Here is a 71,727-nt window from a genome sequence, read left to right on the forward strand (position 1 = left end):
AATAAACAAAAAAATGAGAAGAGGCAAATCCTTCCTACAAAAAAGTGCAAATAACATGTGTAGATACTTGTCCAGTATTTCTCTTCCCTCTTTTTTGAGTGCAAGCTGGACTTAGCAACTCACTCACTTCCAAAGAATAAAGTGTGGAAAGGTAAACACAGTGACTTTACAGTGGAGAAACCTAGAAGACACCTTTTTAACTAAGTGATCAAGATGAATATAATATCACCAGTGATAATTCATAGGGATAACATGTATCACCTGATATGATATGTTGAGAAGTGGAATAAACCCCTGTGCTATTTTTCTTAAAAACCCATACCCAAATCTAATTAAGAGAAAACACCAGACAAACCAACAATGAAAGAAATTTTACAAAATACCTGACCTGTACTCCTCAAAACTGGCAAGTTTATAAAAAACTGGGAAAGACTGGAAACTGTCACATGTCATAGAAAACTAATGGCACGTGAAGACTCAAATGTAATTTGTTATCCAGAATTAGACCAGGGAAGTGAAAAAAGATATGGGTGGCAAGACAGATTAAACACAAATGAAGTTATAGTTTAGCCCACAGTATTGTACCAATATTACATAGTTTTGACAAATGTACTGTGGTTATTATAAAATGTTAACTTTTGGAAAATCGAATGAAAGGTATACAAGAATTCTTCATACTAAATTTCCAACTTTTCTGTAAATTCAAAATTATTCCAAAATTGAAAGTTTATTTAATAAATTAAAATGTAAAAACAAAATTGTAAAAAGGCCATAAAAAGAATAAACAAAATAAAGCAAAGGAGTCCAAGGGCAGGGGGTTTGTGACTCCTGTAAAGGAAACTACAAAGAATTATTCCTTTTGATCTGGCCTTATCTTTCTCATAGATACACACAAGAGATGAAAATAAAATGCAGTTAACTGTCCTCCAAGGAGCTTGAGAGCCCTGTGGGAACTTTTTAGAGTTGCTCAGCCAAGACAGCCAAAGGGAAAGACTTTAGGACAGTGGCCTAGACTAGTTGCATCTTGCCCACAAGAACTAGGTGCAGGTATCTTTCTGTTTAAGCTATTTTGAGTTTGTTCAACTTCTTAAATGCAAATATTAAATATTTTCCTCAAATTTGAGGCACTTTCAGCCATTAAATTTTTCTGACTCTTGTGCTCTCTTCTATTTCTGGAACTAATATTGCATTTTTTTAAATTGAAGAATAATTGACATGCAATATTATATTTGTTTCAGGTGCACAATGTAATGACTCGATATTTGTATACACTGCAAAATGATCAGCACAAGAAGTCCAGTTACCCTCCATCACCATACGAAGTTATAGAGTTTTTCCTTGTGATGACAACTTTTAAGGTCTACTGTCTTAGCAACTTTTATATATACAATACAATACAATATCATTGACTATAATCACCATGCTGGACATTATATCCCATGACTTATTTATTTTATAAATGGAAGTTTGTACCTCTTGACCCTGTTCACCCATTTTGCCCACACTCGACCTCTTTCCCCACATTGCATGTTTGATGAAATATATTTAACAGTTTCCCAAGGATCTTAGTATTCATTCATTTTTCTACATTCTCTTCTTTCTGTTCATCAGTGGACAACCTCCATTGATCTACCTTCAGTTTTGCAGTTTCTTCCTTCTGCTAGCTCAGATCTGCTTTTGAACCTCTAGTAAATTACCCATATCAATGATTATACTACTAAAACTCCAGATATTCCTATTTGTTCATATTTATAATATCAATCTATTTACTCATATTGCCTATTTTATGAGTGACACAATTGTATTTTTAATTCTTTAGATATGGTTTCTATTAGGTTTTAAAATATACTTATAGTAGCTGTTTTGAAGTCCTTTTCTGCTAAGCCCAGCATCATTAGCACCCCCAGAGAGCATTTCCACTGACAAATTTTGTTCCTGTGTATAAGGCACATTTTCCTAGTTCTCTGCATGCATTATTGAAAAACTGGCATTGTAGATTTGTGAGGTTCCCTGTCCTGCAGCTCCCTCGGCATGGGTGAAAGAACTGACTCAGAAACGAGTTGTTTAAGGAAAGAGAAGGGTGAGTGTCTTTCATAGGAGATCACTGATCACTCTTTTCTCAGTCAGTGTTTTTATTGAGTTTGCTATGTGGAGAAATACATGGGGTAAGCATGCAGACCTTCATCAAATGGTTGGGAGTAACAACAAAGGGAAATGTAAATCAGCCTAGGGAGATAGGTAGCAAGACTGTGAGGCGCCGAGGCATATCATAGAACTCCAGAAGCTTCTTATTACTTAAACATTTTGTTTTCACATTCTACTGATAAGAATTTGGGGCTACACAGAGCAAGCAGGCTTCATTAGCTTCAAAGAGTACATGGCATTCCTATTCTACTTCTAAAACCTCCCAGAGTGTGGGACCAGCAGTACGGTATGTGGGGCCCGTTTGCCAGCCAGTTAAGGCTTATAGGTCCATATTCCGGTTCTGGCTCTACACGGCGACCACAGCCCTTTGTACCATACATACCAGTCTCCCACATAGATTATACTTGTCTACTATACGAACTCTGGATTCTGTTCCCACCTCGTGGATGGTTGTGGTTGCTAGATTTCTGTTTGTCAGTTTGTGTAGGGACTGACATGGACTCATCCTGTAAAGTACGCTTCCTCCTCGGTGTGTGTGTGACCGTGGTCATTTGGTTGCCTAGAACTTGGAATCCCATCCCTACACCCTTCTTACTGCCCTGCAGTAAGAAGATGGCATTCATCACTAGTCTAACTAGAGAATATGGGGAGCTTTAAGGAAATGATGAAGCAAGAGAAAGGGATTCACTACATTTGTATATAATGTCCTGGCAAACCTCAGCGAGGTGCCTGAATGAAAATGGCCAGAACCAACACAAGGACAAGATTTGAGAAGTGAACCACAATATAGAATACTGAACTGGTTTCAGAATTGGCCTGTGCATAGCACACAAGTGACGGAGACCAGAATCACACTACAGAGGCTTTGAAAGCTAAATGCATAGCTGAGCTCCAGTCCCGCCAGCAGTAGGCCAGAGTGTATGCTATTGTACAATCCAGCACAGGTTGATCCCTCACTGAAATGGAAGACTTTGAAGGAATTGTGTCATATAATACCCAAAATGTCTGAGGTACAGTATAAAAGAGCATAATTGCATTCTGTCTTGTAGACCCAGTTTTGCCTTGTTGCTGTTCCCCGCAAGGAGTCTTCTCTGCAGTATTTTCTGCTGCCTATATTCAGTTTTAACCACTTATGATTCAGAAAGGTTAACAGGAACAGAAGTCATAGCCTGGAGGTCACTTCAGCGTGTGCAGATAGCCACAAAAAAGAACACATTGTGGTTTACAACTAGTCCATTGCAGAGACTCAGGGTGACCTGAGGCAGGTGTAGAATTGTGCATGGTTGGCCAGTTCTGGGAGTGCAGTGTCCTGGGTGACTCATGAAGAATAATGTGCACACAGGGGGACCTTTTATCCTGAAAAGATGGGTGGGGTCCACTTTTTAGAAACACATGCCAAGGATTAGGGTAGGAATTTGGAGAGTGATCAATTTACCCTAGGTGAGGAATTTCTTCTGAGATGTCCACTTTGGGATGTAAACACAATTATCCTCCTTAGAACTCATATAAATGAACCCAGCCCTTCAGTTGCCTTAATCCTCTGTAATGAAAGGTAGGCGTGTGACATGGAATTAAGGAGTAGGATGGTGTTTTCATCAGCTCAAGCTACTATAATAAAATAGCATAAACTGGGTGACTTAAACAACAGGCATTTACTTCTCACAGCTCTGCAGGCTAGAAAGCCCAAAGTCAAGGTGGCAGCAGAATTGTTATCTGGTGAGGACCCACTTCGTGGTTTGAAGACCACTGCCTACTTGCTGTATCCTCATGTGGAGAAGAGAAAGCAAGCTCTCTGATCTCTTATTATAAGACCAATAACCCATCATGTGACCCACCCCTATGACCCTCTAAACCTATTTACCTTCCCAAGTGTCCATCAACAAATACCATCACATGGGGGTTAGGCTTTCAACATATGAATTTGGGGGAGACATATTTCAGTCCATACCAGGTAGGCAGGATAATGTCCTCCCCAAACCCCTAAAATATCCATGTCCTAGTCCCAAAAACCTGTGAATATTACCTTACCTAGAAAAGGGGGCTTTGCCAGTGTGAGTAAATTTAAGGACACTGAATTGGGGAAATTATTCTGGATGATCTGCGTGGGCCAAATTTAATCATATGAGTCTTGAAAAGTAGAGAAGCTTTCTTGGTTCTCAAAAAAGTGAATGAGACTATAAAAGAATGGTCCGAGAGATGCAACATTGCCAGCTTTGGAGTTGGAGGAAGGAGACTGTGACCCAAGGAATGCAGGAAGATGAGAGAAGCTAGAAAAGGCAAAAAAACAGATTCTCCCCTAGAACTTCCAGAAAAAAAAATACATCAACAACTTGATTTTTAGCCCGACGAGACCCATGTTGAACTTCTAACCTACAGAATGTTAAAATAAATTTGCACTGTTCTAAGCCACTAAATTTGTGGTAAATTATTACAACGGCAATAGGTAATTAATATAAGGGCATTGATGGATGGATATCTCATGAGAATTTGTTGGACTTCAGAAATTCACCCCACCCCTTCAGTCAAAGCTATTTTTAAAGATCTTGTATTTTGGTGGAGATATGGAGGTGGGAAGAGCTAGTTTGTTTACCTTGTGATGTCGATTTCATGAAAAGGCATATTCCTGCTGACATAGGGTGCAGGGACTTGCCACACCCACCAGATTAATTCTGGATTAAATTTCAATTACCAGTCTGGTTTATGATATTCAGCATTTCTCATGTGCTTATTAGTCATACATATACTTTAGTTTAAGAAGTACCTTTATTGCCTTGACTTCTGTGGCTCAGTGGGATGGGTGTTGTACTGCAAACCCAAAGGTCTCTGGTTCAATTCGCAGTCAGGGCACATGCCTGGGTTGTGGGCCAGGTCCCTGGTTGGAGGCATGCAAGAGGCAGCCAAAAGATGTCTCTCTGGCACACTGATCTTTCTCTCCCTCTCTCTCTCCCTCCTTTCCCCTCTCTCTAAAAATAATAAATTCTTTTTTTAAAGTATCTTTATTAAAATATTTTGCCCATTTTTATTGGGTTGTCATATTGAGTTTATAAGTTCTTTTAATATATTCTTTGAGAATTTTAGACATTTTAAACTGCATTTCCCCATTGATTCATGATGTTAATCATCTTGAATGTTCTTATTTACCACATGTATACTTCCTTTGGTAAGATTTCTTTGTCCAACTGTCTATCTGTTTATTTATCTATCTCTACCAGTCTTTTATTTTTATTCTCTTGATATATTTATATATTTTTAAGTCATCCTCTTTTTGATGATCGATGCTTTTTGGTGACTTAAGTGAAAAATCTTTCTTAACCCAAGATCATGAAAATTTTCCTCTTACATTTTCTTCTAGGAATTTTATAACTTTGGTTTTTATGCTATGCTTAGTGATTGATCTAGTTTGAATTAATTTATTTACAGTGTTAATCTAGGGTTGAAAATTTTTTCTATATAAAAATCCTTGAGCTATCTTGGTATGTTGTTGTGCCATAGAGGTAAGTGTGGGGAGAATGAGCTCTTTAGTCTGTTCTACTGATACATATGTGTAAACTTTCTAAATACCACATGCTCTTTACTGCAATCTCATTATGTGATCAAAACTGCTAGCGTAGGTCTATCATTTTTTAAAATGGTGTCAGCTAAAGTATTTGCATTTTCATGTAAATATGAAGATAATATCATGTTTCCTAAAAAATTCGTGGTAGTTTTGGAATTTTCCAATCAGTGATGATAGTATAATCCTGATTGACTTAGATAGTCGTGGTTTCTTACAGCAACATTTTATCGTAGCCTGGATATAGATCTCCCACCTATGTTGCTAACATTCCCACGGTTGTGTGTTGTTGCTGTAGTTGCATGTTGAATTTTTAAAATGTCATTACTATTTAACTGTAGACATTTGGATAGGGGTGCAGTGGTATCTCTCATGGTTTCCATTTGCATTTCTCCATCGCCTGATTAGTTGAGCATCTAGTAATTCTTATTTATCATATGTATAACTTCTTTGGTAAAGTAGTTGTCCAATTTTGCCAATTTTGTACTTGATTATTTATTTTCTTGTTTGTGTATTTAGGATATAGTCCTTTATTAACATGTGATTTCCCCCCAACCTGTGGTTTGTCTTTCATTCTTTGAGCAGTGCTTTTCAAAGAGCAGCCTTTTTTTTTTTTTTTTTTTTATGAAGTCCAATGTATCAACATTTTCCTTCTTAGCCTTGGTGACTGTGGCTCAGGGTGTTTGTGAAGCTGCACCAAGGTGACAGTCAGGACTACAATTATCTCAAGACTCAACTGCAAACTTACTTGGCTCTTGGTGGACTTAGTTTCTGTCTTGGGAGCCACGTCATCCATCTCATGACATAGCATCTGGCTTCCCCTAGAGCAAGAGAGATAAGGAGTTTGCTCAAAAAGGAAGACACAGTCTTTATATCTAATCAGAAAAAGATAGCCCATCATTCTACCATACTTTATGCCTCAGAACTGAATCACTAAGTCCTGTATACACTTAAATGGAAGGGTTTACACAGAAATATGAATACCAGGAGGCAGAAGTAATTGGAGGATATATTAGAGGCTGCTTACTACAGTTCACTCTCTGACACCCCAAATTCATAACACTTCCAAGTCCCCCCCAAAAAAAATTTTCATCTTATTAAAAGTATAAACTCAAAAATCCAGAATCTCATCATCTAGATAAGGCTCAAGTATGAATGAAGCTTTTCTGGTATAGTTCCTGTTGACATAAGAACACCCAAACCTGTAAAGATTTTTATAAAAATGTATTTGAACCAAACAGAGGATACACCTGGAAGCAAGATCTCAATGGATTTATATAAATGCTTCTCAGAAATAAAGGTTTGCAGTTTCTTTTATGTATTTGAGATTAAAGAGGGAGACTAAGGAAGATTACAAGGAGGTGGGAGAAAGCAAGACAATGATTGTATTACTGGATAGTTAAGGTATGCACTCTCTTGAATGCTTTAAAAGGAAGGTTCTGAAAGGAGGTATTTCAAAGGTGTGTGAGCCTAGATGCACAGAAACAATGGACAGGGCTTGCTTAAGGCAAAGATAAGCATTTTAGTAAAGAAGTTACATGTCTGGGGCCTGACTACCCACCATGACCTGCCCACTTAGGAATTTATGATCACATCTCCCTGGAAGGTTACTTTCCATAGAACCCCCTTTTCTCCTCATCCACAGCTATATAAGCCACAGAAACAAATGTGTAAATGTGATAGGTGTACATCTGTGATTTTTTAAAAATTTACAAACTCCTCTTACTAGCACCCAGAGGAAGAGACAGCCCATGGAGAGCACCTCAAACTAACGGTACTGAATGGTCTGGGGAAGGTGGGAGGGTTTGAAAAGGCTGGTTGAATTGCGGGAACTGGTACAGGGGCAGTTTTGTGTGGTAAGGAGGGTCGCTTGCTTGGAGAAGCCAGTGGCTCTGAGAAATTGAAGGGTTCGTATGTTTGGGGAAACTGTGTATGTTGATTTGAAAAAGCTAGAGGACTAAGAATGATTATGGATTTGGAGATGATGATGGGCTTAGATATTTTGACTTGTGGAGGATGTGAGATTAGGGGACTGGGTGTATTTAGAGAATTTTGAATAAACTGGGCATCTGGGGGTTGAGGAATTTGGTAGATTGTTTTAGGGCTTGATACAGTTGAAGTGAATGAGTTTGGTAACTTTGGGGAGGTAAGTGGACATGGGGAATTTGAGCCTCACAGAGAATTTTGGATTTGAGGAGCTTTGAAAGTGTGGAAATATTGCTATGTCAGGGGAAGTTAGAGGTTTGGAGAGTTTGATGTGTTTGAGCAAGCAGGTGGATTTGAGCCATGTGTTATGCTCAGGATGTTTGCAGGTTTGGAGAAGTTGAACAGCATAGAGAAGCTGGTGGATATGGGGCAGCTGACAGGCCTGGGACATTGTTGGGCTTGAAGAGGTTGACGGGCAGGGGACATTGGTGAGTTTGGGAAGGTTGAGATTTTGGTGTGTTTCGTTTTGGAGAATAGTATTTTTGGAAGGTTGCAGATTTGTGGAAGTTGGTAGCTTCAGGGATGTAGGGAGGCTCATGAATGTTAGGGTGTTTGGGATGATTGTTTTGAATATTTTCTTGGGCTTTAAGGGTTTCAGAGTTTTTGAAACACTGTTGAATACAGTCAGGATGAGCTTTGGAAAAGGTTATCATATTTGGGGAGACAGTGTTAGGGGAGAATTTGGAATTGGACACATTGAGTGTTTTACAGAGGTCAATAACTTAGGATGTGTTTAAGAGCGGTTAAATTGGTAGATTTGGGGATTTTAAAATTAAAGAAGTTGATTGGCTTAGAGAGGATGGTAGGTTTGGGAATGGGGCTACCACCCTATTGAGTAAAATAGAGTGGCATGCAGAAAGCTCTGAATTTGTGGTTTCACTTAAATTGATTAGTCCCACAGAGTGGGCAGATGCTAGTCTTGTTGCACCTGAATTCAGGGCAGGCGGTATTCCATTCAAAATTATGTATCTAGGAAAGTATCCAACACTTTTACTGTGGAAGTCTGTTTGAGCCATGAGATGAATGTAGCTAAGATCATTACTCCTCTTCTCCCAATTCCTGTTCACAGCATAATCTGGAGAAAATAATAAAAGCAAAGGATCAAAGACAAGAAGAATGACAAGTAGAGACAGAAAGGGCAAAGCACAGTGAGGAACAAGGATTGAGGAGACAGCAGAAAACAGCATGACGGGGCAGGGAACAAAAAGTACGAGCAGGGAGAAGTGATCAAATCAGAGAAGAGAGTATGGAACGAGGTGAGGGGCATAGAAAAGAGAGACCGGACAAGGAACAGCTAGATAGGGAAGGTAACAGGGAAATAAGGGCACCAAATGCTCCTGCACTGTAGGTACAACTGAGGGAACTAGACACAACCACACTACACAAATACACTATAACATTTCTATTTCTGCTCATGGCCATGTTCTTCTTCCCATCCCATTTCATACCATATATGTTCAAGTTCAATTTCCTAGCATTCGGGAAGTCTAGAAGAAAAAGAACCCATAGCATGAGAGTCAGCAGCATAATGTATTCAGATAAGCACAGACAAGTTCCTAATGTGGTTTTTGACCTGTCAGTTTCAGAGGCTCAAGACATCCCAGACCAGCATAGAAGTACACATGGTTGTTCAGACCTGGGAACATAATATTGTAATGACCTCATGAAAGAAAATATGCAAGGGAAGGACTCTTTCCTGGGCCTGTGGATGGGGCCCAATATGGAAGTGTTTAACAGAGAGGACAAGTGTCTGGAGACTGATCAAATCACCCCAAATGAGGAAAATCTCATTGGGGATGCCCATTTTGGGTTGTAAGCACAATTGTACTCCTTAGCAGTCATACGAATATACTCAAATACTCTTCTGTTGCCCTTGGTACTCTGTACTGAGGATTGAAGAGTATTTATGTGAATCCAGGGTCTTACAATTTCACCAGGATTTACTGGAATCCAGAAACTCCATTCTTTTTGGCCAGGACTGTTTTTTAATGTTGTATTTTGGTGGGAACATGGATGTGGGAAGACTTGGTTTGTTTACCTGGTGATATTGATTCATGAAAAAGCATATTGTCGCTGACAGGACAAGGGCCATGGAATTTAGCACAGCACACTGAGGGAAAGGGAATCGCAACTCAGGAAACCCCTGCTGCGAACGGATGAGTTTACACCTCAATCTCCTGAGGAGTGATCAGAGTCTATTTCTCCTAAGATTCCCCAAAATAAAGAGGAATCCTGCTGGCGATAGAGCTGGGTGCTCCACAGAGCTGGTCCACAGAGATTTTGCCCTGCAGCCCTCTGAACAGGTGCCCTGTACTGGCCAGGGGGGGAGACAGTGAGGAGCCAGAGACCACGAGAAAGTGATTTGAGAGCGACAGAGAGTAAGAGAGAGAAAGCGACATCCTGGATAAGAGGAAACTAAGGAACGTCTGAGAGACACAAAGACCTAGAGAAAGAGACAGAGACAGAAAGAACTGAAGGGATTGGGAGGGCGGGCACACGAGACACAAACACCGGAAGAGAGACACAGACAGACGCAGAGACACCCGGACACTGAGACAGAAATAGACAGGGAGCCGCAGGCAGAGACATACAGAGCTAAGGGGGAGGGAGAGTCCAGAGCAGGCGCGTCCACCCCCGCGCTCGCCCTCACTCTAAAATAGTGCGCTAGGACCGCTCTAATGCCCCCCAGGTTAAGAAGATCAGATGTAGCCACTGCACTGTTATTTCTATACTGACACCCTCCAGGGGGCGGGTCCCAGAGGCGAGAGTCGCGACCTGCCCTCTCCCAACCAATAGTACACGCAGCAGCCGATGGACATTTTCCTCAACCAGTGCGACTCAGAAGGCTGGCAGAGCCATGCCCATACACAACCCTGTTAAACCTGAACTTCGAATCTCTACAGCTCCTATTACAAAGTCGTGTATTTGAAAGTGAGGGCAGCTCCGCCTTTTGCCCGACTGGGCAAGCCTTGATCAGCCTGCACAGTACCTTCTCAAGCTCACTATCCCGCGCCGTGAGGATGTTCAGGGCTCGCGCTTCCTTTTTTTCCCAGAGGCCGCGAGCCCTTTGCCTGGCTGAATACCGAGAGACTCATTCTGTATTTCCTACTTCTGTGAGGTCCGCCTCCCGCTTTAGCAGCCAAGTACTATAGGCTAGCAGGGTTGCGCATGGCATTCCAATTGGAAGCGGTGACTGCCCGTCAAGCATTCTATTTCTGCCCAGACTCCACTCCACCCTCGTCCCCACGCCTTTGCTGGTGGATAAGGGAGAGTGAAGTTGCCTCACTTCTAGGGAAGCACGTCTACTGTTGGTGCACCAGTATCAGTTCTCACTTAGGCTGTAACTTCCTCAAATAAAGGGTGGAATTGGCTGAAACCTTCGATTGGGTCCGGGAAAATGTCAGTCAAGGAATGGGCGGGTGTAAGCACAATTCCACACACAGTGTTGGTAGAGATAAGAAGTGAAGCCGGCTTCTCTTGATTGGGCCATACGGGAGGCAGTGCCGCCCTCGTACTCTGGATTGGCTGAACTTGAGCCGCGCCTCCCTCACGCCAAAAGCCCTCAGTACCAGCAATGGGCCCGGCTCGCCTAGGATAGCCGGGCGAGACTGTGCGGTGGAAAGGCGTGCACAGGGGCCTCGCTTGGTTCCCAACCAAATCCGACGTAGATCCGGGAGTGGTGCGCTCCATCTCAACGGTGAGCGAAGGCCAGTGGGCCGCGGGAGAGAGGGATCGGGTCCCGCGGGGAGCAAATGCAGCTCCGCAACGGGAAGTTCTTTCAGAGCGTCGTCGCACCCGGAAGTATGGCAAGACATCAGTCTCACCCGGAAGTGTGATGCTACGGCGGCTACGGGAAGTAATGGTACCTGACCAATTGAAATACCGGGTTAAAACAAGTGTTTTTGTATCTTTATTTCCTGGGGCTCGGTAGAGCCTTCCTTTTCAGCAAGTGTTGGAGAATGCAAATATTTGGTCATATTTTTAAATGTCTCATCCTGTTGAAAATCGAGGGGAAACCCGCACTAGGAGCGTGTACCAGAGGGCTAAGCTCAGTAAAGGCTTTTAAGAAGTTTCTTTTGCTGCCCGTCACCCTCAATTCCCCTCCCGCACAGGGATGTGCAGATGGAGGCCGGAGAAGACACTGCTGCCCCAGCCCCCGGGGACGCAGAGGACTTGGAGGACACGCGGTTTCCCAGTGAGGAGGCTGAAGACGGTGGAGGGGTTCACGAGGACCCGACAGATCTCGGAGACGGGAGCCTGGAGGAAACAGGTATGCCTTGTCTTCGCTGGGGTCTAGGAAAGCATTTATAGAGGGTGTCATTGTTGAAGGAAGTCAATGAGGGACCATCGAGGAGTCCTTTGGGTATAACAGGGTTTCATGTGGTCAGTAGGAGGTCATTATTGATCACGTTGTAGCTTAAGTCATCGAGGAATGAAAAGGAAGTCAGTGGGCATCAGTGAATGTTCACAGGGGACTTAGAGTGAGTTTAGGTCTTTTGGATCAAAGAGGAGCATTCGGGGTTTAGGATATATAGGTCAATGACTGACCAAAAGGAAGTTAATAGAGTCAAATGTGGACTATTTAGAAATCAATTTCTTAGGGGCTAAGGTGTTATTTATTTAAGTCACTGAGATGGGGAAGAGGATCAATGGGAGCCAATAGGCACTCAGAGTCTATCACTGAGGAGACAATGGTGAGTTGTTGGAGGGAGCCTTTTAAGGAACCAAATGCAAATGTTGGTGGATGTTATTGATGATCATTAGTGGGGAGACAGTGGACATCAGTGCATTAGAGGACCAGTAGGGGGTTCTTTGAAGACCCAAGTGGATGTGTAAAGGTATTCTGTGGAGAATCAATGGGAGTCATTGTGGCATTGCTCACTGACCACTTTGGAATTAGTGGCTGTTAATGGAATCACTGAGAAGGATCAGTGGACATCTGTAAGACTAAGTGGTGGTGGTGGGATCTTTGAGAACTTGGGAATTATTGGCAAGTAATGGCAGATATTGGGAGGAAGTAATTGGTAATTAAGGGCATGTGGAGTCAGAGAATGAGGGAATGTGAGGTCATTGGAATTTTATGGAAAAATTGTTGAGATGTAGTTGCCAATGGATAATAATGATTGTCTTTGGGAGATCAATGGACATCGAGTGGAATAGATGGGAAGGGTGCCAGGGGAGTCAGTAGGAGGCATTGAAGTCATGGGTTTCCTTTGTGATTGTTAATGATGATCATGGGGAACGGCAGTGGAGATCATTATTAAAGTTCTGCGTGTTGGTGTATATTATGATGGTTATTGTAACAAGGGGAGTGGATGCCACTGAGAATAAAGGAGGGTCGGGGCAGTCAGCTGAAGTCACTGAAAGTCTTGGATGTTAGTATAGGTAAATAGTGTTCATGGTGGGGATGGAATGGACATGGAGTAGAATAGATTGTGGATAAAGGCAATCATTGAAGGTCAATGAAGACCCAGTTATTAGTGATGTTAATGTGAGGTCATTAGAATGTTGGAAAACAACAGTGGGAATAAATGTGGTAGGGGTGAAGAGAGTCCTAAAGATCTGGGTATTAGTGGATATTTGTGGCAGTCATTGAGAAAATTAGTGGTCATGATCAGTAATGTAAATGGTGCTCAAGAGGGTCAGTGGGGTCATTATGGATCAGTGGACACCAATGATAATAACTAAGGGGTTTGGATAGTGGGGACAGGGAGCAGCCAAAGACCTAAATATTAATAGATTTAATCATAGCTGTTATATATATTGAGGGGGGAGTAGATATCAGGAGAATAATGAGGGGTCAAAGGTTAGTAATGGGGGATCATTGAAGATAAAGGTCATTCAGAGGCAATGGGGTACTTTGAAGACTTGAAAATGGCAGTTATTGAAAGGGGAATAATTGGTCTTTAGGGACATAGAGGGTTCAATTATGACAATGAAAGTTTAGATTATCAGGGTTTTAAGGGGATCATGGGATGTGATTGAGGGACAGAGGAGATACCTGGAGGTCTATGTCAGCATCAGGGGTCACTGGGGATCCGGTAGGGGTTTGATTTGGTGGATCCTTGGGCACATGGGGTTAGTGGGAGTCCATAAGCAGGTGACCCACCAGGAGCTCTCTTTCAGGATCCGAGACCAAGGACAAGTCACCCAGCCTGCTGTCACCACTACCCCAATCAGAGTCCCCTTCATGTACTTGTGGTCTCTGGGATCCTTCAGCCTCTGAAAATAGTCCCACGGGTGACCCTGAGAGTGGCTCTGGGGGCCAGGGCGGAGACCCCAGTGACGAGGACTGGCGTAGCAAGCGGAAGCACGTGTTTGTGCTGAGCGAGGCAGGCAAGCCCATCTACTCGAGGTATGGCAGTGTGGAGGCACTGTCAACTACCATGGGTGTGATGACAGCCCTCGTGTCCTTCGTGCAGAGTGCAGGAGATGCCATCCGTGCCATCTATGCTGGTGAGCAAAGGTGCAGGAGGCAGAACAGGGGGCAGGGACTGGGAATATGCCTTTGGCCGCCTGGCTAGCTGTAGGTCTGTCTGACTTCCTGGAGCACACTCCAGCCAGCCAGGTGTGGGTCAGTGTATGTGGATGGTTGTGCAGGGTGGTGGGGGTTGTCCATCTGTCAGTTTGGCCTTCTGGGTTCTGAGTGATGAACTCACTGGGATTTAAGTGAGTGGCTGGATATTTCCTTGTTTATCTGACAGGACAATTTTGTGGGCTGTGTGGATGCGCTGGGTGTCTTTTTGGCTTTGTCAACCCTTGTTTCATCTTCCTCCACTTCATGCTGTATGTCTAACCTGTTTCTTTGACCATCCTATCATGCCTCTAAAATGTTCATACTCCCCCAGCTTGTCCTTACCCTAGTCCGAGTGGCCAGTGACCGCACAAGCTTTGGTCAGAGGTGTGTGTGTTCAGGGAAAGGGCGGAAGAACCTCACCTGATCCCCTCCAGTCACCGCTGACTCATCTCTACCCCCTGCCCACCCCGTTCCCTCTCCTAGAGGACCACAAGCTGGTGTTCCTACAGCAGGGCCCACTGCTGCTGGTGGCTGTGTCAAGGACGCCTCAGTCAGCAGCCCAGCTTCGGCAGGAGCTGCTCGCTGTGCACGCACAGATCGTGAGCACATTGACACGTGCGAGTGTGGCCCGCATCTTCGCCCGGAAGCAGAACTACGACCTCCGCCGCCTGCTGGCTGGCTCGGAGCGCACACTAGACCGGCTTCTGGACGGTGTGGAGCGAGACCCAGGCGCCCTGCTGCTGGGAGCCGTGCGTTGTGTGCCCCTTGCTCGCCCGCTGCGGGAAGCGCTGGGAGCACTGCTCCGACGTTGCACGGCACCTGGCCTGGCACTGTCCGTGCTGGCGGTGGGTGGTCAACTGGTGACAGCAGCCCAGGAGCGGAGTGTGCTGGCTGAGTGCCGGCTGGACCCAGCTGACCTGCAGTTGCTGCTCAACTGGGTCAGTGCCCCGGCCTTTGCAGCGGGGGAGGCATGGGCACCTGTGTGCCTGCCCCGCTTCAACCCTGACGGCTTCTTCTACGCCTATGTGGCCCGCCTGGACGCCATGCCTGTCTGCCTGCTGCTGCTTGGCACCGACCCTGAGGCCTTCCATGACATGGCCACCTGCCGGCGCCTGGTGGAAGATGGCATGCACAACCTTGGTGCCATGCGTACGCTTGGGGAGGCTGCCAGCTTCTCTGATGCCCCATCGGCCAATGCCCCGTCCTACAGTGTGCAGGCGGTGGGGGCACCTGGCCTCCGACACTTCCTCTATAAGCCGCTGGACATCCCCGACCATCACCGCCAGTTGCCCCAGTTTACCAGGTGGGTCCTGACCCTGTGGGCAGTTGGCAGGGCAGGAAGGCTTATCTAACTGGAAGGTTCAGCATCTCATAGGTAAGACTCTGGAAAGAGAACCAGCCATGCTCTAGAAAGATGGAGTAGAATGGGTCTCTGACTGATGAGGGAGGCTCAACCACCAATCTCAAGGAATCTCTTATTCTAATGGAGAACAGGGCCCCAGTACTCAAGGAATCCCGTAGGTTGATGGAGAAGCTGGGCCTCCAGCCATGGAGATTCCTCAAGACTAATAGGGAAGGCTTAGCTCCCTAAGTTAATTGAATTCCCTTGACTTAAGGGAGATGGGCCAGCCAAGAAAGCCCTCGACTGACCTTGTCCCCTGCCTCCATCCCTCACTGCAGCCCCGAGCTAGAGGCCCCATACAGCAGAGAGGAGGAAGGGCAGCGCCTGTCGGACCTGTACCACCGTCTGCATGCGCGCCTGCATAGTACCTCCCGGCCCCTGCGCCTCATTTACCACGTGGCTGAGAAGGAGACGCTGCTGGCCTGGGTGAGTTGGGTAGGGCTCTAAAGGGTTAATTCTCTGCTTCAGTGTTTTTCCCCTCCATTGTATCCCCCCAGGCATAACAGACTATCCATCAAGCACACCATGCCTTTGCCTGGGCTCTGTATACTTTTGCCTTTAACAGTGCCCCTGCCACTACACACCTGCCTTTGAAACCCATAAGGGTCAATCACAGTGTCTATAAACCCCATTAGCCCCATCATTCTGTTTGCTGTGCCCCCATTAGTAATTGGTACAGTGTCTTCGACCTTGAGGAGGCCCCATTAACAACCATCACTGTCTGCTGATTTCCCATTTTCCCATTAGGTCTGTCCTTGTGTCTGCAGGCACCAGTTCAGTTTTGGCTCCATGAGTCCCTCCGCAGCACTCCTTGAACACTGTAGGGTTGGTTCCATGCTATGCCTTCCACCTGGGATATCGTTCCCTGGGGTCTTTTCAGGGCGCCTGTCCTCGCTTCCTGTGGGTCTATTAAAAGCCAGACATTCTGGGAGTTTGGTCAAGGTGACCCCATTGGAAATGACACCTTCCCCCCCTCTGCCATTTAGTGGTCATTTATTAAATAATGTTTTTGGTGTCTCTTGTGTATCAGGCACTGTTCTAGGCAAAGGACTTTATTTTCTTTTTAATTTTTTAAACTTTAATTTTTAAGCAATTTTAGACTTAACAAAGAAGTCACGAAATAGTACAAAGAATTACTATAAATAATTCCATCACCTAGTTTCTCCAGATATTAACAACCACAGTAACTTATCAAAATCAGGGAATTAACATCAGTATAATAATATCTAATCCACAGACTTCTTTCAGATTTCACCAGTTGTCCCACTAATGTTTTTTTACTGGTCTAGAATCCCGTCCAGGATCACATGTTGGATTTCTTTATTGTGTCTTCCTAGTCTTTTATTCTGGAACAGTTTCTCAGTCTTTTTTGTCCGTTATGACCTTACCAGCCAGTTAGTTTTTAGACTATTCCTCAACTTGTGTTTTTCTGATATTTTATGACCAAACTGCAGTTATGCATTTTTGGAAAGACTATCACAGAAGTGATGTTGTGCGCCTCTTGCATCATCTCAGGAGGCCCACAGTGTCATTTTGTCCCACTGTTAATGATGTTGACTTTGATCACTTAGTTAAGGTGGTGTCTGCAAGATTTATCCACTATAAAGTTAGTATTTTTACCCTTTGTACAATAATGAGTACATAGCATGAGGTGATTATGTCAGTATTCTGTTTTTCGTTATACTTTCATCCACTAATTTTAATATCCATTAATGATTCTTGCCTGCAACAGTTTATACTCTGGTGTTTACTAGATGATTTTTCTAACCCTATCATTTCTTTTACAGTTATTGAGATTCTGTTGTCTCAGAGAACTTCTCCTCTTCCTACATTTGTTTGTTGAATTTTTAATTTTATGCATATATCAGTATGGTCTTGTGGATTTTTCTTTAATTAAGTGGGCTAAAAGCCTGTTCTATCATTTATTTTGTTGCTCAGATTGTCTCTGATTTAGCCAATGGGAGCTTTGATTGAGGCAGGCTGGCCTCTGTGTCATTTTGATATGTCCCCATCACTGCTGGAGCACTTCTTACTTTGCAGAACAAGATGTTCCAAGCTCATCTTGTACTTTCTCTTTGTCAGTTCATTTGTCCAAGTAGCCTGTTAATTCTTTAGTGAAGAATGGTATTTCAAAACCAAGATATGGTAGGCTGAGGATTTTAAATTAGGGGGTGCCTCACCAAAGAGATGGCATCTAAGTGGGGCGGGAAGATAGCGGGCCATGGGTTTCTGAAGGAAGAGTACAGCTGGCGGAGGGAAAGGACTGTGCAAGTGCTGTGAGGTGAGACTGGGCCTGGTTTATGTTTGAGGAATAGCAAGGACAGGCTGGAGTGGCTGGAACAGAGGGAGGGAGTGGGGAGTAATAAGAGGTGGTGTGGAAAGGTAATGGTTATCTAGTCACATTAATTCTCTAAGGCTGGTGTGAGGAGAAATTGAATTAATCTTCTTATTATACTTAGGGTACAGATGATGAAGACATAGGTATATGGAGCTTAGAACAGGCCCTTGTATTGCTGTTATACCTGTTCTACAGATGAGCAAACAGTTTCACACATATAGCCAGAATCACCCAATGGAAGCCACTAGATCTAAACTGAGAACCCCTGGCCCACCCATGACATAATAATACCAACTTACCTGCTTTAGCTGAGTGACCAGGCAGTACCACGTGGGAGCTGCTGCCTGGTGCATCTCCCAGACAGGAGACAGGCACGTGCCTAGGGTCGGATGCATGGCCAGCTGAAGCCCAACTGACTCTTGTCTCCTCTCAAACCCACAGGTGACCTCCAAATTTGAGCTCTATACCTGCCTCAGCCCCCTGGTGACCAAGGCAGGTGCCATCTTGGTAGTGACCAAACTCCTGCGCTGGGTGAAGAAGGAGGAGGATCGGCTCTTCATTCGTTACCCACCCAAGTACTCCACACCCCCAGCAGCCTCATCTGCCTCTGCAGACCAAGCTTCCCATAATGGCTTGTTCACTGGACCTTGAGAGGCAGAACTCCCAGACTGGGCAGTGCTGGGAACAACCACCTTTGGCTGTTACCTTGTCTCCCCCCTGGAAATGGGCCAGGTGGGAGGGATGGAGTAGTTCGTGGTGGTGTCTGTGGCTGGTCTCCTCCTGGGCAATGGGGCAAGAGCTGAGGGCCCTCCCAGGAATGTGAGATGGGTGGCAGCATGACTGCCCACAGGTGAGCAGGCTGCTTCCCCAGCCCCCTCATGCACGTCCACCTATGGAGAAATCCTTAGGCCTTTTCCCTTCCCGCCTCGTCACTTCCTCCGCTTGGGTGATATTCCAGCCTCTGTCAGGGGCTTTCTCCTCCAGTCCTGGGCACCACACCCTCTGTCCTGCATCTGGAGTCAGCTTTGTCAATGGCTCTTCGCCCTGAGTGTCCAGGGCTGGCCAAGGGCTTTTCGGGTGGCCCACAGGGGATTCGGAGATTGTGAACGCAGGGCCAGCCTGTGCCTGGAAGTAGCCTAAGGCTACTTTAAAGAAAAAAAACTGAAGAAAAGGCCTAAACCACTCCCCACAAGGACATCCCTTTGCCCTTCATGTACTTCACCTTTACCCTGTCAAAAATGCCCCCCATCAATACTGGCTGCTGCTAATGTTAATGAGAAAGGTGGCCTCCACAGTCTACCTGTCCATGCACCCCAGGACAAAGCCTCTGACTTCACAGGGTAGACGAGATCCAGAAATTTTACCTGGGAGGTGCACTTAGCTTCTGAAGCCCGTTCTGCTTCGTGAAACAGAGATAACTAACCTTTCACAGGCTGTTAAGTGGGGATTTGTGTTCAAAAAAAGCGACTCGAACTTTTTCATACCACCGCATAGCACATGCACATTTCTCCCGGACTCTCACAACCTGCACTACACGAGCAGCCCGGAGAGGAAGACCTGGTGAGTCTGTGTGCTCTCACAATACTCACTCCCTAGCCCACGAAGACCCTAGTTCTGCGCTTGCTTTCTCTAAGATGGCGTGAAAGGCGCATGCCACTAACTGGATGCGAGGCTCGCTGAAACCCCGTTGCTCTCTTCCTGGTCAACTGATGAGCAGATGCGCACTGTACGCATGCGCGCTGCAGAGCCGTTCTGCCCTCTAGTTCCCCACCCCCCCAACCAGTTTTCCAAGGCGCATGCGCCAAATACTGCGTTGGAAAATGGCGGGGAAGTTGGAGCCTTTGGGAGTGGAGCCGCTGGAGGCCTTGGAGGAGGCCGAGGAGGGTGAAGGCAATGAGGGTAAGCTGGCCTTTCTTGGCCAAGGCAGAAGGGAGTAGCGGCTGTCCCACTTCAATAATGAAATATTGATAGCAGTACCACACACACACACACACACAGAAGTAAAATTTTAAGCCTTTTATGAAATACTGTTCAATAACGTGGAGATAACATGCATAATTTCACCTGGATTAACTCTTGTCAGCTTTATTTGACACACTGCTTAGTATCTTAAAGTAAATAATACTTTGGTATGCATCTCTTCAAGCAACGAACAGAGATGGACATTCTCACAAAAATCACTCTGCTGCTGCCACATCTAAGAAAATTAACAGTGATTCCCCAATACCGTTTGACCCCCCAGCACATACCATACTTTGTGTGGACTCTTAAATCTTAATGAAGAATGGCCACTCCCACAGACAGCTTTTCTCCAGGGCATTTTGTGATACCTGGACCCTATTGAGTGGGGAGAAAATTGCCTACAAACATGGGAATTGCAGTTTAGACAAAAGAAGAAAACCTCCCGAGACAATGATCTGCTACTATGCCGTTAGCATTTTTTTAATTATAGGAATTTTTTAAACTACCAAAATACAGATACAAAATACATGGGCATGATAAATGCCCATGTACCCATCTGTTTCAACAGCTGTCAATTTTTTTGCCTTCCTTTCATCTATAACACCCCTTCCTGCACAGCCTTTAAACACTATATTAATAAACATACTTGATTGCCCTTTTCCAGGCCTATCTATGCAGACATCAACGAAATGATTATTTACTTGTTTATTGTCTTAGGGTGTGATCTCCAGGAAAACAATTTATTGTTCTTTCCCTAACACAGACAATAGCTGCTTGGCATATAGTAGGTGCTCAATAATTTTCTTTGTTTATTGTATGAATAATGAAATAACTTAAAGGAGAGCTCTCTTAGGTTAGGACCACACATTGAATGCCAGCTTTCAACAAAGGACAGACAGAAATGAGAGATGCACATAGATCTCATTTATTAAGCACTTACTATAGCTGCCTCTACTAAAAATCCGTTAGTATCAATTCTTCAGATTTGTCAAAATTTAAATTATTAATTTCATCAACAAGGGAGAAAATTTAAAAGCATATCAAGTTACCATTTCTAACCATTAAACTTGGCTTTTATAAAGAGGGGGATAAAATCTAGTATTGATTACTCTGGGGGAAAAGGCCATCCTGTCTCATTAGGAGAGCTGAGCAGTAAAGGCTTTGCTAGAGGCAGTTCAGCAGAACATTTTTTAGCATCTAAAATTCCATGTCTTCAGTCACCATTCTTAGTAATCAGAATACATAGATGTGTGGACCAGGAAGTCATTAGTGTTGTTGATGGAAGCAAAACACAAAGAATGGTCATGGAAATGGCTGAATTTAGTATATTCATGCATATTGTGGAATACTTGTGTGGCAAGTTTTTAAATTTTTTCAGCAGGAAAAAATAAACTACAACTTAATTTAAAATAATTTTAAAAGGGTAAGATTAGTATTTATTGACATAGAATGAACCCTAAAAAGAGATATTTTTATGAAAAGATAAAGCAAGTTTGGGTTTTAAAAATAAAGTAGGGCTACTGTCAACTATAACCCAGTGAGGGTTGCACAGAAAAATTTCTAAAGGTGGAAGGCCTAACTGATGACTTTTAACAAGGAAATTTGATCTTGGGGGCTGTGCAAAAGTAGAGGCATTTTTGTGATTTTTTTGTTCATTTTAGGAAAATATGTAATACTATATAATTTTAAAATATGAGAAAGGGGAAAGTTTGTTATCTGAGGATCATATGTTAATATTGATTGATACTGATATTAACATCTCAGTTTTGATGGTTATTCTGTGGTTACCTGGTAGATGCCCCTTGTATAGAGGAAATATACACTGGATCATTAAAGAATAAAGGGCCAGGATTCCTGCAACTTATGGGACAGAAATGCTTACAAATGGGAAACCTGCTACAAGGGCAAATAGGAGAATTGTGGTCTATTTCTACAACTTTTATGTACATCTGAAATTATTTCAAAATAAAATGTTTAAAAGGGGCTCATGTGCTATAGGTTGTTTTTTAACATGGATTTAAAAAAAAAATTTTATCAAGATGTTAGTTGGATTATTTAAAAGGTTTACTGGTCAGCCATGATCTTACCCCATGACTGGGACTAGAAATGGAGGAGAGAGTAAAAACACAGATGGAGCTTTCACAGAAACAGTTGTAAAAACCAGCTGTGAAAGACTTGGGGACAGGGGAGATCACATGTGTTCTGGGTACTGGATAAGAGTAATAATCCTTTGATTAGTGATTATTGTAACAGTGTGATTATAGGATTGGAATCTTCTAAGAAAATACCTTCAAGTAGTGAGACTTAGTATCTGGGGATGAAATGGCATGAAGCCTGAATCTTGCTTGAAAGTACTTGTTTCTCTAGCTCTCTCTCTCCATTCCTCTGTCTCTCTAAAAGCAATAAATAAATAAAAAAAATTTCACAGGAAAAACAGCTGAAGCAAATATGCATGCATATTAATGACTTTCAGATCTTGGCAATGAGCAAATCAGAAGTCATCACAGTATTCTCCCTACTTTCAGGTGCATTTGGAAATTTTCATAATGAAATATTGAAAAAGAAAACAATAACAAATATCTCTCATTATTAAAGTAGCTTTAATTTTTGTTTAATTTCCAAGTATTAAGAGTATTTTTAAATGTTTACAGTCTCAAGAGGATACATACCAGTCTATTATCAGAAAAAGGCGCTCAGATAAGGAACCAAAGAGAAGGGGAGGTTTCATTTTTAACTTCATATGTTTGTGTAGTGTTGAAATGTTTTTAGAATGTTACTTGGATAAGAAAATAAAAATTAAAGCAATACATGAATATATTTTACTAAAAGATCTGAGCGTCTTCACCAAACTTTTGGCATGCTTACCTCTTGGAAGAGGAGTGACTTGGGGCAGGGGCTTTTGGTGTGGAGAGACTGACTTTTTATTCCAAGTTCTACATTTGCTTAATAAGTAATTTTTTAAATTTAATGCAAAATTAAATAAATGCATTCTTATTTGTATAAGATTTCAAGTAAGACAAAAAATATGTGAAGAAAATGAATATACCACTAAATATTTCAACAAAATTTAATAAGCTCAGGTTAAGAACCCCTGGTTTACAACATGATTTTTAATGGCTGTTAGGAATTTTATCCTACAAATGTGCTATAATCAACTAAAGCATCTTTAGGTTTTGTCCATCTTTTGAGATTACAAACAATGAAACAATGAACACCTTGCCCATCACCCTTACTTACTTCCTTAAGATATATTCTTAGAAGTAGAATTTCTGATCCATAGGAGTTGAGTAAGTTTTGGATATTTACTACCAGAAAGTCTGAAATGAACTACTGTTTTTGTCTATCAGATTGGCCAAATAAAATAGGTTGAAAACATGCTTGGCTGGTAAGAGTATGGGGAAGGGGGTTTTTTGGGGGGCCTGCCAAAAACACGTGGAGGGCAATTCCATAATACCAGTGTAATTTAAAAATATACATGCCCTTTCATCCAGCAGGTAGCCTTCTAGGAATTTATCCAGTAATATATTCCCCTGTGGGCACAAAGAAAAATGTATGAGGATACGTGTACTGGGTTGAATTGTGTCCCCACCAAAATGTCATGAACACCGGAACCTCAAAATGTGACATTATTTGGAAACATGGTCTTTGTAGATATAACTAGTTAAGATGAGGTCACTCTGGATTAGGGTGGGTCCAGGTCCAGGGACTGGTGTCCTTGTAAGAAGAGGAAATTTGGACACAGAGAATGAAAAATGAAAACAGACACAAAAGGAAGCCTCAGTCTGTGGTGCTTCGTTCTGGCAGCCTAAGAAAGCATAAAGGTGGTCACTGTAGGCCTGTTCGTAACAGCAAAAGGAGGGAAACAACCTAAATGTACACTACTAGGGGACTGCTCTTAAATTATGGTATATTCACTCAATGGACCAGTATGCAGCCACTAAAAAAAAAAAACTAAAAAGATCACCAGTATACATTATCAAATGAAAAATACAGGCCATGGGACATTATTTATGGTGTGATACCACTTACATAGAAAGAGTAGGAATATGTTTGTATATGAATTGAATTATCTCAAAGGATGCACAAATAGCTTGTAACTCTAGCAACTTCTGAGGAGGAGAATTGAGGAACTTGGGGTGGGAGCTGCATATCACTGTATGCCACTTTATGGCTATCGTGTGATTTGTGAGCTGCCTCTCATATCCTCTGCCCAGTGTTCCTTGGAGAGGGGTAGGCCACTGGGATTTGACCTTCTATCATTGATTTCAAGAATTTAAGATGTCGGGGAGAAACAAGATGGCGGAGGAGTAAGTGGAAGCTACACTAACTTCCTCCCAGAACTAGTCTGGATTTACAACGTAATTTTGGAGAAATCATCTGGAATAACCAACCGAACACCAGCTGGAGAGAAGTCTTATAACCACGGAGAGACAGAAAAGGCCGCTACATCACAACGTGACCGGTAGGAGTGCGGAGACATGGAAGGGCTGGCTGGCGTCACACGGGTGGCAGCTGAAGGGACTGAGAAACAGCTCCGCAGCCGGGGATTCCCCCTGAGAAGGGCAGGGTCTAAACCCCCAGCTGAGCTTCCCAGCCTACAGCAACAGAGTGGAAAGTAAAATAGTATCCAGCTGAGAAAAGCGAAAAGCCACAGGGTTTCTTGCTAGCCGGAGAGAAACAGCTGGAGAAAAAGAGCTCTGAAGCAGATCACATATGAAAATATTCTGCCCCTACTTACCCTGGACACAAGCAGAGGGAAGACAGAGAGGACTGGAGACGCTTGGGGAGAGTTTGGTGTGGTGGCTTTGAGGGGAGAGCTGGGGAAGCGGCCGGCCGGGTCCCAGTGCTGACTCATCCCCAGTGCTGCAGGCAGACCATTCCCGGCCAAGTGGCGTCAGCCTGAGGGGAAGCAAAGGCCCAGCCTACAGGAATTAAGCTGCCACACCCACAGTCCTTTAGCCTGACGGCTAATCACAGATTGAATAGATTAACAACTAAAGGAGTCAGACAAAGGCAGTAGATCCCTGGAAGTCTCCAACAGGCTGCCTAGGCCCAGACTGGTACAGGATCTGACGCCACCAGGGGCAGATCCAGGAAGTGCAGATCATTCTAAGAAGTACCAACAAACAATAGGAGTCACAAAAATGGGGAGACAGAGAAACAACCCCCCATTGAAAGGAAAGGTAGAGTCCCCAGAAAGAGTTCTAAATGAAATAGAGGGGAGCAAACTATCAGATATGGAATTGAAAGCATGGATTATGGAGAAGCTGAATGAGCTCAGCGGAAACTACAAAGAACTCCAAGGAAATTACAAGGAACTCCAGAAAAACTACAAGGAATTTACTGAGAATTACACCAGCATGAAAAAGGACATAGAAGCTATCAATAGGACCCAAGAGGAAATGAAGAATACGATCTCTGAATTGAAGAACACAGTAGAAGGAATTAAAAGCAGGCTAGAGGAAGCAGAAGATCAGATCAGCGAGCTGGAGGACAACGTAAACAAAAACTCCCAGATAGTGCAACAAAATGAAAAAAAGACTGAACAAGACTGAAGAGGTTCTAAGACAGCTGCAGGACAACATAAAACATAATAATATCCGTATCATAGGAATTCCAGAAGGAGAAGAAGAGCAAGGGATAGAAAACCTCTTTGAAAAACTAATGACAGAAAACTTCCCTAACATGAGGAGAGAAAGAATCACGCAAATCCAGGAAGCACAGAGGGTCCCAATGAAGATGAACCCCAACAGGCCCACTTCAAGACACATCATAATTAAAATGCCAACATTCAAAGACAAAGAGAGAATCCTACAAGCAGCAAGAGAGAAACAACTAATAACATACAAGGGAGCTCCAATAAGGCTATCATCAGATTTCTCAGCAGAAACACTACAAGCCAGAAGGGAATGGCAAAATACATTCCAAGTAATGAAAAACAAAGGCCTACAACCAAGAATACTCTACCCAGCAAGGCTCTCATTCATAATGGAAGGTGAAATAAGGAGTTTCTAAGACAAAAGAAGGCTAAAAGAATACATCTTCACCAAACCAGCATTGCAAGAGATGCTAAAGGGTCTGCTTTAAGAAGATGAAGAAACAGAGAGAGACAGAGAGGAACAGGAGTACAAAGGGGGAAAATGACAATGAATAAGTACTGAAAGAAAGAAGGAACTTCTACCATTTGCAACAACATGATTGGAACTAGAGAGAATTATGCTTAGCGAAATAAGCCAGGCAACAAAAGAAAATTACCTTATGCTATCACCTGTTACAGGAAACTAATGAACAACACAAACAAATGAGCAAAATTGAACCAGAGGCAAGAAGAATGCCAAATGCCTTGCAACTGGATGTCTTTCCGATAAGACAGTCCTACAGATTTAGAGACTTGTATGTGGGTTATGTTACATAAATTAATATGTGTTTTCTGTTTTCAAAGGGCATAAGCCTACGATCTCACTACCTGAGTGATTGTCTGTACGTATAGGCCTCACTTAATCCTGTCTGCATTCCTGCCTCCTGAGACTCAATGGTTTGGCTGAACTAAGTGGCTGGGTTGGTGAAGAACGGGTTGGTCTGTGGGCTTCACTTTAAAACTGGTTTCTCTTTTCTATCCTAATGGCTTGGACAGAAAGAGCCCAGAGGCCTGAGAGGGGGGAAACCTAAAATATTTCCCTCAGTCCAAACTAAGTATAATGGGCAAAAGGGTTTTGGACAGGTGAGATGTACCTGGCATACCTTCCTCCAAAGAAGCCCTTCTTTTCCCTAATGTGGGACATTGAAAAATTAATACCTGTCTTTTTTCATCTAGTGGTTACGGATTGAATGATGTCCTTTAACCCTATTGCCCCCAGAATACAACAAGGATGCCAGCCTGTTAAACCAAGCATGCCGTTGTCCAGAGACAGCCAACCAACCTGGAGTCTGCACGATCCTTCCCCTTGTGGGAAGGCCACCCTCCCCTCCACACCCCCACTCTTATTAGAGATTTCTTGACCCAAGGGTATGTAGGACGACGACCATGTCCAGCTTGAAGCAGCTAGAGGAGCTCGAGACCTTCATCCATTGTCCTTTATAAGATTGTAAAGGGTCTTAAGTCTGAGAGGGAGGGATTGTTATTTTTTATTGTTAAAATATTTAACTAATTAATTATTTTTTTAAAAAAGAAGAAGAATATATGAAAGGGTGAGGCAGGAGAGCTTGTATGTACGACCCATGGGCATGGACTTGGGGAGGGGATTGTTGGGGAAGGGGGGTGCTGGGCGGAGGGGAGCAAAGGGGAAAAAATTGGAACTATTGTAACAATATAATCAATAAAATATACTTAAGAAAATAAAATAAAATAAAATACATGTGGACAAAAGCATCAGAGTTAATACTACAAAACGGCCTAAGTTCATCTGCTGTATAAGTGCCCCTTGTGCTGAATTGTTTATAACACAGCACAGTGTGGTCAATATAATGCAGAGTTTGGCTAAGATTCCATTTAGCTGGTTGTTGGTTTTAAGCCACCAGGTCTTCAAAACCTTGATGCCCTTAAATTTGAGCCAAGAGATGAAATGAGACTCCAATCTATCTTATTTGTATTATCCTCAGTACTGAGGTGAAGAAGAATAAGGTGGTCATAGTATAAGGCCAGGCAGGGTCCATTGGGATGATTTTATGTAGTAGGTTAGATGGGTGAAGAGTCCTCTTCTACATCCACTCCTGTGTCCATGACTCCTGTGTCCAAGAGCTGTGGTTCACTTTGACTATAGCCTTGAAAGGGGTAGTGGACATAGGAGGGATGACCCAGAAAGACTAATATTCAAACTCTACTCCAGAAAATAAACATAAGTTTCTTCAGACAGCATTTATGACTGTGAAGCTTTCAAATTCTTTTACAGATCATCACCAACATGCACACTGACACTCAACCTGTTGTGGTCACTGTTGCTCTTAGTTAAGCAAATAATATCTATTAGGGTAATCTTAGGTTAACACCTGTGTTGCCATCTGATTAATTAGATAATACATAAAATCTGTGTCTGAAGATTGTGAGTCATGGATAGAAAGGTTCTCTCTTAAAAGAGCTTTCAACTGGAAAGCGTGGACTCATTCCATAAAAATAAATAAAACTTGTGCCTAAAAAAAAAAAAAAAGAAGATGTCAATAAATTTTTCTTATTTTTTTTTTGTTATAATTCTGTAAGTAACACGGGCTCATGTTAAAAAATATATAGAAGTATATATGGTGAAAAGTGTCTGAATCAAGATCCAAATTAGGTCTCTTCATTACAATTGGTTGATATATGTCTCAAGTCTCTTTTAATCAGTTTTCCCTCTCCCTTTTTCTTCTTTACAATTTATTTGTTGAAGAAACAAGATTGTCTTGTGAAGTTTGCCAGAGCCTTATAATGCTGATAATATCCCTAATGATATCATATAACATGTTTCCCTGCGCCTTGTATTTCCTTTGAATTGGTGCTTAAATATGGAAACCTTGATTTCTTTTTTTTGGCAAGAATTCTTCATAGGTGGTGTTATGTTCTTCCATCAAGAAGCTCATATTATCTGGTTGTCTTTTATTGTTAGCAGTCATTAATAACTATTTTTCTAGACCCATAAATTCTTTAAGAATTTGCAAATTGTGGCCTATAATGATTTTTAAGAAATTCACATGAAATCTTTCTGCTCTGTCGCATTGATGAGAACTTCATACTGATTTTGAATAGTAGCAGCAAACGTGCTTCCCCTTCTCTCACCCTTGACCTCCAATAAGGGACCTGACCTCTCAGGGAGAAGCTGGCCATAGGGGCCCCAATTCATCCAGCACACACCATAAACCTCAGGGACAAGGGAGAGGGTCCTGCAGGGGCCCTGCTCTAGGTGGGAGCATATCCTTCAGCCTGCCTTTGGTTCCAGCCCGGGGGTGTCTGCAGAACCCATGGCGCTTACCTCCTCCCTTCCCAGATAAGCCTGGACCTTTCTTCAGTCCCCTCTCACGCTCACTCGGTCCTGTAATTCTGATTTTCATCTCCACAGGGCAGACCAAGTCTTTGAAGACTGAAGACTTGCTGGCAATGGTGAAAAAGCTCCAGAAAGGTCATGTGTCTCCTTGTATCTGAGGCTCCCCTGGGGTTCTGAGTAAGGCAGGTCCTTCAACTCGCAACCTTGGGAAATTATCCCATGGCATTTTCTCCTTCTAATACATTTTTTTCTTTGAACCAAAAACACAGCTTCAAAATTCAAGAAGTATAAGAGGATGGAAAATCGTAGGATAGTAGACTCATGCCTACACACATACACACACACCACCCAACCATTTCCCTGACTCACAGACCAGCAACAATTATTTCTGTTTTTTATTTCCGGAGACTTAAAAAAATACATTCATAGGTGTGTATTCTTTGCTTGCCCTTCTAGTATACAAATGGCAATACAGATATGCAGCTTTCTGCCTTGCTCTGGTTGCTGAGCGGGACCTGGGAGCCAGCCTACCTCAGGGCTGGGCAGAGTGCTGGCTGGGTTTGAGATTGGACACACCCCCTCTCCAGGCCATCCTCAGGTTAAATTCTACAGTCTGTTGGTCTGTTCGTACTGAAAGGGAACCTCCCTCCGACTTCCGCCGTTGCTTGCAGAAGTGCACTGGGGCTCCTGCCTAGGCTACAATTAGAGAAATTGCAGAACCACCACCAGTAAAACCAAGACGCCTGAAGATTTGTCCATCATAATTAGCAACTTGGAAGCACCCACTGTCCTAGAAGTCACAGGAGCTGGAGTTGGTGGCCTTGGAAAATCCAGGGCTTGAGCTTATTAAATCCAAAGTGTTGTGGCTGGCAGTGAGACCCAGCAAGGATTGGGAAGCTTTTTTTTCCCAACTCTGTGCTGTTGATCTTGAAGTCAAGAGGGAAGAGGAAGAAGGTACTGATATTGGGGTTGCTAGCAGGTAGAGATGACTCCACTAAAGAGACAGTGACCTCCCTGTCACTGGAGAACTTGAAAGCTGCCCCCCCCCCCCAATTAAAGCCTCATTTTCTCCATTTCTCAAATGAGACCAATACCAGAGTCCAGATGGGCAGAAGTAACAACTGCTCTGCCAGGCTTTTAACAGGGTGGGACAGGCAGGTGGTCTTTGTTGGCTCCCACCACACTTAGAATTATATCTGGAAGCCTCCACCATTCCCAGGATGCCCCAAGTGATCTGCACCCTCACTTTCCCCACGTTGCCTCTTGCTACTCTCCACAGGCTCACCAGACTCTCACCTGCCACACCAGCCCCTTAGCCATTTCTTCGGGCATTCGCCTCGCGCACTCTCTGCAGGGACTGTGCACTCATCCCTCTGCCTGGCCTGGTTCCTCCCTCTACAGTCCCCACCCTGACAAAACTGCAGGGCTCCCTTCCCTCTCTTCACTTGGGGCCTTTCCATATCTCAAGAAGCACCTTCTATGTTTTCACTCTTCAATCCCCTCACAGCAGTTACAACCGCCTGCACTGATATCATATACCTTTGTGCAATGTCCATCTCTCCCACCCAGAATGCAAACCCTGCAGGGGCCTCTTACGGAGCCCAGCGTACAGCAGACAGTCAATAAATGTGTTGACCGACAGCCGCAGAGGCACAGTGGCAACCCAGCCCCTCCATCTGCATTGGACAGTCAGGCATCTATTCTTCTCTGGTTCAATCTTTCCTTCTGCAGAGGGAAGCCTGGAGCCACAGATAGAAGACCTGATTAAACGTATTAATGAGCTTCAGCAAGGTAAACTGGGACCTAGGCTGGCCAGCTGGCCAGGAGGGCCCTGAACTTTGAATGCCTCCACTTCCTCACCTATAAAACCCAGGCCCCTCCAGGTTGTTTGAAGATGAGTGTGCAGTATCCCAGTCTGAGAGAGAATAGCATGGCTGGAGGCCACACTCACATAGTGTCTTCTTTCGCTTTTTGGCCCAGCAAAGAAGAAATCCAGTGAGGAACTGGGAGAAGCCCAAGCTCTCTGGGAGACCCTGCACAGGGAACTGGACTCTTGTATGTGAGACTGACAAAGGGACCCAGAGATCCCATGACCACTGCTGGTGTTCCTTTGCACAGCTCAGGGTCTTTTCATGGGCTGTTCCCTCTGCCTGTGATGCTCTTATTCTCTGAAGTCCAGATTGCCTCTTGCTATCTCAGGTCACCTTTCAGCTCTTAGCTCAAACTTTACCCAGCAGGTCTACCTTGATAGTCCCATGTGAAAATAGACTATCACTTCTCTGCCACTCTCATTCTCCTGCATGATTTGTTTCTTTGTAGCCTTTATTTTCATCTAACTTGGTGCATTTATTTATTTCTAGTCCTCTCTTTCCTCAGGATAAACCTTGTGCATTCTGCAGAGTTTTTACTCCTTGGGCATTTACGGGGAATATGGGCACCAATGGGGAAGAGCTGGGTCAGGAGGGTCGCCAGTGGGAGATGGGTGCAGGGTGCAAGAACATACCTCCCCTCTCCTGGGGCTGTTCCGGACCTTCTGTGTGACCTTGGGCATGCCCTTTGCATGAAGTTGCAGTGGGGGCACAAAACATAGCTCCTTCCTTGGAGGCTCAAAGTGTCACTGTGTTTCCAGTGAATGAAGAGAAAGTGCACCTAGAGGAGGTCTTGAGAAAAAAGCAAGGTATTTACAGGCTTCTCTTGTCTTCATTATTTTACCCCATCACCCCACAAAAGCCCACAATCCCTAGAATGGCCAGAAGAATCCGCCTGAAACCTGAGCCTGAGTGCTTCTTTCTCTGCTCAAATTTCTCCCTTGGCTGCCACCTGACTTGAAGTAAACACTAAAGTCCCCTTAGTGCCCTCTAATGCCCATCACCCCTACCCAAGCCTGAATCCCCAGAGCTTTCACATGGCCCTCTTGGTTCCTCTCTCCACAGAAGCACTGAGGATCCTCCAGCTGCATGGCCAAATGAAGGCAAATGAGGCTCAGAGGTAAGAGGTACTGCCAAGCTCTTCCCGACCTTATTTGCCAGCTTGAAGGAGAGGGGAGCAAGAGCTAGGAAAGATAAATTTTGGACATGCTCCTCGTTTCCCCTTTTAATAATACAAACTAGCTAGACAAAAGACTCCTATGCTCATCTCTGCTATGAAATAGTGGTGTTAAGATGAGCTCACTCATTTAATCATTCCTTGCTAGTTTCTTTATAAATTTTATCCACTGGTGTTCTGAGTCTTTTCCTATTGGTTACCCAGGTCTTCTGCCATTGATTCATTTGTTTATCTGTCTGCTCATCTAGGCTTCCCAGTCACCCATTTACTGACCTATCCACCTTCCCACACATCCACCAACTCATCTAGTTGTCCATGAACCCATCAATACATCTGCCCTACTATCCAACCCTTCATCTAGTCATCCAGCCAGACATCTCTCCAGCCCTCCATATAATCATCTTCTATCAGTTGAATTATTCATTTATCTTCTCTCCATCTTTCCAATCATCTGTTCATCTAGTCATTCATTTCTTCACCCAGTCATCCACCCAGACATCTGTCCACCCTTCCAGCTGTCCTTTTATTTCTCTACCTAGCCATCTCCCTCCATTCATCATTTCTCTAACCAGCCATTATCTCTTCAGCCAGCCATTCACCCATCCAATTAACTGTCCATCCAGCTATCCATCTGCCCACCTCTCCATCATTTGAACCTTTATGTAACACGTTATTGTGACCAGCGATGTCACACTCTGGTGCACCATAATTTTAATTGTGCAGATAGTTCAAGTATGTGTATGCTTAACTACAACACACACACAGTCTGATAAGCAGTTTAGTTTATTTACCAACATAACACAATGACAATTAAATGAGCGGAGGGCTAATGTCATCCTTCCATCATTACCACCATTTTACATCTGAGTTAACTGAGACCCAGAGAGGTTAAGTAGCTTGTCCAGAATCACAGTAGAATAGTAGATGCAGGTTTTAAGCCAGGACCTTAATATATATAAAACTAAATTACTGCTTCCCTTATAAAGTTTTGTTCCAACCAAAGCCCCTCCTCTATGGCTTTAAGGTCTCTGCTCACTGCTCAGGTTCACCAGTTGCTCAGGCCCAACTTCATGGTTTGATGGGGGCAGGATGGACAGGGTGATGGTCTTGGCAGGAGCCCATAAAGTTTCACATTCTATCACCAGAAGTAAGGCAAATGATGAAGGCTATGAACAGACCCCAAGCCCCACTCCTGCAGGAGGAGTTGGGGGGTGTCATTCAGAGAACATGATTGAAGTTGTCTTTCTCTTCCCTGGAAGCACAGGTTGTGGGAGTTCATGGACCAAATTTCCATTCATAACTCTCACATTGAAGAGAGTTGTAAATGGAGGAAGCTGGGGTAACCACTGGGGGGCCCCTTCAAGTCTAGGCCCTGGTGTGGCACTGGTGGGGAGTGGGAGTGGGAGTAGGGCTTATATCAGCGAGAGTTTGTTGGAAGAGGAGCTACTGGAACCAAGGCTTAGAGGATAAAGCCCAGAAAGGGGTTTCTAGCAGGGGCAGCACTAGGCAAAAACCCAAAGGCCTGTGCGGGAGAAAACCCAGACTGGCTGGACTATGTGTTGGTCCTAGCAGGTGCTCTGTCATTCCTGGGTGTTGACCCCTAGGTTGCACGTGGAAGAACAGCTGGAGGACTTGAATTCCCAGCACAAGGACCTCTGGGAATTCCAGGTGAGCCATTGTCATTGCCTCTAACCAAGGCCCCTCCTCACCTGGTTTCAAGATCTCTGCTGACTGCTCAGGTCCACCTACTGGGCCCCTCCTCACCTGGTTTCAAGATCTCTGCTGACTGCTCAGGTCCACCTACTGCTGAGGCCCAACTTCATGGAATAGTCCTTGACTCTGTCATCCTTTTTGCTCATCCACCTTAAATCTGGCCACCTCTCTCCATCCTCTACTGCCCCATGGTTACTCAAACTGGCGCAGTAACCATTGCTGATCCTGCTCTCCTCCTGCTCACCTAAAGTGTGCTTACCTTGCAGTGGCAAATGGGAACCCTGAAAGAGCTGTGGTCAGGTTGTTCCTTCATTCGACTAATGCCGATGGATGCATTTTGCGGCATTCCAGGCAGGAGGAGACAGTAGGAAACCCAAGCGGCCAAGTGTTCGCCTGTCCCAGGATGGTTGGGAGCAGGGGGAGGTATTCCCAGACTCTAAATAAGAAAATAAGTAAGACAGGTCATGTAATATCATTTGGGAAAGGCCTCAGCATGTGACATCTGAATGCAGACATGAAAGAAGTAAGGGAGGAAGCCATGCAGGCATCTGCGTGCAAATGTTCCTGACAGAGGGAAAGACCAGTGCAAAGGCCCTGAGGCTGAAAGATACCTGTAGCATTTGAGGAAGAGCAAACTGGAGGGTGGGCAGCGAGGGTGAGGAGAGAGGCAAGACATGAGGTTTGAGAGGTACACGGGGACATGGGGAGTGATTGTGGGGAAATGTGTCCCCATCAGCACTCAGTCACAGCAGAAATTGCAGTTGAGTTAATAAATACAGTGGAATGAATAAATGACTTGATTCAAGTAAGGACTTTTTCTGAGAAGCGTGAAGGAAGGGGCCAGGAGGACGGAACAGAAAGACGGACAGGCCTTCTTTCTCCTGGCAGATGCTGGAGCAGCGCCTGGCCTGGGACATCCGTGCCCTGCAGGGCAGCAAGGAACAGCTTCTCACTGAAGGTGGGACTCCAGCGTGGGGTGGCCGGAGAGGGGCGAGGGGGCGGGGTCGGCTCTGGGGCGCTCCAGGCCCCGCCCATGACACCCCCAACTCCAACTCCGCAGAGAACTCAGCAAGAGCCAAGCTGGAGCTGGTGGAACAGAGGCTGCGCTCACTGCCTGTGGTCGAGGGCGCTCCGGGAGTGGAGGAAGGGTGAGAGGGGGACGGAGGCCTTGGCGAGGGGAAGGGGCAAGAAGGGAGGGAAGGGGCCAATGCCTCCCCCCCAACACCACCGCTCCCAGAAGGGCAGGCTCTGGGGCGGTCAGCGGGGCCCCTGTGTCTCAGTGGCTTCCTCCGTGATTCCTTGCACTCTTGCTCTCTTCTTCCTCCGCCTCTCTCTGCCCCTTCTCCGCAGGCTGAAGGTGGAGCTGGACAAATTCGGGGGGCAAGTTCCCACCCAGGCCCAGAGCACCTCAGAGAACGGGGCCGACGAAGGAGAGGTGGGGAGCCAGGGATGGAGGCGAGGCGGGCATTGAGGGAGGCAGAGGGGGCGGGCATGTCCGCAGAGCCCCTCTGGGAGAGGGTCTGTGGGGGCGGGGCACCCCCGTGGTGACGGTGGCTGGGCACAGGCAGCCCCAGGCCGACGCCTGACTCTCTGCGCCCGCCAGGAGGAGGACCTGGAGCCGCCGGTGGAGCTGGGCCTGACGCCCCGCTAGGCCAGTGGGACCCGTCCGGTCCCCACCTAACTTCAAGGCCCTCCAAGAAATAAAGGCAATGATTTCAGAAAGTCCTCCACCTGCTCTGCTGAATCTGTGCTCCGGGAGGCCCTGGGGGTGGTAGAGAAGGGTGGACCTAGGCAGGGCTCCAGGCTCCAGGCACTCTGGGTGGGGCTTCCACCGACCTGCCCCAGGCCCGTGGTGGGCTCTCTGCAAAGCTCAGTGCTGTCCACGTTCCCGAGCGGCTCAATGAGTAAGTGGGGGCCAGGTCCACCCCATCAGCACTGCAGCATCTCGGTTTCCTGAACCGTCTGTTTTGCCAACAAGAGCAAGAAGAAATGGTCGCATGCCATTCTATAGTGTTTCCTGCACAGACAGCAGGAGCACATAAACACAGGAGCAGAGCTCAGAGTAAGATGGGTGTTAGCTGAACCAACTTTGGTAATCATTTCACAATATATGTAAATAAAACTACAAAAAGAAAATCTATCCACATTTAGGACAAAGTTAACCTATTTCGTAAGTCTCTGGGAACCATTTAACAGAAATGGCATAATCTTGCATAATAGCAGATTGATTGAATACTCTAGAAGTGAGTGCCATGATCTCCCTTTCTGGCTTCCAAGCTCGAGAGGGCCACGTGACAAGGAGTGAGGCTGCTTCTGTAAGCTGAGGGTGACAGCCAGCAAGGAAGCTTTTCAGTTTCATTGAGTTACTAAAACTTTCTCCGTCGGGTTTGTGAAACATTTATTGTAAGGGCCGATGAGTAAATATCTTCAGGCTTTGCATCCACCTGCAGTCTGTCTCTGTTACATATTTTCTCCCTCCCGCTCCATTCCTTCCTTCTGTATTTAAAGTGTAAAAAGAAAAAAATCTTATTTTAAGGACTGCACCAAAAGAGGTGTGGGCTGGTTTGGCAGGTCCAAGTGTAGACAATCAATTAAACAAAATGAGGCCTGGAGGCAGCGCTTGTCAATTTCCACAGTGTAACTAGGTCAGGATGGATTTCAGGCTACCAGCCTGAAGAGTCTTCACTGTCAGGGAGACACGCGGTCACATACCATTCTACAGTGCTCCCTGCGCAAACAGCGTAGCTCATGGTAAGATGGGATAGCAGAATTAAGGTGGGTTGAGTTTTGAGTATCTACAGCCCTTGTTTTTAATTTAATTTGTTTAATTGTGAGTTTCTGTAGTTTAGTTTCCTGCTAAAGGCCGTGTTTAACAACCAGCTCGTGTAATTCCTGAAAAGTTAACAACTGGCTCTCATGAGCGGGTCCTAGCCACCCCTGCACAGCAAGGCTCCTGCCCCGGAGGGGGAGAGAGAGGCATGCGTTCCTCTCCCCACATTTTCCTCCTGTCAGCAGGACGGTGAGCCCAGCAGACGTGATGACGGCCCCCTTTTCGCCTGCAGATGTGCCTACACTGGGGATGGGAGAAGGACAGGAAAGGAGGAGCCTGAGTTGCTAGCGCAGTGGAGCTTGGACTTCCTGTGCTCCTGTTACTAGGCAGAGGGGAAATCAACATCTGTCTACCTAGTTTAAGCTACTCCTGTTTTGAGTTTCTGTTACAATTGTCTCTGCATTCTAATTAGATAACAGAATTCCCTTGTCTGAGTGAGGAAACCAGTGCTGAGAGAGGCAAAATACTTTCCCAACACCACAGGCCTGAGCATGATAAGCCACAGCTTTTAGCTCCCAGTCCATTGTGATTTCCGATACATCCTGTTGCTATCCTATCACTCGGTCCGTCAGTCATTAATCAGTACTGGCCTCCCACTTGGGGATTTAACAGAGGCACAGTGGTCTTGTCCCTGGAAATGTTTTACTGTTAAAGAAATGACACAGTTTGGAGAAGGCAGTCATCACAGGGAGAGCGGAGGGCAGTCCGGGGAGGGGTACAGGGAGCAGAGGTAGCAGCGGTGTCCTCTCTCATCCACGCTGCTGAACACAAACGGGAACTTGTCACAGTGCCACGTCGTCGTCGTCAGCAGCCGTCCGTCTCGAGAGACGATGGTGTAGCTTCTTAAGAGTCTATCTGCACCGCCGAAAATGGCTGTGCAGTCCGACTCGGGAGTCACACGGTATCTGTCTCCTCCCGTGTTGAATCGACATCTTGCGATGACGCTGGAGTGTCCTCTCCAGTGAAGCTGAAGCTACAGAGCCTGGGCAGGGTGATATGGAGGGTCTGCTGTTGCCCACGAGCCACAGGGATTACAGACACACAGGGGGAAAAGCATCTAACACCCCCATATTTGCATGTCCCATGTGTGCTGGCTTTCATGTCCTCAGATCACATGTTTCAGGGACACCTTTGATGATGACAGTCTTGCAAGAGCACACATGCCCCAGGACCTTACTCATTCGAAACTCAGAGACACACGCAGAGACATGTTTTGTAATCATTTTTGAATTGGTATTTTAACTCATATTGATTAAATATGAAAGCATCTTTTGCAAGTAAACAGTTGAAAACATCGTGGCTTCTCGTCTAGCATGACGTTTTCTTCAGTGAATGCGCTTTCCTTGTCTCGTGTAGGGATGTGTTTATACTCACAGGCAACAGTGATCTTTTCCCTCAAAATAACTACTTCTAGGCATAAAAAGGTCTAATGTCCTCTGTATATTGTGTCTTAGTCCTCATCAGTCAAACTAAAATCCTTAATCTCAGGGAAGGTTGATTTGATTTTCACTGTTGCTTCTCTGTGCTCACAACAGCAGAAGACAATCAGTTTGGGGGTCACCATTATTACATATTATGATTTTATTCTGCCCACTCTGTTGGGAGCACAGGAAGCTATATATCCCAATAACTTACTACAGCCTTCTGTTCCAGTTTTGGCAGAATTTCTTTTTCTCAGGAAGCTTTATTGTGTTGACACCTCATCTGTCAGCCATTCCCATGTGACACTTGTCTGGGTCACACTTCCCTTGGCCTTGGTATGTCTTAGGCTTTTGGCTACTTGTTCATGGAAAGAGTCCCAGCTTTTGCTGCCACCTGTGTGTGCTGGCCACAGTCACCTGCTCTAAGAGCTGCACAGGCTCTCCCGTCCTCCCCTGGGGTGAGTGCTGGCATCTGGAGGGACTGCTGTGTCACCACTGGTTGGGAGACGGGGACTCCAGCAGGCAGCCCTGAGCTGACAGATCCCCGAGGCTCTGGCTGCTCCCAGCACTTCTGGGGAGGAGTGAGGTGCCCGGCACAGCACATGCCTGTGGCCTCGCCATCGGGTGTCGGAAAAGGCCAGGGGCCACAGCGGCAGATGAGTTCGCTGTGAGTGGGGCAGATTTTGGCCAGTGCGGGGCAGGAGGTGAGAGGGAGCCGCAGACACGCTGCTCCTCCTCTGTCCTCTGACGCTCGGTCTGAGGTAGGCAGTCGCTGCGCAGACGCCCAGGGAGGCCGTGTGTGGCGGGGGACCAGCTCTTCCCCTTGTGGAGCGGCTGCCGCTTGAGGGACACGCCAGGTGGTCTTTGCTACCCGAGGTCGCCTGCAGCTCCTCTCTCCTTGCCCTCTCTTTCCCTTGGGATTGCACACCCCCCACCCCCCCACCCCCGCAAACAGTAACACTTAATATTCGTTTTTAATTTTTAAGCCTCAATTTGTGTATTGTAAGGCACCCAGGCAAAGACAACAGAAGCTCCCTGGGAAATAGTTCCTGAAGGTCCCTTGGGAACGTGGCACAAACTGAAAACAAGTCAGTCCTCACGTGATCACATCTGAGGCACAGCCCGTTGGCATGAGGGTAAGTGGGAATCCCTGTGGAAGAGTAGAAATAAAAATACAAGCAGGTACGAGGACAGAGAACCTAATAAAATGAAACCGTGTATCAAGTAACACATCAGAGGAATCGAGTTGCCCTGTATGGATGTGATAAAGGTGGCTGACGAGTACAGAGAACACAAAAACGGGACAACATATTGGAGAGGCCCAAGATACCGAGAAGAATCAGCCCCTGAAAACGGCAATAGCAGAGTCTGTTTCTGCTTATGGGACAGCCACAGTGACATCTGCTTTTCGGTGCCAACCAGGCAGGAAACATGGTTTCTCAGCCCGCGGCAATCAGTGAGGGGCACCCAGGTGAGAGCCAGCAAAGGCTGTTTATTCAGAGGTCTCTGTGCAGGGGAGTCAGCCCCCAGCCTTTGCGTTTGGCAGGGACTCCAAGGCAGGCAGCGGAGAAGGGCAGCTTTGTGGTGAACAAGGAGAGAGGGCTTCCGGTGTGCCCTGACTCCAGGCTGCTGTCACCGGAGCTGTCATTGGGCTAAATGCTGGTGGGCATCCTCTGTCATTGGTGAGGGGTGCGTTCTCCTGCTGCCTTGAGTAAGATCTTCTTCTGTGGCTCCTAAATTGGAAATGACAGAAATTAGGGAAACTGTCACTTGTTAATCAAGTCCTGGCCGCCTTGGGACAGCTGCTGAAGGAGGTGATGTCTGGCTTCCTGGACTGGCTGCTGGTGTCGTGGGCGGCAGGCTGGCTTCCTGCAGGTTGTAGTCGCTGCAGATGGCGGGTCAGTGCTGTTTTCATCAGCGTTTGGGCTGTTGTCCGTCTGTGTAGTCGGTCTCTCACCCCAAAAAAGTGGCCAAGAAAGAAACCGTGTGGCTTTTAGGCGCTTTCCAAGTGACGTGATTCTAAACATTAAAGCTGGGGTTGTAATCTAGTCTTATTTCTTATTTCTCAGGAGAGACAAGTCCTAGGTTTTTGCTTAAACGAGTTTCAGGAAAAAGTGCCGTTGATACGTTTTTAAATAAAAAGAAAAGGATGCGCGAGATTGGGGAGGCGAGGTAAGAAGATGAGAAGATCGCCGGGAGTGCACTCCACCCCATGTGGTTTAATAACTATGATTGACGTGTCAAGGGTGAACGCCTACCGAAAGAGAACACGTTTGAGACATGGGCAATGTAGTTTCACAGCATGTTGTATGCATTCACAGCATTTAAAAATCTCAAAGAAGGTATTGTTATGTTTTATTTCCTAGCCATAGAAAGGTTTCTTTTCCTGATTTTGTTATATGAGGTTCAGAAAGTTAGATAAATGGAATAATATAAATCATGTCTGGCGTTTGGTTTGGTAAGAAGGCAGCGAATGGTATTTCAATTGTTCAGGCCAACAGGTAATCAACTAAATTCACACAAATATGATTTTCACCCTCAGTGAGTTTATAATTCAATTCTTTTGAAAAGGAAAAACATTTGAATAAAAATATAAGAAAATAAATTGCGGTCTGGAGGGAAATTTAGAAGGAAGCTGTATACCTCAAGTAAATGCAACTATAACATTAGCTATTTCATTTGTAACTGCAAATGGAAGTAGTGATTTAATCTAAATGCTATAAAAGATTCTCATTGCTCACAACTTCCAGATTTACCATAAAAAATCTACATTTCATATTTCAAGAGACATTGGAGTCAAGGGGCATTTGGTTTCATGAAGAAAATGGTTTTTATTAGTAAATAAAGATTTTTTTCTGTAAGTGATGGTGTACTAGCTTCCTAGGGCTGCTGAGAAAAAAATACCACAGACTGGCTGGCTCAAAGCAACAGAAATGTATTCCCTCTCAGTTCCGGAGGCTGGGAGTGTGACATGCAGGTGCCAGCAAGGCTCAGTGTCGTCCTGTGGGTGCCGTGAGGGAGAAACTGTCCCACGCTCCCGTCCTTTGTCTGGTGGGCTTAGCACAGCCTTGGTGTTCCTTGGACACCGCACTGCAGCCCTGCCTCCCCCTGCACACTGCCTTCTTCCCTGTGCTCGGCGCATCCTCTTCTGCTCTCGTACGGACCCTCTCGTGGGGTTTAGAGCCCACGCTCATCCCGTAGGGTCTCATTTCAATCCTTAACTAATTAAGTCAGCTAAGACGCTATTTCCCCATAAGGTCACATTCAGGAGTTCTGAGTAGGCATGAACTTTGTGGGGACACTATTGATCCCACTACAGATGGACTCTCTGAATTAATTATCCTAAAAAAAAAGAATCAAACAGGGCACAGAAAGGTTTTTAGTTCAAATTCTGGCTTATTTCTAAATGGAAATATAACCTTAATATACCAATCTTGTAAAATTCCATGTCTAAATTTTCTCATATGTAAAAGTTAAATAATACAGATTTATAGATCAAAAACTGTGGTTATGAGCTTTGAATGAAATATTAATACTAATTCTAAAAGTTAGTTGTTTGTTTGCTTGCTTTTATGTTTCCTCTCACTGGCTCAATTCCTTCATTTTCAGATTGGCTTACAATTTTCAAACTCTAGACTTTTAAAGATTTAAGCATGTCTTCAAATCTCTATGGCTGGTTTAGACATTGTTGGGGACCACTGATGTGAGTGATAAATTATTCTTATCAGATATACAGGGTGCGACAAATGTAGGTTTACAGTTGTTTGTATGCAGAACAATTCAATAGAATACAAGGATAAACTCTGTGTTTCATGAATTCACAACTGTAAACCTCCTTTTGCTTCACCTTATATTCTAAAGAAATAGATATTAGCAAGTTTTCCCACTCTTCAAGACCCTTCTTGAAAAAAAACAGTCAACCAGTGCAGAATGAGGAAGCAAGAATTGAAAAAAATGAGGAAAACTTCTCAAATTTTGTGAAGGAGATGGACATACAGGTCTGGGAAGCACAGAGGATCCCAGGTGAGCTGGACCCAGAGAAGACCACAGCAGGACGCATCATTACTGAGATGCCAAAGGTGAAAGATAAAGACAGAATCCTGGGGGCAGCAAGAGAGAGGCAGAGAGTTGCCTACAGTGGGGTGCCTATAGGACTATCAGCTGATTTCTCAGAGGACACTTTGCAGGCAGGAAGGGACTGGGAAGCAGTATTCAATGTGCGGAAAGGCAACCTGCAACCAGGATTACTCTATCCAGCAAAGCTATCATTTGAAATGGAAGGGCAGATGAAGTGCTTCCCAGACAAGGTAAAGCTAAAGGAGTTCATCATCACCAAGCCATTGTTATATGAAATGTCAAAGGGACTTACTTAAGAAAAATAAGATCAAAACTATGAACACTAAAATGACTAAAAACTCACAACTATCAACAACTGTATCTAAAAAATAAAAAAATCCAAATAAGCAAACCAGAATAGAAACAGAATCATAGGTATGGGGATCATGTGGAGAGTTATCAGCTGGGAGAGGGATGAGAGAGAAATGAGGAAATGGTGCAGGGACTAAGAATCATAATTGATTGGTACAAAATAGACAGGGGGAAGTTAAGATAATATAGGAAAGGGTGAAACCAAAGAACTTATATGCACGACCCATGGACATGAACTAAGGGGGGTGGATTGCTGGAGGGAAGGGGGTACTGGGCAGAGGGGAGCAAAGGGGAAAAAATTGGAACTACTGTAACAACATAATCAATAAAATATAATTAAATAACAAAAAAAAAAGAAGAAGAAGAAAATAGACCCTTTTTGATCTGAAGTAAACCTTCAAAAGGTTATTTAGGGAGAGTATCATAATTCATCTTCCTCAGATCCTACAATATATGTATATTATAGATTTTCAAGTTCAACAATACTAATCTAAGTCATGATAATATGCTATTTTAAGATAATTCAGACTTTATTGTTCCTCAAATATCAGAAATGAGAAGTTAAGTCCAACTGTGTGTTTTATACTCTATAGAGTCAATGGAACATTTTAGTATGCAGTAAAAATATTGGGTTGGCCAAGAAGTTGGTTTAGTTTTTTCCATATGATGGCTCTAATAGTGCTTAGTTGTCTTTAACATCATCAAAATTTTGTTAACTTATATTGTGACAGCTGTCATATCATCGTGCATTTTAAAAAACAGTAAAAATTGGTGAATTTTTGTGCAGTCATTTTAATACTGAAAATGGAAGAAGATAGGCAACATTTTCGGTGTACTCTGCTTTATTATTTCAAGAAAAGTAAAAACAAAACTGAAACACACAAAAAAGATTTGTGCAATGTATGGAGAAGTTGCTGTGAATGATAGAACATGTCAGAAGTGGTTTGTGAAGTTTTTGATACTATTGACATTCTGGTCAAATCTTTGCTGTGGGGCTGTCTCATGCATTGGAAGACGTTTAGCAGCACCCCTGGCCTCTACCCACTAGAAGCCAATAGCGGGAGATAGCTGACATACTCAAAATATCCAGATCAATGAAGTTATTGGTGAAAATGGTAAATGTATCTCTTATTTTACAGAGAAAGCTAAATGGACTTTTTGACTGACCCAATGCTAGAGAGCGAGCGGCAAAAATATGAACAAATTTTTGAAAAAACAAACCCCTCACTGGTGATAGCAATTTAAAAAAACACCATCAATGCCATGATAGAAACAAACAAAACTGAAGAAAAATATTTTATCTAAAGTAAGAAACACAGAAGAAATGTTATTCCCTTTTCTTTTTGTTTGTAAAGTTTATATATAGATATGAAAATAAAATTTAAGGGAAACTGAGAGGTGACTGACACATGGTTCAGTATATCATCTTCTGTATAGTATTACAAATTCCTCAAAAATAAATTTAATTGTTTAACACCATAACCTGAAGCTCAGTATTTACTAGAACTCCATTCCATTGCTTTCCAGGGCTTTCAAATTCAATATTTTAAAATATAATCTGCAGGTTTTATCAGATTACTTTGTGATGATAAGTAATGTTCTGCATAGCAAAATTGGTTATTGGAAAACTTCTATATCTAAGATTGTGATCTATAGTAACAAGTCATAATATATTTCATGATGGTATGTGTTTAGCAACTACATAATCTATTGAAATATTTTCTCCCTCATAATTTTAATTTTTTGGAATAAGTTTCTTCATATCTTTGGTAATTCCTTTAGATTGTTAGTGGGAACTAAATTTGAGTACTTTTCTTAATTTGGAAGAAGAACATAGACACTCCTCATGGATGTCAGTAGCTAAACAACACTGTGACCATGTGACAACACAGCCCTTTTTGGAAATTGAAATATATGCGAGAGAGCAAAAGAGTAAGTGGAAAGGGAGGGACAGAGAAGAGGGATTTAAGGGAAGACCAAACTCATATTCTGTCTAATTCCCAACACAGTGCCTGTCACAGATAAGCACACATAATATGTGTTGAATAAATGACTGATTAAAAGATGACTGAAGTTCAAGAGAACATCACTGATCAAGGGTGACTATAAATGACTGGGTATTCCTAATCCTCCAGATGAGTCCCAGGCCCTCCAAATGCTACAATGATAGACTCAAACACAACCCTTTTTGAAATTCTTAAATTTGTTTTAGAATGTGAGATTCATTGTTTTGAGTAGTTCCAATTATGACATTACCTTTATTTTCCTGTCTTAAGTGAAAAAGTTAAGTGTTTTGAAGAAAGCTGAAAGTCATTTCCTTGCTAAAAAGAAAAAGTAGATATTAATAGGAAAGTGAAAGTCTGTGGCAATGAATCATTTCTAAATGAAATTAGGAAAAAGTCCAAAACTGCATTGATCCACACTTATATTAAAACAAGAACCTTATGTCCAAAGTTTACTACATAGGGTGTCATAGAGTATTCTTTCCTTTTAAAAAGAATTTTAAAGTAAAGTATTTCTTCTATGTTTTCTCATTTCTAAACATAGTGGTTTGAAATAAATGTTCTGTGTAGTGTTCCTGAGTTGCTTTGAATGGATCAGTGCCTAAGTTTGGATGTATTTTGATTCTATATATTTCTACATTTTTCTATTTTTATTGTGTTTATCTAAAAATAAAATTGATTTTTATACTTTCCTTCTATCCAATGACCTTACATGTTAATTATAGTAGCTTATTTCTGTATTCACTCAGATGTTCTTTGTGCACCAAGTCAACTATGAATAATGGCAGTTTTGCTTATTTCTAAGCTTGCCTTATTGCATTACATAGGACTTTCAGCAAGATGTCAGAGAGAATTGGTGAAAGCAGGCGTGCTTAGTTATTTCTGATCTCAAGGGAAAGTTTTCAATATTTCACAATGAAATGTGAGGTTTGCTGGAAAATATCTTGTATCCTTTATCAGATGAATGAAGTTCCCTTTTATTTCAAGTTTGCTAAGAAAGTTTTCATCAATGAAAGCTTTTTCTACATCAGTGGGACTATTTTCTTTTCTCTATTATTTTGTCAACATGGCAAGTTTTTAAAATTGATTATTTCCTTTGTTTTGGGGAAAATGTGCAGAAATCATGAACTTATGTCCCAGTGAATTTTGACAAATGAAATGAGAGTGCTCAACTCTCACGTGAAGAAACAAACCGTCCCTAGGCCACTGCGGTAGACTATGACTCCTTTCAGTGTAGCGATTAGGTAACCAGTATCTTGACGTTTAATGCCATAGATCAATTTTGCTTTATTTGGGGTGGGGGCATAGGGTGGGGGGCCACCTGGCTTCCTTTATTCAAAATTATGTTTGCATAATTGATCTTTATTATAAGTATAATAGTTATAGTTTTCTATTCTCATTGCTGGATAGTGTTCCATTGTATGAATATGTGACAATCTATTCACCTGTTCAACTGTTTATGGACATTTAGTTTGCATCTTATTTATTTGTTTAATTTTGGTTGTTATGAGCAGTGCGTATATCTACATTCTTGGACAGGTCCCTTTGACTGTATTTATGTATTTACTTTGAAGACACACACACACACACCACCCCTCCCCCCCGCCAAGAATGGAGTTTCTGGATCAGAGGTTATGCACATGTTCAGCTTTAGTATATACTGCCTAACAGTTTCCCAAAGTGATTGTACCAATTTGCACTTCAACTTACAGTGTATGAGAGTTCACAGTGGATTCTCATTAAATAATAGGAGTTATTACTAGAGAACGCCCTTCCCTCTTATGGAGGTGATGGACGGCAGTAAGAAGTAGTGGTGCTCGCCTCAGGTCAAATGGAGTGGATTCTAAGGTGTCTGGTTCTTACATTTTTCCTCCATGGTCTTGAACACATGACCCTGTAGCAGGTAGCCATCCGGTAACCTGTTACTGAATTGCAAAGTAGTAGTAAAGAGCTCTGTAATATAATATCTGCCTTCTGGGGAGAGCAGGCCCATGGGCGTTATGTGGGTGGGCTTGAGCAACTGTCAGCACAATTGTAGATAAGAGTGGTGGGGGAATAAGAGAGAAGAATATATAAACAGATATCGGAGGGTTTTGAACAATATTTTTCACCTTGGATTTTTTTCCGAGGGTTGTTTGTGGTGGATAGTCAATGTTGGTTATTCCATCTATTTTCCTCATCATAGAACACTATTTAAAATCTGGAATTGTTTTGGGGGGCAACCTACAAAGATACAGGGGAGGTTCTGTACCCAGAAATTTGGCTTCTTCACCTATCACTACACCTCCCCACAATCATTCAAGGCATTTCTATCTATTTCAGTTGATTGCCATAGAAGAATTTTTTGAAGGTATTATTTTGCTAAAAAAGAAAAAGAAATCATTGATACAGTAATATTTTCCTTCCTTGATTAACACTGTCCTTTATTTTCTATCTCCACCACCTGTTAACCATTTTTAGGGTTTCTCTTCCACTGTCACATGATGATAATGTAAGTGTAGGTTTTCCTTTGTGCAGGGGTCATTCTGACAATTGTTAGGTTTTCTGTTGTTGTTTAATTGTTTGCACTTTTACAGTTGTTTCCTCTTTACTCCCTCTTCCTGCCTCCCTCCAGCCCCACCCCCTCCCCTCCCTCAGCCAGTCCCCATATCCTAGTCACTCCAGGAGAGCAGCTCATGTCCCATTAATCACATTCACACTGTGACTTGGAGGGTTGTCTGAAATTGTATTTACTCGTGTGCTGGAATTAAAGGGTATCTGAGACTGTAGCATAATAGGAACCTCTGCCTAGGCCTGGTCATGTAGAAATGGAATGCAAGATGCGTGTTTACTTCTTGCACTTGTAACATTAGGATTGCAGATTGATCTCTTAATATATCAGTTTGGACAAATTGGATTTTATGTTCCCCGGATCATTATAGGAAAAAAGAAAAGAGTCTATTAATAAGTAATACCAGGAATAAATTTAACTTAGGATATAAAAACCTGTACTCATAAAGAAAAAATATATATATAAAATGTCAGTATTACTTTTTAACAAGTATATTTAATAGGAACCAATATATATTAAAATTTAAAAAATTTATAATTCCCACAGTTCTTTCAAATACATTTTCCTTAGTATAATTGCATGTATTTCCAGCTTTACTCCAAGTATTATATATTTATACAAGACTAAAATGAAATGTCCTCTGAGTATTTACACATTATCATTTTTTTTCATTCTTATTTATGAGTTTTAAATAGCTGATACTTAATCTCTGATCCTAGGAGACAGGTCGTAAATGTAGTTGGTTAAACTAGTCTGATTTCTGCTTTTCTCTGGTTGAAGAAAATAAAGAGCAGAATTCTTACATTGAAACAAAATTCGTCCAGCCAGGAATAAATGTACATATGTATGTGTGTGTGTGTGTGTGTGTGTGTGTGTGTGTGTGTGTATGTATTTTTCCAGAACTTGTTTTTAAAGAATATCAGTGATGCCTTAATGCCTGTTTTTTTTCTTATAGTTATAAGAATATGATATAGAAATAACCTCAAAATATAACTTTTGACCGTTATTTGTAGAACCAGAAGAATTTTCAGACTCAGTTGTTAAGGCACTTAATTTCTAAACAGCTTCCCCTAGAAGTTTATGAATAAGTGACCATTGCGTCGCGGTTCCCACTGTAAGCGCTCAGTGGCGGCCGTGTCGTGCGCAGGCGGGGTCATCACAGCGCGGGCCGCTGAGCCCTGGCGGCCGCGTGTCCGGGCCGGTACGTGGTGAAGGAGAGCGGAGAGGGCGGCGGTGCAAACGGGGCCACTCGGCCTGGTCCGATCACTCTGGCTGGGCAGCTGTGCAGCTCGTAGGCCACTTACAGGTTTTTACAGCCTTTTCCATGTGGTTTAATAAAAAAAGAAATATCTCCAGCATTCTGCAGTGAAATTGTCTATTGGAATAGATGTTTAGCTGGCAGTTTCACTCATTCTCTTAAAAAGAGATATATTGTTTGTGCTCTTTGCATTTCAGCTTCAGGAAATCGCTGTATTTCAGGGTGGCGGCTATCGACCACTCTAGACTAGGTGATGGCATGTTGTCCACTGAAGGGAACTGTGATGGGTCCCATTCTGGGATGGCTTTGCCTTCATTTCCTAAAATGTGCTTTAGACAGGCTGATCATTTGAGTGAATGATAACATAAAACGGTAAAACTAAATTAAAGTGTTTGCTTGGGAAAAACAAGAGTGCAGGGTGAAATTTTATAAAGGATTAGTAAAAGATTGAGTTTGATTAATGAGATATTTATTCATTCATTTATTCAAGAATATTTCTAAATGCCCTCCAGGCGCTGTACCTTTGAGGCACTGTATTATGCTTAGTTATAAGTTGGTTAAAGAAAAACAAAAATAGAAACCGTGACCACTGCCCTACTCAATCTGAGATTCAATCAATAAAGAAGTTGGGCAAATAAAAATTTTTATTTTATATTAAAATACATATATCTGATGAATGTTATGATAGAGAATAATTTAGTTGGGATCTTTTTTCAGAATATGTTATGGCAAGTCCCTCAAAGGAATTAGAATTTAGACCACACTCAGTGAAATGACTAGTCCATCATGTAAAAAATTGGCAGTATCATCCTAGGGAAAGGGAGTAACATACGCAAAAGTCTGGAGCTGGCTGAAGCTTTAGCATATTTGGAAACTGGAAATGGACCAGTGTACTGAGAGGCAGAGTTGAAGCCAGGGAATATGTAGTTTTGGATTATATAAGGTCTAGTAAATCACAGTAAGATGTTTGAAATATATACAAAAAAATAGGTCAATATAGTAATTTTATTTCTTTTTTACTAATTGGTATTACTTCCTTATTCAATATGAAGTATTCAGTAAGTACACATTATTGAATAAAATATTAACTTCTCTTGTTCTGTATACATTAGTATATATCTACTTACACGTTTAAACAATCTCAGACCATCCAGTGGAAAAGAACTGACGTTGTGATAGGGCTGACCTGCCAAAGGAAATGATAATACCTTTAAAATGACATAGACTAAGGTTAAGTGGTGGAAACAGATTCGAACTCATTTTATGTTTAATCTTTCACATGATTCTTTTGAAGTTCAATGAATTGAAAAAAACTCAATTTATTGATATGTATTATGATATAATGTGACATATTACTCTTATGATGGTTTGAGAAGCAGGATTCAGGAATTGATAATGTAATGGAGATGGAACCATTTTTGAGTTTGGATCTATATACTTTCAAAAATATGGAAATTAATAACGACAAAACATGAACTTCATAAGCTATAATTCATACATATATGTAAAAAATGATAAAATTAAGAACTGTACCAAATGTATTCCCAGTTACATGGAGCATTTACTTGAGTAGTTGGGGGATAAGGTATGTGGGATAGATCAATATTGTGGGTAGAGTTGTCATCAAAAGCATATTTCTATAATTATTTGTTTGCCCTACTTTCAATCTCAAAATTTATTTTTCTCTTTACCATTTAGGCCTTCATGTCTTCCAATCTTTTACGTTCTTTCTTTTTTTTTTAGTTCTTTTGATAGTGTGCTGTCTATAAATCCTTTTTTACATAGTAGTTCACTATTTTTATACAATTGCTAGAACACCTGCTATGCAAGACATCTAGTAAGGATGACACTGTCCTTCCTCTCAAAATATTGAAAATCAGTAGGAAGAACTATTTAGATTAACAACTGCAATACAGGAAAAAGTTGGTGCAAGAGAAAGGAAAAACATCTGGGGTGGGGGTTGGGTTTCAGAAGAGAGAGCAATAGCATTTTGTTGGGAGGATTAACATGTTGATGGAGGGAGTAGATTGGAACTGATACTGAAGAATGGGCAGTATTTTGCAGGTCAGGAAAGAAATGGATGTGGTGAGCAAGGGAGAGGCATGCACGCACTGATCTTGAGAATAGAATGACTGCTGCAAACTGATAGTTTGTTTTGACCCAAGCCAGTATCACCCAGCGTGTTCACCCTCTTTATTCATCCTGATTGGCGCCACATATCTCCTGGTTATTATCAGAAATAAAACTCACCTACTAAGATAAAGATACTTATTCTGGTATGGGTCACTTACGTTAATTTTACTATGGGATCCAGGTTCCCAATGATTCATACCCCTTGTGTACTGCACTCCCTAATAATCTTGTATTTTAGGCAATATCATCTCTAATCTGTAGATAAGAAAACGGATTTAACAGATTAAGTGTTTGCAGCACTTGGCATTGAAAGTCATTTGGAATTTTTTTTGAAGGGTAAAAAGAGAAAGCAAATAAAAGATAAGTTGCTTTTAAAAAGAAAATACAAAGAAAAAATAATATGACAGGAAAAATTTGAGGGGAAAATGTTTATTGAACGACACAATTTTAGGGACCTGATACAGGCTCTGACAAGGTTGCAGATTTATTAGATGTGATCTCAGTTTGAAGGAAATGCTTTGCTTCCCCAACCCTGTAACGATACGTGCATTAAGGGGGCAGTGAGAGCTATGGGGTCTCACAGAAGGGAATGGTCATTTCACCATGACATGGGCTGCATGCTGAACTTTGATAGATTCGTATGTTATATTACAATATATTTTGAATAAGAAGAGAGTGAGAAAAAAATCTAGGCCAGAAAGACTGGGTGACCAACAGTGTAAAAGTAAAAAAGCGTATTGGAGGCAAATTTCAATAAAAAATTAAATAAATGCAGAAATGTAGGAAGGATGGATGGGGGAGGAAGATCGACATCATGACCCTGCTCTTCCCCAGTCTGAAACCTGGTACCGTTTTCACAGCTGGCATGTTAGTTTGCTTTAGTTGTTAAGGTGATTGAAGTAGCTGAGTTAAGTACTTCCTAAGTGAATCCAGTAAAATCTCCAAAGTTCCAGTCATTCTTCCGGGTTATTTTATTTCAGCTGGGTGTGTGCATGATTCATCCAATAACTAAATATCTGTGACTCGAGGGCAGGATATCCATAGAGTTTATATTTGCAGTTATCAAAGTGCCTGTGCCAGACCACTAAACACAGAGGGATCTTAGTAAGCATTTGCTGAGGAGTCCTGGCGGAGGTGGGGGAAGAGAATTCATGGCACTGGTTGAATTGGTGGTACAAGTTTTCCCAAAATCCTGATCACCACATTCAGTGAACAAACCAAGAAGCATGTTGTCCCACTTGATATGGTCGGCCTGTGTGTATCATGTTCTTAAATACTGGTCTTGCTGTTATTTTTACAATGGGGCCAATTAAGCTTATTTTCTTAAGAACAAAATTGCTACACAGTGCCCGTTTTCAGTGAACAAAGTAAAAGCTTCACTTTCAAACTTTCTTTTGAATAAGAGGAAAATTTCCCATAATGGAACTATAAATTTAAGTGAAAGAACACACTTTGGAATTTACAATAGATGGCAGGCTGTGTCCTTAGCCTTCCTGAAGGTGTGAAATTGTAGTTAATTGCTCTGTTCTCAGTTTTAAGGAGCAAAGAGTTCATAAATAATAAGTTCAAGCAGCAGCTTGCAAAGACTACAAAACATTTTAATGTATTTTTCATTGTCAAAAATGTAACTTTTGTGAGTGTTGATTATTCCCATGAATTTTAGAACACTGCAGAGACTAAATGGATGAAAATCATGCCTCGGCTCCCTTAAAGAGCGGAGCTGTATGTGTCCATGAGAAACCTCCTCCCTTCGGTTTCTTACGACACATGCATCCTTGATCAAGATATATTTTCTAAAAATATAATGTAGGGTTCTACAATAAAGTGTAAATGATGAAATTACTACTTTCTAACTGAGCAATGATAAGTGAATTCTCAAAAATTGAGTAATACACTAGTGTGTGTGCATGTGTGTATAGAGAGAGAGAAAGAGAGACTATTTTCTTCACGTCTGGCAGCCATTTGTTTGGAACTTATGATCGGATCATGCTGTGAGGCTACTTTCTGCAGAACCCCTTTTTTCATCCACAGCTTTTAGAAGGATTTGTATAACATCTCAAAGAGAAAGACAGACAGATGTTGAGTTTTCTAAAGTAGATGCTCTAAGAAAAGACAGGCAAAGTCTCATCCCTTATTTTCAACGAGGGAAATTGTCTCTTCTACTGGGCAGTCTGTGTTCGCTCTCACAGCCTCGCGCAAGTCGCTTTACGCTTCTCCTCACATGTGCACAGAAAGGGCAGGGAGGTCCATGTGAGCGCTCACCAACTGCTTACCCACTGCATTTGAGAACCACCAAACTACCACAAGGAAAAGCTTCTGAATTCTTCCACCTTTTCATGTCTATTCTTGTGGTGGAATGAAAACCATAGCCTTCTGAAGGCAGACGATGTTAGGTTCAAGCCTGGGATTCTCACAGCTAAAAACGTGACCCAGGAAAAAATGATCTTCCTCTCTAATCTCTGTTACCTTGTCACCAGATGGGTTCCATGCAGGGTGGGATGCGGGGGTCGGGGGTGACTGACCCTGCCTGGCCCTGGCATCATCTGGGACCTCCAGGTTCTTGACTCTGACCTGTGCAGGGAAGGTTTCAAGAACAAGTCAGAAAGAGAAGGAAAGCAAGTTTATTCAGGTAGAGAAAAAGAGGCCAGGACACGTGTGTGCCACTATAAAAGCAGCAAAAGCGCACAGATGAGTGGGTGGGGGCCAGCTCGCCAGTGAGTGGCACACTGGGTCAGCCAGTTCTTGGGATTTTGTGTTTCCAAGGTAGAATATTTCTGAACTTTGTGTCACCAAATTCTGACTTGGCCTTCTGGTTGGGGGTTGGTCCTATTCCTAACATGGTCCATTCTGGATGTGTCATGGCGTTTGTCCCCTTTGGCGCCCTTCTAGTTGCTGTGTCAGTTTTCATTAGAGTGATGGTATAATGAGCTGTGGGGTCTCTGGTCAATTTTTCCTCTATCTTGGTTGGATCCGGTTTTAGCCAGTTTTGGTGGTTTGTTGACTTCCGCAACCACTGCAGGGGATTCCTGCCATAAACTCTTTCCTTTTGATCACACCTGGAGGAGGGGGCCCTGATGTGAGGACCTCGCCGCTCAGCAGCCTGTGACGTTGGCTCCTGCTTCCTCATGGTACTCAAGTGGATTTTCCCCTCATTTCTTTCTGCCCTGTCTCATCCTCACCTGTAAATAGAAATTGAGATAACGGTTTTTATTAGTGTTATTGTAAGGATGAAATAAGATGTCAGGTTCCCTCGCTTCCTATTTGGGGGATCACTATTTTATAATATGCTGTCTATGCAGTAATGGGAATGATAAGCATATCTATATGTCCACCCTCAATGCCAGCTTTGAATGCTAAATATATCTGTCAAAACATAATAAATATCCTTTACTCGTGGCTTAGGCCCATGTCTGTGCCGGGTATGGGACTCACATCACTCTCGATCCATGTGGCCCGGGTGACTCAGTTCATGACATTGAATCCCACGGTGCAGATGTTACGCTCCTTTCAAAATTTTTTAAATGGTTAAATATGTTTAAAGAAACAGACTTTTTTGCACTATTTTAATAATGAAATATACATAGTAAAAAATTTACCATTTTAACCATTTTAAGTGGACTATTTAGTGGTGTTAAGCACATTCACAATGTGGTGCAGGCATCACTGCTGCCTATATTAAAACCTTTTTATCACCCCAAATGGAAACTGTACTCATTAAGCAGTAACTCCCCAGTTTCCCCTCAGAAAAACACTCTTGTTTTTGTTCAAAATGCCTAAAATAATTTCTAAAACTTCTAACGTCCCCTCTCCTTCCCCCAGCTTTGATAAACCCTTTGGCAAGCAACTATATTTTTCTAGAACTTAATGTATTTGTTTAGTTTTCCTTCTATTTACTTTTGCATTTTCATTCTAAAAACAAGTGGTGCTAGATTTTCATATACGGTAGTAATAAAAAGGATCTTTTAAATAAATTTAAGTAAAAAATGAGTTTATTTAAAGAAATATTTGAAATACAATGAACTACTGTGACCAATGAGGGCATGTGTTCAAGCCAGTATTTCCCATAGTTTAAGGTGCTAAACAGAAACCACAGCCTTAAACTGTCAAATCAGGGAGAGAGGATGACTATATGGGAAGTCTGAAAACAGAGGCCAGAACCAACCTTATCCTGCTATGAGTGTGAATAATTCATGCAAGCTAAAAGACCACAGTCAGTATATAGAAATTTTAGCAGATATTCCTATGAAAAAAGATCTGGATGGTATGCAAGCATGTTTATTAACCCTTTAAAATCATATTTATGCATCTTTAAACCCATTGATTCAAACTCTAGTGTTCAGAACAAGGAGATCATAGTTCTGATGATTTAGTACTGTTCAGGGCATTTTATAAACCTCTGATAAACTCAGTTTGAGATGAATATTACAAAATGAATCATATCTAAATAATTAGGGGAAGTATGATAAAGATTTTGAAATCTATGTCATGAGTGCTAAAACTGAAGAATTTAAGAATATTTATTCTGATGAACAGAGATCTGGATACTAAAATCCTCTTTGCACATCTGAACAGACATCATGTGAATAAAGGAACCAGTGAGACAAATGAGGGCTTGTTAACAAATACCATTGTCCAACAGGAGACTCAGCAGCCACAATGGGTAGTGAGAGCTCCATCAGCAGAGGTAATCAAACAGGTTAGGCAGCAGCTGATGAGTGTGTAGCCCCAGATGTGTGCAATAGTTGGTATGTTACTATAGAAGGCTTGGTTGGGGTATGGTGTGTTGGGGAGCAGTTAGAGAGTTAATATGTAAAAAATACCTGGTATGTTACAGGCTGTTTGACAGTACTTTGGATCACCTGTTTCAGTGTAGGAAGAACTTTAAAAAATTACTATCTGGCAAAGTTGCCTAAATCCCAGCAACAATAACAAAATCTTGACATAACATTGATGCTTCAGAACCATACCTCTCACATAGGATCTTTAAAGACCAGAAAGAGAACTTTCAGCACAGGCCAGTTTGAAAAGTACAACGGCAGAGATTTGTGTAGCGGGTGATGGGCCCAGATTATGTCCTACAGGAATCATGGGCTCTGCTGACAGTTTATTTTTCCTTTGTATTTTCATGCCTTCCAAAACCTGATTCTGCCTCTCCATGGATTCAGGTGCACGAGGTCCAGTCCTTGCAGCTTCCAGCCTGGAACCATGACCATTCTGGGATTTGCTAAGTGGGACTCTAACCAGGGGATGGCAGCATCTGCCTAGAGATGCACCAACCAGCCCGGTTCTCACCTCACAGCACCGCAGAATATGTTCACGGACCACAAGGGGGCTCTAAGCGCTCACTGCTGGTTAGAGTACCCTGGTTAAGAGGATCTCGTCGTAGGAAACAGTCATCCTGTGTCTCCACACTATCTATCTATCTATCTATCTATCTATCTATCTATCTATCTATCATCTATATCTATATATCTAACTACTCTCTCTCCACCTTGCCCCCACTCACCTACACAAAGAGGGTCCTGTGATTGTCTACAAAACTTGGCTATTTTACACACACACACACACACAATTTGCAATCTGAGACAGGGCCAATAAGCCCCAAATCTCAAGGTTTGGAGGGAGCTGTCATTTTTCTTTATCTACTTCTTTACACTTTGGCGATCACAGGAAATGTTCTACATTAGATACACGCTTCAGTGGCAGAACATATTAGACTCCGAGGTCAACCAGGGTACCAGATGGACAGAGGCTGGATCCAGTAAGAAACCAGAGCAAATCAAGAACAGGGACTGATTTTGTGCTTCTATGCGCCTGGCGCGGTAATTGTAGCAGAATATACCCAGTGAGGTCTTAGACGTGCTAATTTTGTGAGAGAAGTAATTCGATCCCCCGCTTTACGCTTTAGGCAACTGATTCTCAGTGTCACTCCTTAGTTACCTCTCCATTGCCATAAACTGCCCAGTGACAGAAAAGAGACTCAATTCCAAATTTATCTGATTCCAAACTTTTTTCTACAGCTTTTTTCTGTTGCTTCCTCTACAACATGGGAACATTCAAATCTCTGAAGAAATATTTAATTCTCTGAAAGGAACTTAGTGTCATGTGCAATTGCTTTTTCTTTTCCAAATAGAATACAGTTGAATTAAACAAAGACTTTTGCCAAGTGCTAAATGGAAGCTTTTCTACCGAGGGCAAGTTCTAGTTACATGGAATGCAATGTGGAATTCTGGCTTACTGAGAATTCGCAGGAGCATCGTAGAATGCACCATTTTCTGTAATCCCAATAGCACCTAAAAAGTCCAATTACTGTACACATTTTAGAACAAGGCTAAATGAATGTTGCTATGCTTGTTCTCTAAAATGTTAATAATTAACACAAAATCAACCACATAGTCTCAGGTCAGGGTGAGAGGGGAATGAATGCTCACCCAGAGGTCTTTTTCTCACAGGCTATTGAGGGCTGCTTTGTAATCTGCATAGTGAGTCTGTCCAGGAAATCTAGATGAACTCAAGTGGCAGCAATAAAAAAAACCAAAGTTCTACATAATGGGTGTGATAATTTTCCTCTATTCCAGCTTGGTCAGATCATTCCTGGTGCTGTGAAGATCTTGTTGCCACATTTTGGCAAGAGGAAAAGGTGGCCTGCTGAAGGGATCAATGTTGAACACTTGATGAGCTGGTGAGATATTTAAGCAGAAAATCCTTTCCATATATGGCATGTGCTAAACGAAGGCTGGGAGCACAATAATGACCTAGGCAAGCTCTGTCCTTGCCAGTCTGATGGGGGGTATGGGCATTGCAACCATGGTGTGTAAAATATGCTGTAACAGGGAGGTAAAGAGAGCAACAGAGAAGCACCTGCCCCCATCTTAGCGGAGTCAGAGAAGAAGTCCCAGTAAAGGTTGTCTATTTAAGATCTTAATAGTAAATAGGAGTTAGATAAAGAGGGTAGGCCCTGGCCAGGTGACTCAGTTGGTTGGAGCATTGTCCTGTCCACCAAAAGGTTGCAGGTTTGATCCCTGGTCAGGGCACACAACTAGGTTGGGGTTTGCTCCCCGGTTGGGACTCATACAAGGGGCAACTGATGGATGTTTCCCACTCTCAGTGGTGTCTTGTCTGTCTGTTTCTCCTTCCCACTCCCCGCCCCGCACCTCTCTCTCCCGGACTCTCCATCCCTCTCCCTCACATGAGGATTAAAAAAATAAAGGAGGATGGAAGAAAGTGAGGGTTTTCCATGGAAATAATCTGCTTTCCCAAGCACAAAGGTTCCTGTGCCATTATATATGTATGTGATCTTTCTAAAATACCAAGAAAAATGTCTTATTGTATCTATTATCTATTGCTGCCTAAAGAATCACCTCAAAGTGTTGTGTCTTAAAATCAGACCATGTATTTGCTCATGATTCTGCAGTTGAGCCTGGCTCAGCTGTGTGGTTCTTCTCCTGGCTCATCTGGGGATCACTCAGGGGCCCCCATCACCTGTTAGCCCACCCGGGGAGATGGTTCAGATGGCCTCAGATTTCTGGCAGATGGTGCTAGCATTCTCTGAGAGTACTTTGGTTCTTCTCTACTGTGCTTTGCACCCTTCAGCAGGATAGACATTATCTTCTTTATATTGTGGTCTTGGGCCAGCATTTCAAGAGGGACATTTCAAGGCATCTTGGGAATTGTGTTGTAGAACTCATATGGTATCATTTCCATCACATCCTATTGATCAAAACAAATGAGGCTAAAGAATAAGAAAATAGACTCCTACTTTTGATAGAAGGCACTACAGAATATTGTGGTCATGTATATATCAATCATGCTGAGAAAACCCAAACTAGACTCAATGAAAGTGTCTCCAGAGAGGTGAAGCTTGAGCTCAGTCTTTAAGGATGACTAAGATTTCATTGAGGGAGCAGAGGAGAGCACAGTACGGCAGGGAGAGGTGGGAGAGGTGGCAGAGTGTGGCAGACCATGGCGGAACTGTGGAGAAGTTCACAGGGTTTGGTATCAACAAATGGGGGGCAATTGTGGGCAGAGACCCAGCGGGAAAAGGGCAGTGTTCCATCCAGCAGTGTCCCCCAAGGCACAGGGCTGCCTGGGACGTGACCAGTAAATATTGATCCTATCTGGAAAACATGAGGTCATGAAGGGCCTCATATGGTCAACAGCTCAGCAAGAGAATATTTTCACCAGGGGGGTTAGACAATGAGTTGTTTTTTTATATCTGAAGTGTCATTTCACAGACCCTGCATAAAGGACCCTCAGAATTATTTCATTCCCACGGATTTGGTCAGAACCCTGGTAACCCGTCCTTGCTGCGTCCCCGGGTTTGATCATCTCCGCGAGTCCTGCTTCTTCTTTTGGTCATGTTTCTTCACTGGAAGTGGAGGAGAGGTTCTGATCTGTAGCTGGCTGCAAACACTCCTGGCTTCTATGCGAGCACCGAACCAGTGACTCTGAGGACATTAAGAAAGCACGTGGCCTTCGGCACATGAGGGCAGGGGCCATCTCAGCCAACTCTTATCTACCGCCAGCTGGATTTCCACAGGCTTCCCCCCTTATTTATTGTCAATCAGTAGGGAGAAGACAGTTTATTGCTGAGCGACCTTTGAGAGAAAGAACTGAACAGCAATCAACCTTTTGGCAAAGCCATAAGAGAGGTGACTTAGATCACCCAAGGTCATATGATGGCCAAGTGATCTAAGCCACTGGGGATGGATAGCAAACATTTCCTCCCATTTTTGGTTGCTCTGTGGGCAGGAACAAAGCATGATTGAAAATTAAAGTGAAAACTCTCTTTTTTGAGTAAATCCTTCTGTCATTTTGAGTCAGGCTGGCAACCACTTAGCCTTTATGTTCAGACAGTCTTTTAAAAATCAAGTAGAGACATGTTCTAGAAGCCATAGCAAGCAAAACAAGCGTCTTCCGCTTCCTAAGTCTGCCCCTTTGTTCCTTTAAACCCAAAGGAGCATCTGTAGAAATGCAAACCAAGAATACAGCCATTCTGAATAGTTGGCAATTGGGGTTTATGTTGTTCAATCAACCTTAATGCTGGCAGAAGAAGAAGAAAAAAATGACTCCTTTGTTTTGCTTTGGAGAGAAGTGGAGTCTCCTAGAGGTGGCAGGAATAAAGACCTGTTGATTCAATGCATTTCGTGTTAGATTAGCTAGACTCAATAGAGAGACATGCCCCTGAGCCTCAGGTTGCCTCTGTTTTGCTAAGATAGGAGGAATTCCCTCAAGGACCGACAGGCCTGGGGCTAATTATGCTGTAGGGTGAATTCATCACTAAATCTTTTTTGCTAACAAAGACAAATGACCTCATACGTTGTAAAAGGCCCTAAAAAATTAGGTGAGTGAATCTAACTTGCAGCCAACACATGAACCCAGAGTCAGCAAATGGCAGCCTGCCAGAGAGGCTCCTCATTTTTGGTTTGCATAGAGAAAGATGAGAAATAGGCAACCATCACCGGGCACACAACTTATGAGATCTTTCACGCACCATCATCTTTGCTGCAGTCACCAAGAGGGAGGCATTTTCATTACCTTCACATGCAAATGAGGAAATTGTGGTTCAGAAACTTCAGAATCATAGAATCAGAGCAGCTTGAGTTTTGCAGACATACAGGTCTTAGCTCCAGTTCTGTCCCCACCACTCATTTGCCATGGGCGTGATGTTTCTCTGATTTTTAAATCTCTTTGAGACTCAGTGTTTCCATCTTTCTAATGGGGATGATATACCCACCTCACAGGCTTGTGACAACAGAAGAGAATTCATTCACACTTACACAGTCACACATACAATACATGCACCTCAAAGCACTTATGAATTGAAGAACTAGTTCAGCTTTTCTGTGTCACATTTTCTTATTTATAAAATGTGGACAATGTCAACAGCTGCTTCAGTGGTTTGTTGTGAAGCTCAAAGCTGATAAGGGTAGATCAAGTCAACCAATAAACACTTTGGTGATGATGATGATGATGATGATAGTAGTGATTCTCTCATCCTTTAAATGATTTGTCCAGGCTCACATATCATGTAAGGTCCAGTCCCAGCAGTTCTGACTTTAAGTTTTAAGGTTTTTCTACTGTGAGAAAGGAACACAGAATTAAAGTCAAGGATGGGAAACAATGTGAACTCCCAAGAGATGGGATTTTAGTGATGGCATGAAAGACTTGAGCAACTTTCAAGAGACAATGGAAGTGTAGGAGGGCTAGGCTAATGCCTTCCTGATGGGACTTCTCAGGCTCTCGTCTGGGAGGCTCAAAATGACAGACATTATGTTGCAAGATCTGCATAGCCTCTTTGTGTTGGTCATGGGGCTGAGTTAGCTGTTGGATCTGGAGTGTGATCTTCTGCTCATGTTTGAGAGAAGGATCTCGGTCATAATCAAAGGCTAGCTATATTCCTTTATTATTTCTCCCTTTTATAGCTTCCTGTGTTGGGGGAGAATATGGGGGTAACCATTTATATCTGTAGTAAAAAGTATCTTATCCTGTATTACTCATTCACTCACTCATTTTCCATGTGCTACCATTTGCCCAAGGTCAAAGGGTTGGTATATTAAGTTTCTATTTCCTTATCTGTAAAACTGGTAATAAGAGTATCTGTCCCTTAGGATTTTAATCAAGATGTAAGATAATGCAGGTAAAACACTTAGCTATTATTTATTAGTTACTGCCTTACTACTTATTGATGACTCTATTGAAAACATAAGGATGTAGCTACAAAAAAGGGATTTGGCCCTTTGGCTACTGTCTAGAGGACTAGCTTAGAGTCCTGGTTCAGATGACTAGTGTAACCTAAGCAAAGTCACTTTTCCTATTAGAGCTTTCTTTCCCTCCTATGTAAAAGGAGGATATTGGAAAAGGTCAACATTTAAAGGTATTTTCCAAGAAACGTTCATTTCATGAGGTTATCCTTAGAATGGAAAGGAGTTCAGCGGACATAGAAGTCTGGGAAAGTTTATATCTTATGTTCGTTTCCTAGAAATCCTCAATGCAGTGGTAAATACCCTGCAGTAAAGGAGTCCTCTAGTAAATAAGCCTGTTTGTTTGGTATTAAACTAAAGTTTGCCAAAGTCCTTTGACCTTGGGACCCATTGCTCTCCATAACAGCAGATTCCCCTCCCATCAATTATTCTTTGGGACATGCTGAACTCAGTGATTTTCTAAGAGCTCTTCAACATTGACAATCTTTTCTCTCCATCAACACACCTACATGTGATGTTTCTTTCTGTGGTTTCAACCTCAGGTACAAGTGGGGATATCGTTCCTTGTTGATAGGGGCCATATCTGTCAATCCCAAAGCACAGGGCACAGGCAACTGACAAGTCTATATTTACAGAGAGCCACATGAGTAAAATACACACCCATCAGTGTGTACACGAAGAAGATGATAATATACAAAAACTAGAAATGCATTTCACAACATTCTTATCACTGCCAAAACTGTTTGTTTTTCTTTTTTTCACTGTCCCCTGGGAAACCTTTTCTTTCAGAATTGTATCCCATTTTTCTCACCCAAATGGAAAGAAAAACTTGGAACAAGAAACCTTCCATTGTTTTCTAAGTAGTTGAGCCAAATCAAAGTGATGGTCTGGAAACCAGAAAGTTCGGATTCTAGTGCTGCCTGTGCCATGAACTTGACCTTAATTTGGAGCAAGTCATCTGTCCAATCAAATCCTGCATTTCGCCATCTTAGAAGGCGAGAAGTTGAGCTAGATTGGTCTCTGTGTTCTCACCCAGCAGAAACGTGGTTTCTTCTAGATAACTGGCATCTGAAGCCTGCTTTTGATCCAGAGTCCCACAGTTGGTCCATGCAGTCTCCTGTAGTGGACGTCCGATCCTGAGTGGTTTGCATTAGCCCCTCTGCCCCGACAAGCAATAGCAGGGGACGGGAACAGCTCGAGCCCATCTGGCTCTTTTAAAAGGGGCTGCACTTCACACCCCTGTGCCACACCCACATGGATGTCACCCTCATTCTTGAGGAACATGCTCTCTCCATCTGTTGGGACAGCCTGTGTCCACTAGATCAAGTGCTTGGATTTTAGGGATTTGGATGTTTTTCTTTCTTCTTTTCATATTATAACAAAAGAACTATCATCAACACAAAACCTAATTTAAATTATGGAAAGGGTTTTACTTAAATCCACAAAGGCAATGAGAACCAGACCTAGGCTTGCAAGTAGGGCCTGACACAATGGATTAGAGTAAGGCATGAGGATCAGCTTCAGTTTTTGAGGTTAAAGATTGTTCTCTCTTTTGTGGCTCTGTCAGGCCTTAACATCACTTAAGCAGAATTGATTTCGGGGAACTGAATGCAGTGAATGTGTACATTGGCTTCTGTTTCTAGAAAATTGTGCTTTAAAAGAGTTGACATTCCATGAACTGTTGAACACAGAAATCTGCTCTTCAGAAAAAGCCTCAAGTGTTGATTTTGAGGTTGTTTCCTGTGTCCTTCTCCCTGTTCCATAGGCTATCAGTGAATTAAGACCTGCTTGGGACTTGTCCGTCTTTCCTGGAGATGGGGTAGTCTCCATACACTTGCAGGTAGAGGAGCATTGGGCTTGTGTCTCTGGGGGGCGCAGTGACTTCACCACTCTGTGACCCTGGGCCAGGTATTGAACCCTCTGAGCCCTACTCAGCTTCCTTTTCCGTACAGTAGAGCGGGTCATCTGGTCATGCACCCCTCACGGGCAGCTCTGCTGGGGCACCTCTGCCCCCTTCCCCAGTTTTCTGTATAACACCTGTGGAACATCTTGGCTTTCTCTCACTCTATCTTGTTCTCAGGGTCTTTGACACTTGGCGAGGGCTGTCCCATCTTGGGATGACAACCCTCCTCTTTTGCTAGGCAGGTGTATATTCATTCTTTCAGACTCAGGGTGCTTTCTCCCTGGGGAGTTTTTTCCTGACATTCCAGGCGAGATTTCCCTGCTCAGTGCTCCTCTCTGTATTTACATCTGTCCGAGCACTGAGGAAATCCGAAGTCCACCTTCAAGATGCTCACAGGCTTGTGAGAGATGTGTCATACTCTTCCTCAATCGTATGTTGCCAGCACCCCATCCCCCTGTGGTGGTTAAACAGTCTTGTGGGCATAGCACAGTTGGTGAATAAAAGTGAAGAGTGTATCTTATTTTTACACATCCATGATGAGAAAGATCCAACTAGTGAGCTGAATGAAGGGAAAAAATTTTGGTGGCAGTCTCCTATGAGCCAGAGCATGTTATGTATTCTACCTCATGCCACCTCTTCAAATTCTAATGACGTATATGGTAGCAATGCAGTTTGAAAGAGGAAGAAGTTGAATTTCAGAGAGTTTAAGTAACTCTGTCAGTTGGATCCTTTCGGAAGTAGACACAAATGAAATGAATAATTCAAATGTTCATTTTTTTTGTGTGTGTGTGTGTGTGTGTACATGCACATGCATGTGTGTGCATGCTTGTGTGGTGGGGGCATAGGCTTTGAAAAAATATAGGCCAATTCAACAGGGAACTCCAGAGCAAAAGTTTACCATTAGAGATGCCCTACATTGAGCACAAATGGTAATGAAGGTACTGCAGCTGAAGTTCTCCGCGAACTGTACTCCTTGCCATAAGCAATCTAGATGTCCCAACAGAGCCATGATTTGAAAATGGGTCAGTCGGACTTTAAAGTCCAGTTTTTACGACACTACACTTCTCCGACTTAAAGCACCTCCTATTACATAGTTTTAAAGATCACACGGATGACCAAGGTCAGTACAATACCAACTAAATATGACACTAGAGTTTAAGTCCCTCTGAAAAACAAGATACAAGGTGACCTTCTCATTCACAATCTTGCTTCCACTGCTCTGTTTCCTTGCTCTTAAAACTGTGTCTTGGCAGAACCTTACAGGGATTCTATAATATACTGAATGATTAAAAGTTATTAAAACCCCAGATGATTGAACCTACTGATTAAGCAATTGTAGGACATCCAAATCATTTAACAGGGAGGGCTCTGACGGTGGCCAAGTGCTGTAGCCCTGGACTGCAAAGGCAGGGGATTTATACAAGCTGGAATGCTTCTGATGCTTCCTCTACCAGAGCTTGGTCTGAGCCAAGTCTTGATTAACCATGACCTCATCTTCATTATAGACACTCTGGGACTGCAGCCTTTCAATCATCTCCATCTATGGCCACTTGGGGGCCATCAGAGTGGGATGGCATGGGATCTGTTACACTATGAACTCTCTGAAGTATTCAGAAAACTACAAATTAATACAAAGTCTTCTCAATCCAGTGCTTTAAAATAGTTGCAAAATAGTATGTCAAGCAGAGAGACAGAGGTGGGTTCAGCTTTCCCCCAGCTGATTCTGTCTTTCAATTTGGTGAAGCCGGGTCTACAAATGCAAGGGCAAAGACTCAATCACTCTACTTCACAGACCCCAGCCTAGAGTCAATAAGTATCTCCAGGGGTGGAGCTCAGAATCATTATTTTATTACTGATTTATGGGAGTTCATCTCAGGAGAATGAGCAGACTGGTGGCAGGCACTATAATCTTGAACCCCATTCAAGTTCATGTTGACCTTAAAAGTTCTAGTCTGAAGGTCACCAGTTCTTTAGTGGGAGAAGCAAGCCTAAAGCCGAGTCCGCTAGTCTGTCGGAATTGTAGGGAGTCATACAGATCTTCAAATCAACATGTTGATAGCTGTCTCAGCTAGTGGTTAGCTTCCCGCCCCTGGGCAGGAAGGTCATCTATCAAATAGGCTGTGGATATGAGTCTTGAAGAGGGAATGGGGTTGTAACCCATAAATTCTCTTGCAGCTCTGAAAGTCAACCTCTAATAAAGGTAGACATAGGAAATCTAGTAGGAAAAAATTTATAATTAATACCTAACATTATATGTACCCACACCTTTCTTCAGATCACGGTCTAGTGTCTAGGCATTTACTTACTAACTCACAAATCCAATGCCATCACTTCTCTGCTAAAATCAACAACAATCCCCTTTTGTAATTCTCTGTGGTTCACCCTGAATACAAAACCTTTCCAATTGGCTCTCCCCCTTTCCCTTAGTAGCCCTACTCCTTACCATTTCCCTTCTTATCTGAGAGCAAACATAAACTTGGATGCCACCTAAGTTAGCTGTCTGTAAGAGTGCAGCAAATAAGCCCCACACACAGAGGCTCACAGCAGTCACCAGAATTCAGAAGTGGTTAGCTGTGTGGCTCTGGTTTGAGGTCTCTCGTGAGGTGGCATGAAAGATGTTAAGCAGGGGAATCTGCTTCCAAGGTTCTAGCTGTTGTCAGGAGGCTTGAGTTCTTCATGGGCTGCTTGAACTCTTCTTGGGCTGCTTGAACTCTTCTTGGACTGCTTGAGCATCACCATAACAAGGGGACTGACTCCCCCAAAGTGTGAAATCCAACAGGGCCCAAGACAGACACCACAATAATTTTATGGCCTGACCTTGGAAATCATACACAATTAATCTGGCAGTATGATATAGGTTACACAGGTGAGCTTTTATCAGTATGAGAGGGGACTACACAAGGGCATGGGTACCAGGAGGCAGAGGTCATGGGGGGCTTTCTTGGAGGCTGGCTGAACCCACTATTCCTTTTGCCCTAACTGCCCTGGCCTCTTCTTTACCTAGAGCTCTCCTAGCCCTTCTTCTAGGATCATCTCATGAGCCACTGCCTTGGTGAGGTCTTCTCTGAAGCCATTCAACAGAACTGACCATCTTTCTGTTTCCCCATAGAACTTTGCACATATTTCTATTAGGTTATCTCTTATAAAAAGATGCATTTTATTGTAAAGTACAGTTTTATCTGTCCACCAAGAGACATAGAAAAGAAAGAGCCAAGAGGTATGTAAAAGAAAGGGCCATATCTTATCTAATGTTTCTAAAATGGAGTTAAATTTGGAAAATAACAGGTACTTATAGAATATATCAATTAAATTAACATTACTTTCCTCATATGACCATCTCTAACGCATTTTCCAGGGGCAAAATTAATACTAAGGAAGTAAAAACGCAAAATAGTACCTAAGACAAAGTAAAAATAACCAAGTGTTATTTTTCATTTAAACCCTCAACTTACATATCATATTGATAAGAAACAATTGTCTATGAGGAAAAGTTGAGATAAATGGAAATAAAAAATGTTAGAGCAGGAAAAAAGCCTTAAAAATTATGTTGCCCAAATTTCTCCCTTTGGAAATGGAAAAAAATTGAGGTCTGATTGTAATACGTGTATTTCATGACAGACACTGGAAAAGTGGGTTAACTAACCTTGATAGAGAGAAAAGAATTAAGTCACTTGAGTAGCTTTGGTTTTTATTCTTTTATCTCTTTCATAACTTATCTTCTCTAATTTCATCCCTATGAGTCTTCCTTACAGAAGAGCAATATAGAGTGAATTAATGAGATGAGTCCCAGGGGACAAGGGAAGCAGATGTTAACTCCTAAACTTGAAAAAAGACTCGGGCATTTGGTTCCAGGCACGGGTAGAGAAGAGCTCTTTAGAAAGACAGAGAACTTGCAAGGGGCTTATTCACCTTCCTCTGAGCTCCAGTGTTCTCTGTTCTTGACGCAGAACCCTAACTTCATGCATGGGGAGGATTTTCTCTGGAGAAGGAAAAATAAATACAAAGGCAAATGCCTTCTAAGCAAGTCTTGGAGATTACCCTTCAACAATAAGACCGGCTTTCTTTTAGGAGTGGGAAATTGAGGAAAATGGAAAGGGGACAGAACAAGAACACTTGTTTTTTTTCCAACTCGATCTTGAATATAAGCTTTATTTTCTTCTATTGGGAGATCAGGACTCATTTACGCCCATGCCTCGTTCCTCTGTGACCTACACTGTCCCCAGATAGCACAAGTTGTTCCTCCTAATTGAGAGCTGTGCCGACACCCATGTGAGTTTTCAGATGCCAAGGGAAGGAGAATAAGGTGTCTGTGAAACCAGAGGACTCCAGTGCCTGCTCTACGGAAGCCACCAATAAGGCGCAGGCAGGGCCCTTGCTGTTAGCATCAAAGCACCAGTGACTTACATCTAAAAAGGTCTGGATTTGCGTTTTCCAAGAACAAGCTCCCTGAGAACCACTCCCCCGCCATTCTCACTGCAGCAACTAGTACTCAGCACAAATGTTTTTAATTTTTGTTTGTTGAACCCACCCAGGGAAGATAAATAATTTGCTTTAGCAATTGTGCTTTCAGGCCACTTACACAATAGGCTGAAGTCATTCTTAGATTTTCAGTAAGAATAGAAACCATCGTAAAATTATGGACGATTCAAGGGCTTGGAAGAGCCCTTAAATGACTCATCTACAATGTTGTTGGAATTGAACCAAGGGTTCCCAGCCCTGCTGAATAAGAATAACCTGGGGAACTCGCAGCTCTATTTCAAATCAGTGAAATTAGAATTTCTGGAGGTGAGGCGTGGGCATAAGATTTTTCACATTCTCTTTGGGTTATTCTGATGTACATCCAGGGTTGCGTATCACAAGATCCAACGATATCCTGGACTCAAGGAGGATATGAGAATAAAACAAGTTCATCCAGAAGGTTAATGCAGAGCAAAGTTTCAACTCCAGATTTTCTGCCTGCCTTCTTTTAAAGGCACCACAGTAATGCATTTAGTAATTAATGCACTTACTAATGTATACTTAATCCAGGGACTAGAGGCAGTAAATCTTAAAATCTTGTTCTTTAAGTAATGAACCTCAGGCATCCAGGATTCTCAGTCACCAGAATATTGGGTTCCAATACTTGTTGATAATTGGGCTGAGTGTATTATTGGGTTGGCCAAAAAGTCTGTTATGATTTTTCTATACAATGGCTCTAGTAGTGCTTAGATGTCTTTAACTTTATTCAAAACAATTTTGTTAGATTGTACTGTGACAGCTGTTATATCAGCGTGCATTTAAAAAAAAACATCAAAATTGATGAATTTTTGTGCAGCCATTTTAATATTGAAGATGGAAGAAGATACACAACATTTCTGGCATTTTATGCTTTATTATTTCAAGAAAGGTAAAAACGCAACTGAAATGCAAAATAAAAAAAGATATGTGCAGTGTATGGAGAAGGTACTGTGACTGATCAAATGTGTCAAAAGTGGTTTGTGAAGTTTCTTGGTACTATTGACATTTTGGCCAAATGATTCTTTGCTGTGGAGCTGTCTCATGCATTGGAAGGTGTTTAGCCGCACCCCTGGCCTCTACCCACTAGAAGCCAGTAAGGGGAGATAATCGACATACTCAAAATATCCAAATCAATAAAGTTATTAGTGAAAATGAAAAATGTATCTTTTATTTTATGCAATAAAACTAACCGAACTTTTTGACCAACCCAGTACTTCTGAGAGGCAGCAGAGCACATAGAAGTCACGCCGGGCTGCAAGTCAGGTAAAGTTGAGTTCTCGTATCAGCTCTGCCGTAGACCAGCTGTGCCACATAGGTTGAATGTGTTCAACCTGGGACTGTGGTGCTCTATCCAGGCTGCTTACTGAATCACCTCTGTAAGCTTAAAAAATATAAAAGCTCTGACTCTACTCTTCAGCTTTTCATTTTTAGAAAATCTGAAGTGACTTGGGAATATGTATATTAGAAGGTGATCCCGATGTCCATCCCTAGTTGAAAATCCCTGGAGTAGTGATCTCCAGAGAACATTTTTTTCAGTTCTCATATTCTGTGGTGAAAAGATTTCTATGGCTCTGGTGTATGCTACACTGCTTAAGTGTTTTTTTTTAAAAACAGTACTATAGGAATATAGTTTGCATACCATATCATTCATCCATTTAATGTATACAATGCAATGGTTTTGGTATATTCGCAGATATGTGCAATCATCACCATAGCCAATTTTAGAACATCTTCAAAACATTCTTCAGCTGGCACGTCCCTGACTCTCAGCGTCCCCCTAGCCCTAGGCAACTGCTAATGTACTTTCTGAATCTACAGATTTCCCTATTCTGGACATTTCACATGAATAGAATAGATACGTAATCTTTTGTGAGTTACTTCTTTCATTTAGCATAGTGTTTTCAAAATTCATTTATGTTGTATCAGGTAACAGTACTGCATTCCTTTTTATGGCTAAATAATATTTTATGTTGTGGTTATACTACACTTGGTTAATCATGCTTCAGTTGATTGACATTTGGGTTGTTTCCAATTTTTGGCCATTAGGCATACAACCTACTGGGACCAAATAATGAAAAACAGGAAGACTAAACAGAAAAATAACCAGAGGATTGAAGCATTAATTAACCTCCCAACAAAGAAAATCTCAGGACAGATGGATTCATGGATGAATTCTTCCAAACATTTGTCAAAGAATTAATGCCAAACCTTCTCAATTCTTTCAAAAGTTGAAGAGGATGGAACATGTCCAAACTCATTTTAAAAGGCCAGCATTACCCTAATACCAAAGCCAGATGAGGACACTATAAGAAAAGAAAATTACAGCCTATGTCCTTGATGAATATGGATGAAAAAAGAATCCTGAACAAAATACTAGCACACTGTGCTGAATTGAACAGCACATTAAAAGGATCATACCGCATGATGAAGTGGAATTTATCCCTGGGATGAAAGGATGGTTCAACATATGCAAATCAATAAATGTAACATACACATTAATAGACTGAAGACTAAAACTCACATCGTCTCAATAGCTGTAGAGAAGCATATAACAAAATTCGCCATTCTTTCATGATAAAAATAAAACTCTCAGCAAGTTAGGTGTAGAAGGAATATGCTTCAACATAATTAAGACCAAACATGACAATCCCAACAGCTAACATCTTACCCAATGGTAAAAGTTTCTTCTAAGATCAAGAATAGGGATGCTTGCTCTCACCACTTCTATTCAGCACAATACTAGAAGTCCTAGCCAGAGCAATTAAGCAAGAGTAAAATATAAAAAGCATACAAATAAGAAAGGAGTGAAGTTGTCTCTCTTTGCATATGACCTGATGTTATACATAGAGAACCCTAAAAATTTCACCAAAAAACTGTCAAAAGTAATCAAAAGCTTCAGTAAAATTGCAGGTACAATGTACAAAACTCAGTTTTGTATCTATACTAACAACAAACTATCTGAAAAATAAATTTAAAGATCCCATTCTTAATTGCACTAAAACAATATAATTCTTAGGAATAAATTAAACAAAGGAGGTGAAATATCTATTCACTGTAAAGTATAAGACATTGATATAAGAAATTGAAGACAATGAAAAGGTATCCTGTGTTTATGTGTTCAAAGAATTATATTGTTAAAATGTCCGTACTACCCAGAGTGATCGATAGAGGCGATGCAATACCTATCAGCACTCCAATGGCATTTTTTTTTTTACATAAATAGAAAAAACAACCCTAAATTTATATTGAACCACAAAGACCCAAATAGACAAACAAATCTGAGAAATAAAGAACAAAGCTGGACTCGTCATACTTTCTGATTTTAAATTATATTACAGAGCTAGAGTAACCTCAATTGACCAGTGTTAAAGGCCTCTGATTCTTTCTTTTGCTTGCTCAGATCTGCTCCTTAGCCCCTCTCATGTATTTTTTTCTTTTTCTTTTTACATTTCTGTTATTGAACATTTTAAACTCCAGAATTTGTACTCATTTCTTTTTTATAATTTCAGTCTTTTTATCGACATTCTGTATTTGGGACACTTCTCATACTTTACCATCGCTCTTATACTTTAGCTCATTAGACAAGCTTTTCCCCCCATTTTTTAAGTATTTGAAATAGCAGATTTAAAACCTTTGTTTACTAAATCTTAACATCTGGGCTTCCTCATGGAAAGGGAATGAATGGAAAAGAAACTTACCCCTTTACTCTTTGCTTCTCCACATTTGAGTCCCTTCAACAGTGTACCTGCTTCTGTTTACTCTCCAGGTCCCTTGGCAGGTGTTTTTCATATTTTGTCCAAAATTTGTCTATCAGAGTTAGTTTTTAGAAGGTTTATACCATCATCCTATAAGTGGAAGCCACAGGACAATTTTTAAACAAATCTTATTAATGCCTTGTTTTTTAAAAATAGGCTCCTCTCTTTCCTAAGTGGAAAGATTTTATAACCTGAAACAGACATGTATTCTAAGCTCCATAATGTCATGTTTTACTGTGTGACCGTAAGTGAATTATTTACCTTTATTGAAGCTCAGTTTTCTTGTCCTTAAAAGGGCGGAATTTATAATAAGGGATTTGATATGAGAGTTAAAGGAGAGAGTGCCAATAAAGTACCCTGGACAATATTTGGCATGTGATCGGGTTTTGTAAATGCCAACCACTTTTCTTTGTGTAGCAGTAAGGCTTTGGAAAGAAATTAAACTACCTGGTGATTCTTTGGCTACCACATTTGAAGGCAGTAAAAACTAACATCTGAATTATCTGGGTTGATAAGATTATCTAGATCACTGCTAAATCTCCCTGCCACTTTGTAGTAGGGATCCCGAGACACCCAACTCCCAAACATAATCTTCCCAAAAGCAATCTTTACAGAGTAACTCTGAAAGACTCT

The 71,727-nt window shown here is 42.5% G+C and overlaps 2 protein-coding genes across 4 annotated transcripts; both read left to right on the forward strand.

Annotated features, from left to right (window-relative positions):
• Positions 1 to 11,250: 11,250 nt before the first annotated feature.
• MON1B (MON1 vesicular trafficking associated B) lies at positions 11,251 to 19,338 on the forward strand. Of its 3 annotated transcripts, none has more exons than XM_090260126.1 (6): positions 11,251 to 11,546; positions 11,797 to 11,954; positions 13,811 to 14,140; positions 14,685 to 15,504; positions 15,882 to 16,029; positions 18,383 to 19,338. In XM_090260126.1, exons 2-6 carry the CDS (start codon positions 11,807 to 11,809, stop codon positions 18,590 to 18,592), a joined length of 1,656 nt encoding a protein of 551 aa, XP_090116252.1. In that variant the 5' UTR covers positions 11,251 to 11,546; positions 11,797 to 11,806; the 3' UTR covers positions 18,593 to 19,338. The 3 variants fall into 3 exon arrangements, with proteins under 3 accessions (XP_090116252.1, XP_090116253.1, XP_090116251.1); XM_090260127.1 differs by having other exon boundaries at positions 11,251 to 11,381; XM_090260125.1 differs by having other exon boundaries at positions 11,251 to 11,954.
• Positions 19,339 to 19,761: 423 nt separating this feature from the next.
• On the forward strand, positions 19,762 to 35,357 carry SYCE1L (synaptonemal complex central element protein 1 like). Its single transcript, XM_090259021.1, has 11 exons — positions 19,762 to 19,840; positions 28,930 to 28,989; positions 30,388 to 30,645; positions 30,835 to 30,909; positions 31,484 to 31,531; positions 31,788 to 31,842; positions 33,504 to 33,567; positions 34,501 to 34,570; positions 34,673 to 34,760; positions 34,963 to 35,047; positions 35,216 to 35,357. The coding sequence occupies exons 1-11, from the start codon at positions 19,762 to 19,764 to the stop codon at positions 35,261 to 35,263; spliced, it is 930 nt and encodes a 309-aa protein (XP_090115147.1). The 3' UTR covers positions 35,264 to 35,357.
• The last annotated feature ends 36,370 nt before the right edge of the window (positions 35,358 to 71,727 follow it).

The sequence above is a fragment of the Furipterus horrens genome, unplaced genomic scaffold, assembly GCF_987537825.1.
Source record: "Furipterus horrens unplaced genomic scaffold, mFurHor1.1.pri manual_scaffold_13, whole genome shotgun sequence".
NCBI classification, from domain to species: Eukaryota; Metazoa; Chordata; class Mammalia; order Chiroptera; family Furipteridae; genus Furipterus; species Furipterus horrens.

What these genes read in the sequence shown, in the direction of transcription:
- SYCE1L (XM_090259021.1), top strand. Translation starts at nt 19,762, where the DNA reads ATGGCGGGGAAGTTGGAGCCTTTGGGAGTGGAGCCGCTGGAGGCCTTG. An exon ending in AGGACCTCTGGGAATTCCAG is followed by an intron (nt 33,568 to 34,500) that starts GTGAGCCATTGT and finishes TTCTCCTGGCAG; the next exon opens with ATGCTGGAGCAGCGCCTGGC. An exon ending in GGAACAGCTTCTCACTGAAG is followed by an intron (nt 34,571 to 34,672) that starts GTGGGACTCCAG and finishes CCAACTCCGCAG; the next exon opens with AGAACTCAGCAAGAGCCAAG.
- MON1B (XM_090260125.1), top strand. Translation starts at nt 11,807, where the DNA reads ATGGAGGCCGGAGAAGACACTGCTGCCCCAGCCCCCGGGGACGCAGAG. An exon ending in CGGGAGCCTGGAGGAAACAG is followed by an intron (nt 11,955 to 13,810) that starts GTATGCCTTGTC and finishes GCTCTCTTTCAG; the next exon opens with GATCCGAGACCAAGGACAAG. An exon ending in CATCCGTGCCATCTATGCTG is followed by an intron (nt 14,141 to 14,684) that starts GTGAGCAAAGGT and finishes TCCCTCTCCTAG; the next exon opens with AGGACCACAAGCTGGTGTTC.